Below are 69813 nucleotides of genomic sequence, written 5' to 3'. Positions count from 1 at the left end.
ATCTTAGCTTAATATTTTGATAATACAAGTGACTTTAAGTCTGTATCTTAAATCCCGTTCTCTCTTCTAAACTGCAGTCTTGTATCTCTTAACTGCCTGCTAGGCATTCTCTCTATACCTTCCTGTGTTACCTTAAACATGTGTCTAAAATCAAACCCCTAATCCAACAAGAAGATGATCTTTTTTGTTGTGTGTAAGTGATTTAAGTGTAGATATAGAGTAAATAACCAAAATTCAACTATCAAATACTTAGAAACACCTTAATAAATATCTGTCAAAAGTTGCAAATTATGTTATCAGAATTCTGAGCAGAGTAGTTGCTGTGTCATGCCATACTAACTTTTTTTAAACTTGCAAAACTATTTCATTTGACATGGAGGACCTTAACTAAAATGTGTCCAAAAAGAGAATTGGCTCTATTTATGCCCAACAGGAATTCAGAAACACAGTAAATGCCTTTTTTATATCTGTTCTGATCTCCCTGCTCTTAAGCTGTCACGTGGAATCCCATAGGACAACTATTGGTTTATCATACTTTTCAGGCCCAGAGCCCTTTTTAAAACATTGATTATCTGTTGACACTTGGGCACAAAATTGGCACTCAATGAGTAGCTCTTAAATAAATGAATGAAAAGAAGTGCAAGATACAAGGTACATGGTCCCTGCTATCAAAGAGTTTATAAATCAGGTAGGGGTGATAATACCTGAAAACAGTTTTAAAAAATCTGTAAACTTCATTATGTAGAGACATGGCAGGATAAGAGGAACACATAATACATTTTGTAGACATTCAGTAAGTGGAGAGAAAGGCTTTTGGAGATGAGGGCCTTGAGCTAGACCTTGTATGTGTGCTACTAGAAGCTTTATGGGCTGAATATGTGTAAAAACTGCCCCTTTGATACTGTAATAGTTCTGCCCCGCCTCAGAAGCAGACTGCCTCTTGCTTTTGCTTTAAAAGAGATGAGATCCTAGCAGTCCATTATGCAAGCCAGAGAAAGACCATTTTGTGTGAAAATGCACTTTTATTGCATCTTCCTCACTGTATCATATTACAGTAAGTTGTTTATATCTGTCTCTGCAGTTAGAGTGTAAGGTCCTTGAGGGGATGGACCTTATCTGCTTGGGCTCTTTATCTCCTACATACTTTGCATATAGGAGGCACCCCATAAATGTTTGTTGAATAAACAAGAGTATACGCTCCTAAGGGGTAAGGATGTGTCATATTATTATTTGTTTCCTCATGTGCCCTGAAATGAATTGTTTCTTGAGATTGGTCCTTGGAATATTTTTTCAGCCTTCACTGATTCTGTTGCTACAGTTTAGCTCACCACACAACAGGTGCTTGAGAATTCACCTTTCTCCAGTCCAGCAGAGTTGTATTTTGATGACCTCCATTTTGACCAGGTCTAATACTTGTAGGCCAGGTCTAATACAAAGAGTAATCTGTAGGCAACAGATGAGGAGTGATAATGATAATTTCTGTGAAGACAGGTACACACTCATGCCAAATTCCCTGAGTATGTCTAAGTGAATACTTATGCTCCCAAAAGTCATCAACTTGCCCCTTAGCACACCTCTTTCTAGAGCACAAATATGAACTCCCTGTAGAAGGTCTTTGGCCTTCTCACTCTCCAGGCCTTCCTAATGTCTTCTAAGAATTTACTTTCTCTCTCCATTAGCCATTAATTAAGAGAAAAAGTGGCTGGTGTAGTATCTGGGGATAAATTGCCACATCCCATTTCCTTCTCTGTGAGCAGGATTTCCAATTTCCAAGCCTGATGGGATCTCCCAGCTGGAACAAGATCTACAGGTCTTTGATCTGGAAACTAAGAATAGAGAAGTCTTAAGAGATGACTGCTCAGGTGAGTAAGGCAGAATCAATCAGATGAATTAGTAGGGAAATAAAGTCTAGTTGTTGAGCCAAGCTGTAGCTGCTTTGGCAGTCAATGAAGAGCTCTGTCTGTATCCCAGAATGGAGAGCTCTTTCCTTTTCCGTTCAGTTTTGATGAACTCTTATTTCGTCCCTTATCCGTAAGTTGTACTAGGTCCCTGTTCAAGTTGCTTATCTATAATTCTGTTGAGCTAGTTCCCTGTTACCTCCATTGAAACACCTTAATTGGTTATCTTCTTACTCTGCTGAACCTGCCCTCTATTTCTACCACACCTTGGACCACTTGGATCCTATCTCACTGCTCCTATTCATGCCCTTCCATCTGCTGTTGAGATTTTGTTCCTGTGTTTCAGAGTAAATAAACTTCTCTTACCCTGGTAGATTGTAGATTATTTAGTTTTCTCCTCTCTAAGTTTTGTTTTTCTAAGCACAGGGTACAGATTACATTTGCATTTTCTATTTATATATTGAATCAGATGGAGAGACCAGAGAAGAAAACAAGCTGTTGATTCCTAAGCAGAAAATTCCAGAAGAAGTACATTCATACAAAGTGAGAGTAGGAAGACTCAAAAAGGATATTGCCCAAGTTCCTGAGACTAGAGAAGTGTATAAGACTGAGGACAGATTAGAAAGGCTTCAGGAAATCTTAAGGAAATTTCTCTTCCTGGAGAGAGAGTTCAGGCAAATAACAATCAGTAAGAAAACCTTCACCAGTGAGAAGAACAGTGAACGTAATGAACCTGAAAAAAGCTTCAGTCTGGACTCAACTCTTGATGCAGATCAGAGAGTTCTTAGAATACAGAATGTTGATGACATTGATAAGTATGACATGAGCCTCAACCAGAATTCAGCTGGTAAACATGAACAAATAAATCTAACACAGGATTTTCAGAGTAATGAATATAAGGAAAGTTTAATGGAACTCTCCCACCTTAATAAATGTGAGAGCATTCCTGCCACTGAGAAATCCTATAAATGTGATGCATGTGAGAAAATCTTCCATCAGAGCTCAGCCCTTTCTAGACATCAGAGAATTCATACTAGAGAGAAACCCTACAAATGTAAAGAATGTGAAAAATCTTTCAGTCAGAGTTCAAGTCTTAGTCGACATAAAAGAATACACACTAGAGAGAAACCCTATAAATGTGAAGCATCTGATAAATCCTGTGAGGCGTCTGACAAATCCTGTAGTCAGAGCTCAGACGTAATTCAGCATAAGAAGATTCACACTAGAGCAAAATCTTATAAATGTAGCACTTGTGAAAGAGTCTTCAGTCGTAGTGTACACCTCAATCAACATCAGAGAGTTCACAGAGAGGTGCCTTGTAAGTGTACTGTGTGTGGCAGTGACTTCTGTCATACCTCACACTTAGCTGAACATCAGAAGGTGCATTGTGAAGAGAAGTCCTATGAATACAACGAATGTGGGTTGACCTTTATTAAGCATCAAGGAATTCGTCTCAGAGAAAAGCCCTATACATGTAATGAATGTGGAAAAGACTTCAGATTGAATTCCCACCTTATTCAGCATCAAAGAATTCACACAGGAGAGAAACCACATGAATGTAATGAATGTGGAAAAGCTTTCAGTCAAACCTCATGCCTTATTCAGCATCACAAAATTCATAGGAAAGAGAAATCCTATGAGTGTAATGATTATCAGGATAATTTCAACCATAGCTCAGATCTTGTCCTGCAACAGGAAGTCCTCACCAGAGAAAAAGGCTTTGATTGTGATGCATGGGAAAAGAACCTCAGTCAGAGAGCACACCTTGTCCACCATCAAGGAATTCATACCAAAGAGAAACCTTACGAATGTGATGAACGTGGGGAGACGTTTAGTCAAGTTCAGGCCTCATTCAGCATCTGAGAGTTCACACCAGGGAGAAATCGTGTGTGTCCTGAATGTGGTAAAGGATTCGGTCCCAGCTCAACCTTTATTCATCATTGGGGAATTCACACCAGAGAGAAACCTTCTGAATGTGACGAACATTGGAAAGCTGTTAGTCCGTGTTAAACTCTTTTGACACCTGCAAACCCATACCAATGAGAAAACCTACAAATACATTGAAGGTGGTAGATGCTTCATGCTATTTTCATACCTTAGTCACCATTGGAGAATTCATACTGGAATAAAATTCTATAAATGTGATGCATGTGAGAATATCTTCCATCAGAGCTCAGCCCTTTCTAGACATCAGAGAATTCATACTAGAGAGAAACTCTACAGATACAAAGAATGTGAAAAATCAGAGTTCAAGTCTTAGTCGACATAAAAGAATACACACTAGAGAGAAACCCTATAAACGTGAAAAAGCCTTCAGTCAAAGAAACTACTTTGTGAGCATCAAATTCATTTCATGCTGAATACCTATGAATGTAATAAATGTGTATGTGTGGGAGGATTCAGCCATATTCCAACCCTCATTCAGCAAAGAATCCATACCCAAGAGAAGTCATTTGGGTATATAGTAAATGACAAGTCTAGGAGTTCAAGTCTTTTTTCATCATCAGAATATCCACACCAGACCAGAATTTGATATAATGCAAGTGGAAACATTTAGCACCATATTTCAGGCTTTATTCAACATCAAAATATTGAAGGGAGAATTATTATTTGCATATGAAATCGTTAATATATAGTCCCAGTCTTTTTCATTGCAGGAGAATCTAGTCAGAGGGGTGACTTGATGAATGCAGTTCTGTTTTCTCGTGGCATTCTTTTATTTAATGGGTGTTATAAGTAGGTATGTATGCTTTATTTATGGAACTCATTTAAGCTATTTTTATTTTAATGTGGCCTATAAACATTTTTATTTTTCCTGAAATTGGTTCTTATTGTTCACAGCTTCCCTAAGATACATTGATACACCAATGTTAAAACATGTCAACTTCTGGAAAGTTTCTCATTTAGCTTTTTCTGCTGTTCTCAGCTGAAGTTCTCTCCAAAACAGACTCAGGCCTGCTGTTTTCTGAGGACCCTATTTCTTTCCAGCCGTAACATTTGGATTCCTATTGATTTCTCCATTCTCTTAAGCACCTTCAATGATGGTTTCCTAGTTTTAAGCTTTACACCAGCAGGTATGCCACCCCTACTTGCTTTTTTGGTGTCTTCTGTCCTAATGCAAAGTATCTTTCTTTAAAAGAAATGGATTTACACACCCTGTCCATCCATGAGTATGAAGGATTCTGTTTCCCCTGAGTTTGTGGCAGGCAGCATTTTCAAGTGACACCCAGGTTCTTAGCTGTGTTAGCATTCACAGCCTTCTAAAAGAGATGAAAAAGACCTTAGGAAGCCAACAAGACTGGTGGTAGCCTAGCTATATTCAGCACCTACTCTTCATGTCTAGGTTCAGAATTATTTTATATATGTCCATTGAAGGCCAGCAGAATGCTCAAGTCTGCTTTTGATAGGGCAAAACGTAAAGCACATATACTAAGAAATCAGAGATCTTCGTAAGGGAATGCTGCCTTCCATCAAAGGTATTGTTGTTCTTGTGTAATATCTTTAGAGAGAGTATTTCAAGAATGGCAGATATGCCTGTAAAATTTAACCATTACAGTTTTTCATTACCTGTTTGGAATTGTTTACACATCATATTTTTTGTATTTTACTAGAGTCTACAGGCCATATAAAATAACATTTTTTTTTTTTTTTGATTGATGAAACTGAGCACAGATGTTGGCTCCAGAGTTCAGGATCACTGTCATAACACCTAGCAAGAGTTCATGATTCTTTAGATGATATCAAAGCATTTTATTGTATTTTTCCATCTTAAGCATCAAAATATTTTGTGAATAAGACAAGTGTTATTTAAAATTCTAGTTGTCATTCCAGCGATTGAGGCTTTCATAATTCATATGTTAAAATATTCACTAGGGATCCTCAACAAATATATAAAAATTCATTGCTTACTCTGTAAGCCTCTTATGGCTAATAACCTCTAGGGTAGTTCTACCACAGTATTTTACCTCTTAGCCATCAGCAAGCATAGGATCTCATCAGGGCACGGTAGGGACCTAAATGAATTGATCTAAATGCAAAGCATATGAAAAATGCATGTTTTCGTTTTCCTGTCTATGAACATGTATACCCTATGGATAGAGACCACGGGTAGTCACCTCCGGTGATTATGAAACAGAAGATTAAGTAATCTCTAAATAGCAGAAAATGTAAAAATCACATGTATACATTTGGTTTAGGAATGTGCTTTTGTACTTCCACTTGAATAAAGGTGTGTTTGGTACTCTGAGAATCTGTTTTAAATAAAATCTGAAGTCCTCAGCCAGAAGCATTTGGGAATCTTAGAATCACCTTCCTGGCTGCAACTCAGTTCCTTCTAGAAACCTGCTTCACAGCAGGGATAAATCACTCTCCTTCGTACAGGTACAAAGCTTGCTCTTCCACAGACCTCTGGAATAAAGTCTGAATGTTTACAGTTTAAAGGGTTATTCGGTTGGGATGCTCTTGGCACATAAAGTAAGGGTAAATAGTTTGAGGTTTCAGTAGAGCTAGGCAGAATGTGTTTTTTAAATAAATAAAAACATTTTAAAAAATGAGAAACCAAAATAATCCTTGAGGGCAAGTAACTTGCCTCTTTAAGCTTGCTAATACTTAATTGGTCCAGTATAGTTTGTGTTCTTAGTCTTTTTAGCCTTGAAGATGGGGGAGGGAAGAGAAGAAATCTAATAGTTGGGACACCTAATTTTATCTATCTGTCCACCTACCTACGTACACATGTATGTATATATGCACATATTCAAACAGTCCTCACAACAACTCTGCAAGGGAACCAGCTCCGTTTTATAGAGGAACTGAGGTGTAGAGAGGTTGAAAAACCTGTAGGGTCACACAGTAAGCTCAAAGTCAGGGCTGTTTCACTCCAAAGCTTTCCATCATCGTGATGTTGGTATCGGACACATCCCAGAACCTAGAGAAGAGACGTTTTCTTTGATAGTTTTTGTTCCCTGTTACATGCCCAGTGATTCACCATTAGTTTGCAGCTGATCCTAAATGCTCCCAGAGCTCTCTGGGAAGCTGGGAGAAAATATCCCAGTGTCTTCTGGGAGCTAGTTAGAACCCCCCCGCCCCACCCTTTGAAACAGGCTTGACAATTTTGACAACGACAGGCTACAGGTCAAATCTCCCGAATTCCCATCTTCTGCCAAGACACCCCCACTGCCATCACTAGATTTATATTTCCATTTCTCAGTGACCCAAATGCATTCTTAATTTTTCTGACAACTAGGACTTACTAATGGATACATATCCTTACCAAGGTTTACTGTCACCTCTGTTTATATTATAGCGGTGGAGCACAGGGGGTAATGGGAAAATCAAGTTTGATTCCTAGGTTTTTGGCTTGAGCAAGAGTGGGTAGAGGTAGACTAGAGATGGAGAGTGCTGAGAGTGGAGCAGGGAGAGTATTTCGGGCAAAAGAGAGCATGTCAGAAGGCCTGCAGAGGAAAGAGTATGGCATTTTCAAGGCAGTAATAAATGAGCTCTTTGGAGAATGCCTCACCTTAGGAAATAGTACATGGGTAACTGAGGATTTGAGAACGAAGTTCAAAGGAAGCCCGTAGGGTGTTATCTCAGAAACAATGGAATTTCTCACGTCCAAATGGGTAACCTCGTATGTCCTTTCATTCATTCAGTAATACAGTTGGCAGGCAATATGATATTTAGTGGTAGCCGGTGGATACAGTTAACCTAATCAGATGCATTAAACAATCCACTGAGTAAAGAAGACAGATGAGTCAAAGCAATGACTTTGGAATGAGACATAACGTTTGAACTTTACTAGCTATATGACTTTGGACATTTTACTTAGCCTTTCTAGTTTTCTTGTGTGTACAGTATGGTTGTTAATAGCATGAAAATTAAATGAGATAATGTAAAAGCTACTGGTCATATACTAAATGCCCAGAAGTTTTTAATGTAAATACTAATATAAAAAACGCTACAATAGAGGAGAGATACTTAGCATAAAATCTAAAAAAGAGGAAATCAACGAGCAAGCGTTTACCAGTGCAGGACTAGCACTGTCCAGGGAGGGACACACTGAGCTTGGAGAACTTAAAATACGACTAGAGAAATCACTAGGCATTTGTGGTCTGTGTGGTAGGAACTGCCTCCTGACGGGCACTTCCTGCTGGAGTCGGCAAACTGACACGCCTCTAACATTCGTTATCATGCGGCATCAAGTCTTAACACTCCCTTCAAAATACGAGTGCATGAAGGAACCAATGTTAAATCCAAGACTTAAGAATGGTTTCAAATAGATGGTGCTCTGTACAAATCAACAAGAAAATATTGATTTTGGAATTATTTTGCTGCCTCATCCCACTCTCTTTAATAAAATGGTTACCCTTTTATATTTGTATTTCATCCATGTTAATAAATTTACAACTTGGACGTAATTACGAGCGTCTTTCCCGCAGTTGCTTACGTCCCGCAGACAGCATTTCCCCGTCTTCCTCCACTGTCTCTCCCGAGTGTGGTTAGCCTCCAGGCTCTGGTTTGAACGCGCCAGGGTTGAAATCCTGCCTCTAGTTTGCTCGCTAGCTGTGCAGCTTCTGGCATGTACGATAGTAAAAAAGTATCAACGTTGTGGGATTGTTGTGAGGGTTAATGAGATAATGTTCGGTTTCAGTGCCCCATAACTGGTAGCTGTTATGTTTGAGTTTAGCAGGAAAATCCTCTTTATCCTTATCCTTTTTTCCTGCTTCAGCATATCAGATACGCCTCTGCAAACCTGTACTCCAGGTGCAGTAGGTGTTTGGATCTTGATCCTATCTCTACGGCTTTTCTTCCCCTTTCAGCCCTTTGGTACCAGTACGTTCCTCCTCTTTGTTTATATGCTCCAGGCATAACTGGGAAGCTGAGTTGAAGCGACAAAGGGAGAGGAGGACAGGCTGGACAGAGGGCATAGATAACAGGTTTTGGCCCAGCAGGGTCAGCATGGCCTGTGATCTTGAAGAAGGATTGTGGAGATGGGTGGAGCAGAGCGGAGGAGGCAAATGGGGTGAACACGGGACACTGGGGATGAGAAAGAGACAACCAATTTAGATCGTAAGTCCACTTGGGCGATGAAGGGCAAATAGAGAATCTTTTCCGTCCTCCTTCAATCCCTCCTTGGGAAGGAGGACAAACGCCCAAGGAGGCCCCCCACCCGACTCCGCTCTGGACCCAGCTCCCCAGCGGCCCCTAGGGAACCCGCGATCGAGATTAGACCTCCGAGCTGCCTAGACGGGCCCCGGAAGTGCGCGCCGAGGAGCAGGCGATTCTAGTCCCCCAGGAGGCCGAGGTCGCCGACGCCGCCGGAACGCGCGGCCGGGTGAGCGAGTGAGTGTCGCGGTTCGGCGCCGGGGTGGCGGGAGAATGTCGGGCAGGGGGGATCCCGTGGGGTCGGGGTGGGGCGCGCTGCCGGACGGACGGGCGCTCCCAGCGGCGGGGCCCAGTCCGGCTGCAGGGAAGACGAGGCTCCCCCGACAGCCCCCAGGCCGGGAACCGCTCAGGAAGCGGCACCTACGGCACCTGCAGCTTTCCCTACATCTGTCCTCTTCTCGCTCTCTGTCCTGAAGTGACTGCCCGTCCCTTGGGTCGGGTTCTGAAGACCTTTTAGAGAAGATCCTGGCCTTGGTGCAGCACCGGGGACTGGACCCGGCCCATGGAGAAGCTGCCTGAACAGACGTCCCCGGAGTCCCCGTGTCCGTCCCTCGAGCAGGAGCCTCGAAAGAGCAAGGGTGAGGAGAGCTGACCTAGCTGCTTTCTTTGTCTAAACTTTGTTCTTCCCACCGCGGCCTCAGATCAGATGGACACGATTAACCGTGCGCTTAGAATTACCCTGGTGCAAGACACTGATTTTTTTTTTTTTAACCTAAAACTTTATTACATGTAAATAAAGCCTATCACTAATGTTTCTTCTCTTCATGTGTGGAGCAGACAGATCTGCAGACCTGCAGCAGCACTGTCCATAGCACTAAGTCTTGGGGATCTGTCATTCCAGCACGTGTTAACTTGCTTGTCCTTTGAGAGGCTCAGTAAACGTTGTGTGGATAAAAGAATGAATGAACCCAGCCAAGTGTGTCCTATACCCCAAGTACCAGGAAAAGAGTGGGCTTCTCCCCTGAACCTGTCTTTCATCATTAGGGTAGATACATTTTCCACCCAGGGTGTAAACTTCGAGAGGGTACCTTGCCTGTGGAGTACAGTAGACAGGCCAGCCACCTGCTGATGGAAAATGAGGTTAAACTGTAAACATCAACATTTAAATTTCAATCTACCATCCCACCATTATCTCGTATATGCTTGGCCGTTAAAAAAAGGTGGATTTGGATTATTTAATTGAGGGACAAAGGCTTAGATAATCCACATCATGGATTTTGCGATGGCTAACGTTTGGAGGATTTTTCTTTCACATATTTAGCCTTCTAATTCTGTTTTAGGCTGATTTTTAACTCAAATATTCTATTGAGTTGTTATTATAAGGTGCTGAGACTAAGTTGAAAGAAAGCTTACCCCATCGCCCCCCCGCCCCCCACCACACACCAGCTTAGAGTTGAGTTGGAATAGTTATCTGTGAGAGACTACAGGACAATAAACAATGTGGACGTTCACCTATCAACTGGGTATTGGCCCAGGAGGCCTTAGAAAGTCATATATTTGGCCTTGAAAGAATTTAGAGTAAGAAAAGAAGCAGAGTTTAGGTAAGAGGGGATAGGCCCTTATCACAGGCTCCTTGCTGCTAGTGTTTCTAAGGCCAAGTGCCTCAGTTGCCATCCTAAAATATTTACTTGGGTTCGTTCACAGTGCCCACTGCATTCAGTTCATTCTCTGTAACCTGGCATTCAGGGTCCTCTGCAGTGGGGTCTCAACCCAACTTTAAAGTCTTTATCTCAGTGTTCCCCCAGACAGACCCCGCAAGACTGGTGTGTCTGCACGAGGTAATGCCGAAAACACTTTGCACTATCCACCATTGTGCCTTTGTGTCTTTTTTTGCGTCGCTGTCCCCTACATTCTCTGCCTACCCAAACCCCACACATCCCAGTGTCCCATGCTTGAAACCTCAGTGCAGGGCAGCCTCCTCCATCAGGTTTCTGAAACAGTCTGGAGGCTGCCAGGAAGGAAACAAACACATGCTAGAGACGTTGGTACGGAAACCTGTAGGACTTGGTGGTTGACTAAGTAATGGAGGGAAGTTGGGTGTAATCACCTTTGTTCCCTTTGCTGTCACACCTCTTAAAAATCCTCACCAGTTGCTGTTAATTTTGTAACTGCCATTCACTGGGCGCAGGGCACTGCTTCTGCTCCATCGACACTGATTATATCCAGGTTGCCAGGGCTTAACTAATGAATCCACTGGACATATCTTTTCTTCATCCCTAATTTTTTTTTAATATATTTTTTTAATTAAAAAATTTTCTTTTTTAATTTTTTTTTTTTTGGTCTGCGTTGGGTCTTCATTGCTGCGTGTGGGCTTTTCTCTCTAGTTGCGGAGAGCGGGGGCTACTCTTTGCTGCAGTGTGCGGGCTTCTCATTGTGGTGGCTTCTCTTGTTGTGGAGCACGGGCTCAAGGCCCGCGGGCTCAGTAGTTGCGGCACATGGGCCTCAGAGCGCGGCCTTCAGTAGTTGCGGTGCATGGGCTCAGTAGTTGTGGCGTGCGGGCTTAGTTGCTCCGTGGCATGTGGGATCTTCCTGGACCAGGGTTCGAACCCGTGTCCCCTGCATTGGCAGGCGGATTCTTAACCACTGCGGCACCAGGGAAGTCCCATCCCTAATTTTTTTTGACCCTTTAGTATTTCTGTTGACGTGATCACTGTTCCTTGAAACTCTTGTTCTTTGGTTTTGGAAGCACTATTTTCTCCTGGTCCTGCCACTTGCCTTCTCAGGGTCTTTCCCATTCCTGTTTCTCTACTCCCTTCCTTCCTTCCTTCCTTCCCTCCTTCCTTCCTTCCTTCCTCCCTCCCTCCCTCCTTCCCTTCTTTCTTCGTTGCACCATGTGCTTTGCGGGATCTCAGTTCCCCGACCAGGGATTGAACCCGGGCCACTGCAGTGAAAGCACAGAGTCCTAACCACTGAACTGCCAGGGAATTCCCTCCACCCGTTTCTTAAACATTGATTTTCCCCGAAGCAGTTCTCAACCCTCTTCTCTTTCACCCTCGTGGGTGATCCTGTCCCCTTCTGAGACTTCAGGTTGCACTCTGTGCTGAACCAGACATCTGTAAGTGTACTTCTGGACTCATTCTTTTCTGCCATCCCCCACCTCCCTACCTTCCAGTGACTCCCTTGGCTAATTTTAGTAGGTGCTTTTCCCGAGCCAGAAAACTTGGATCATCCTCTACATTCTCCTTCCCTCTGTATTCATTTGGCCACCAAATTCTGTCAGTTTTTCTTCAGAAGGGCCTGACTCTGTTGCCTGTCACCACCACCTCCTCATTTTAGGCCCATTGTATTTCCTTGGAGTATTGACACATCCCTGTGCTGTTGGTAATTTCCCCCACTCTCGGCTGCCCATATTATTCTCTGCCTGTAGAATAAAGTCTAAAATCCAGAGTGTGGCGTATATGTCTCTTCATTATGTTTTTCAAAAAAAATTGTTCGGAGTGACTTTATTATTGTTTTCTTGTCTTTTCATTATCTGGCTCTACTCTATTTTTTCTGCTCTATGTCCTACTGCCTGCCCACACGGAGCATACATCTCATTGAATTTTTTTATCACTACTCCTTAAACTTAGTATTCCCTTTTATGTTTCTGAGCCTTAACATATGCTGTTGCTTTTGCCTGCAATTCTCTTTACCTTGTTGGTCCCGATCATAGTTCAAGATGCAGCGCAACGTCATTCTTTGAGGATGCCGTCCGCAGTTCACCTAGGGAGGGGTTGTCATTCCTAATTGTGCTTTGAAACAGCATTATAATCTCTTTACCAGAATCTTGTGCATAGTCAGCGGTACATATGTTTGTTGAGTGATTAAATCAAACAGGAAGTATATTAGTTTCCTACGACTGCTATGACAAATTACTGCAACTGCATGGCTTAAAACAACTGTATTTTCTCATAGGTCTGGAAGCTAGAAATCCAAGAGGGCCAGGCTTGCTCTGAAGGCTCTAGGGAAGAATCCTTCTTTGACTGCTCGTAGCTTCTGGTGGCTTCCAGCCATCCTCGGCATTCCTTGGCTTGTAGCTGTATCACTGCAATCTTGCCTCCATTGTCACATGGCCTTCTTTCCCATGTGTTTCTGTGTCTGAATCTTCCTCTCCTTTCTCTTATAAAGATACCAGTCATTGGATTTAGGGTGCACCCTAATCCGTTATGACCTCATCTTAACTAATTACCTCTGCAAGGATCCTATTTCCAAATAAGGTCACATTCTGAGGTATACATAAATTTGGGGGTGAGGGCTCTATTTGACCTAGTACAGGAAGCATTGCTCATTTCTTCTGCTGTTAGAAGTAAATGTACTTGGGATCACACAGCTTTGTAGTTAAGCTGCTTGAAGAACTGTGTAGATTTCCCCCTCCCTTTAAATTAGAAGCAAATCAGTCTAGAAATGTGTTTTTAAACCTTCGTCCGCAGGGACACATTTGATGAGCCTGTCATCCCAGAGGACGGCTGCTCTCTTCTCGGGCTTCTCTGGCTCTGTCTCAGGCTGGCCACTGTCCGCAGAGATATCCCAGAGGGCGGCTGCTCTCTTCTCGGGCTTCTCTGGCTCTGTCTCAGGCTGGCCACTGTCCGCAGAGGTATTCCAGAGGGTCCTGCGTCCATCAGAGTTTGGATCCAAGTTTTTGATGTTTCTTGTATAAGTGGCTCAAACCCATGAGGAGATATACCTCTCTGAATTCTATTTGAGTTTCAGTCCTGAAGACTTTATAAATGGTCAACGTGGGGCCCTCCGTGATTTATAGATTCTTCTCTTGATGGAGTAGAACTTCCTTATGATGGATTGCTAGGAAATAATCAGGAGCATTTTAAAGCCCCTAATGTGGGCAGAGTTCTTTACATAGTACTGGGGTTGGAGGAAAAGAAATGGAAGACACCTCTTATTCTAGAGGTACTTTCAAAGTAAATTGAAGGGAATACACACATACAAAAAACTAAACATATTTCTAAGGAGAGGCCCAAAGTCAATGTGGTTAAATGCCACGAGGAGGGGGCAGGAACTGTATGCTTTAGAGATTCAAAGGAACGATCAATTCCAGCCGGGGGCTGGAGCAGGGTTAAGTTTGGGGAGGGAGGCTGCCTTTGATCTGGGTCTTGCAGGGCGGATAGGATTTTTTTTTTTTTTTTTTTAAGAAATTCACGTTCTTTTATTTATTTATTTATTTATTTATGACTGTGTTGAGTCTTCGTTTCTGTGCGAGGGCTTTCTCTAGTTGCGGCAAGTGGGGACCACTCTTCATCGCGGTGCGCGGGCCTCTCACCATCGCGGCCTCTCTTGTTGCGGAGCACAGGCTCCAGACGCGCAGGCTCAGTAGTTGTGGCTCACGGGCCCAGTTGCTCCGTGGCATGTGGGATCCTCCCAGACCAGGGCTCGAACCCGTGTCCCCTGCATTGGCAGGCAGGCTCTCAACCACTGCGCCACCAGGGAAGCCCGTGGATAGGATTTTGATCAGTGAAGTTGGAAGGGAGGCTGATCCAGGTGGAGGAAGAAGGTCGAGCGGAGAAGGAATCGCGTGGGGAGCTAAATGTTCAGGAAACATTTCAGAGTAACCGGAGCATAGAGTAGATTGACAGAGGATGAGACTAAAGGCAGAGCGGAGCACAAGTGTGGAAAATGAATGCCACGCCAAAGAGTTTAGATTTGCTTCGCAGAAATTGAAGTATGTGAGCTTTGCTTAATAGGAGGCTAGCAGATGAGCATTGCAAATCAAGGAAGAGATTCTAGTTTGTTTAGTGTGAGAGGTGATTAGGATCTGACTTTAGGATATTAGCAGTGATAACAGGAAGGCAGGGGAAAAAAAGAAGTATTGCTACGTTGTAGGTAGAAGCAATAGTACTTTTGTTTACTGAGTGGATGTGGGGACAGAGAAGAGAGTCACTGGTCATTATTTACCGCCCCCCCCCCCTTTTATTTTGAAAAATGTTAAAGCTACAGGAGACTTGCAAGGCTATCGTACCAAGTACTCACACACCGGAAGTGTATGTGCAGGTTTGGGATAGGTTGATCTCAAGAAACTGGTATGAGAGCCGTCGTGTGGAAATGTCTTTTTCGATTATTGGAGATGCTGTAGCTGGTCTACGAATATCCCCCATCCCAGTAGATGGGAACACCATCCCTCCAGCTGCACAACCCAGAGAGAAACTTCTGTTTCTCTCATATCCATATCCGTCAGCCAGTAATCCTGTCCATGCGACCGTCAACGTTTCTTTCCAGAACCCAAGTGCTTCTTACTACCTCCTCTGCCACCGTCTTGGTTCAGGTCGCCATCATTTCTCCCCTGGATTATCGCAGCAGCCTGGTTGGTTGTCCTGCCTCTGCAGTTGCCTCCCTCCAGCCTCTACCCAACATGGCAGCCAGTGTGATCCTGGTAAAGTGTCAGCTCTTGTCTTCCTCTGGTCAGAACCCTCCAGTGGCTTCCCATCTCACTCTGAAATAAACCTCGTACAAACCTGTAGCCCACAGGGTCGTGTGTTCTCTGATCCCCCTTCTGTGTCTCTGACCTCAGCCCTTCTCCTCTCCCCCTGCTCATTCTGCTCCAGTCACACTTGCCTCTTTGAGCGCCCAAGGTCTCGCACTTGCTGTTTCTTCTATGTGTAATGCTCTTCCCCGCATAATCCTTATCTCCTTCAAGTCTTGGCTTAAATGTCATTTTCTTAGTCCTCCTTTAACTGTGATATTTAAAATTGCAACCCTTTTGCCCACTGCCCCCTGGCACTCTAATCCTTGTTCCTTGCTTTTTTCCTCTGTAACACTTTTATGACCTTTTAACAGTATGTAATTGACATCGTTTACTATCCATCTCCCTTAGTAAAATGAAAGGTCTTTGAGGATTTTTGTGTTTTGCTTACTGACGTATCTCAGAGTCTGGAACTATACCTGGCATGTTGTTAGTGATCAATAAAACGTGCTGACTGGTGGGTCTGTGTCTCTGTTCCCGTCCTGCCACTAGGTTCTTCATGTTTTTTAAAGGGCAAAAAGCACTGTATCGGCATAGCCTTTTCTGTATTTAAGAAAACTCAGTTAATTTCCTCCTTGGTGCTTTAGGCATTCAGCTTTCTTCAGGCTGATAATTTATATAAACCTTGACATGAGCTTCAGATCCAGCCCTTAACAGACATCTGAAGATGTGGCTTGGCCTTTGGTTTTCATATAGGAAGGTTGAAGGAGACCCTAAACATTTTAGACTTTTTCTGATAAACAAAGTTTTTATTTTCCCCTTTCACCTACTGGCCTATTAGTAGGTGAGGCTGGGCAGAGGGGCACTTTCAACCTGCTCGCCTTTCCTCCCCGGACTTTGCCCCTGTTTCCGAGCCTGCGTGGTTTCTGTAGGTGCCTTCTAAGGGATGGGATGATTCTTCCTCTCCCCCAGTTTACCTGAGCCCCTCTTGTGGCGTGGCTCCTTCCCATGTCTAAAGGTCCCTTGTCCTGTTCGCTTTAGGCATCCTGGTCTCAGGACCTCCTGGAATAAGAGGGAGAGAGTTACAGGTCGAACATGAGTCAGACTGTGGGGCCCCAGTCAAGGGTCTAGTTGAGCTCAGGGAATATGGTTCTTATCCCAGCTTCTTGGTGATTTCCTGCGGCACCTGTAATCACTTCTTCACTTGGTTAAGCCAGGGGCGGAGGCTTAGTGATAAGCTTGAGGTCTGTCCCTCACGTGAGGGAGTGTACACCCCAGCCTTCCCCCAGCGCTGGTGACCGTCTCCTCCACATGGGGGCCCCCGTGGTGAGGCAGAACAACTCGCATTTTCTGTGCATCTCAGAACACTTAGTAGCATGAGAGGTGGTCTCTGATATGGGGCCTCCTCAGACCCAGAGGCACGGCCAGATTGGGTGGTCCATAACCACCTTGTCTCGCTCGACCAGAGTTTCTAGGGAATGCTATGCGTTACACCCAAATTCGCCAGTTTTTGAAGGAAGGGGACGAGACCGTCCCTTCAAGACAAACAGGGGTTGATAGGTAGTACGGAGTAATCTCCCTTCAGCAACACTCTCTAGATCATAATTAGCTTAACTCGAGGGACCTCGGGTGAGGATCCCGGCTTCGCTGGAGCAGAAACTAAAACCCCGTGGCTTTTAGGTCGCATGTGTTTCTGGTTTTAACCCTGATTATAGCAAAAGCCCTGAGAGGAGCTGAGACTTGTTTTGGCCCCTCCCTTAAAAAACCCAGTCCTCCAGGGCCTGCCTGCCTGACCCCTGCCCAGCCGAGGGATTCCCATGGATGCCTAAGCTACCCACACGGTGGTTTGTGAGATGCTGTCCTGAGCACTGCATTCAAATTCCAATGTATACTTACTTAATAGTGTAAAAATTTATATTATTGTGGGTTTTTTCTTCTCTTCTTTTTTTTTTTTTGTATATTGTTGTATCTACTTTACCTTCCAGAAATAAAAGTTATATAGCAACCAAAAAAAAAAACAAAAACAAAAAACAAAAAAACGTACTGACTGTTACATGACTTAAAGATGAGTATTTCAAGAGCTGTAGGAAAAGAATCACCTTCAGCTTCATGGAGAAGGTGATATTGAACAGGGCCTGAGAGCAGTGAGATTGACATTCTCGACTACGTTGGGCAAGCTGTCAAATCTCGGGCAGTGGGCCAAATAAAAGGCACATCCTCTACAACATCTCAGCCTTCACATATTATGACTAGAGTGGTTCAACAGATAGTAAAGAGGCTTTGTGTAGGGAGAAGATCAGAATGAGGCTGGAAAGACAGATGGGGGCCAGGTCAGGGAGGTAGAGAAGAAACCCTAGTCCCTGCTCCTCAGGAGCTTGCAGACTGTCTGACAAGTAAGGTAAACACACGTGCAAGGGGACGTAAAAACATTAAACCAGCAATCCATTCACACCTGGTAGAATAACTAACATCGAAAAGATAAGAAATAAAAAGTGTTGATGAGGATGAGGAGAAAAGGGAACCCTCGCACACTGTTGGTGGGAATGTAAATTGGTGCAGCCATTATGGAAAATGGTATGGAGGTTCCTCAAAAAATTAAAAATGGAACTACCATGTGATCCAGCACTTCTGGGTATTTATTCAAAGGAAAAGAAATCATTCTCTCGAAAAGATATCTGCACCCCCAGGTTCACTGCAGCATTACTTACAATAGTCAAGACATGGAAACAACCTAAATGTCCATCGACGGATGAATGGATGAACATGTGCTATCTGTACACACAGTGGAATGTTATCCAGCCATAAAAAACACGGAATTCCTGCCATCGCAACAGCACGGATGGACTTTGAGGACATTATGCTAAGTGAAATAAGTCAGAGAAGGACAAACACTGTATGACCTGACTTGTATGTGAAATCTGAAAAATCCAAACTCATAGATACAGAGAACAGACTGGTGGTTGCCAGAGGCGGGGGGTGGGGAGTGGGAGAACTGGATGAAGGGGGTCCAAAAGTACAAAACTTACAGTTGTAAGGTGAATAAGTCCCAGGGATGTAAGGTACAGCTATAGTTAGTAACACCATGTAGTATATTTGAAAGTTGCTTAGAGAGTAGATCTTAAAAGTTCTCATCACAAAAAAATTTGTAAGAAATCCAGTATCCAAATTGAATGTACGGAAGATGAGGGCATATCTGGAGGTGGAGAACACGTGTAAATATGGTTCTGTGAGACCAGATACTTATTAAATTCCTTAAAGACAGTGACCATTCCCTACTAAAATCAGGGTTGCATATGTTTTAGACTTTCACTGCTGATGGAAATGATAACTACATTGGATATTCCTCAGCACCCCCTTCTTCCAGAAAGATCCCCCTAAGCAGAGGGCCTTCTTTCTGTAATATCACTGCACTTCAGTAAGCCATATTTAAAAAGTAAAACTTAAGAGGAGAAATGTATTATAGTAAACACGAGATGTTTTTCTAAGGTCTCCCTTAGATACAGCTAGGGTGCAGAATTTTTTTTTTTTAATTTTTGGCCGCACCGCCTGGCATGTGGGATCTTGGGTCTTAGTTCTCTGACCAGGGATTGAACCTGCGCCCCCTGCATTGGAAGGTAGACTCTTAACCACTGGACTGTCGGGGAAGTCCCCAGAATTGGTTTTTGTATGTTCTCTTAGAGTTGAGAAAGATTTGGAAGTATTTCTCACTACCCCGTGCTTCACATTTTAAACAACTTTTCCTCCTATTCTCCCCTCCCTTCCTCTCGCAAATCCTCCCAGTTTGTACAATTTCTAAAAGGTGCATCTAAGGTGCGAGTATGTCATGTTCATGAATGAACATGTGAGCATCTGTTTGTAGAGAGAGGCTCTCAACAGGAGTGAGGAAGGTGCTGGTGTGTGATTACAGGAAGGGAGCCTTTCCTGTTACCACAGTGACAACCCATGTGACCAGGGTACCATGTGGACAGAACCTCTGCTGAGGTTCTTTTATTTATCCGCTCAGTCCCTGCCCCTCCCCACACAGAGCCCCCAGCATCACCCTTCCTGTGTTCTGAGATAATCCCACTTCCCTCAAACTCTGCTTTCCTATTCTGCTAATTCCAGTGTATCTGTCTGGTCAGGGACTTCACATATAAATCCTCACTTTAGTTTCCCCACCACTTTCTCCAAATCTGCTCAGCTTTTATCCATCTTTTCCTCCTATTGTGAGGCCATTTTTCGTACTTTTTTGAACCAGATACCCTGGAATACTTTGATCATCCTGTTTCCCACAGGGAGTTTTTATTGTTACATATACTTTTTTTGTATTTTCCGTCAGATGGTGAGACCTGGACTGAGGATCAATTAATTATAAAGCAGAAAACTCTTGAAGTAGGGACACAGCCACACGAAGGAGATGAATGTGAACGAAACAAACATGCAGGACCCTATGGGTATGGACAGAACTTTGGTCATATCTCAGACTTTATCCGACAGACACACATTCTTATGGAAGAGAAAGCTCAAATGTGCAACGTTTGTGGCAAGCTATTCAGACGGAATACATACCGTATTCAGCATGAAAAAATCCACACGCAAGAGAGGCCTTATGAGTGTCATGAATGTGGAAAAGCCTTTGGCCATAGTTCAAATCTCATTCAGCATCAAAGAATTCACACCGAGGAGAAACCCTGTGAATGCGGTGAGTGTGGGAAGGCCTTCCGGCGCAGCTCACACCTCATCCAGCATCAGATCATCCACACGGGGGAGATGCCTTACATGTGTAATGAGTGCGGAAAAGCTTTCGGTCGGAGCTCAAGTCTCCTTCGACATCAGAGAATCCACACTAGGGAGAAGCCCTATGAATGTACCGAATGTGGGAAGGCTTTCAGTCAGAGCTCAAATCTAACAGAACATCAGCGAGTTCACACCAGAGAGAGACCATATGAATGCAGCGACTGTGGGAAAGCTTACAGTCGTAACTCACACCTCATCGAACATCAGCGAGTCCATACAGGGGAGACTCCTTATGACTGTAATGAGTGTGGGAAATCTTTCAGTAGGAGTTCACTGCTTATCAAACATCATAGAATTCACACTGGAGAAAGACCCTATGAGTGTAGTGAATGTGGGAAGGCCTTTAGTCGGAACTCCCACCTTATTCAGCACCAGAAGGCTCACAGTGGGGTAAAACCTTCTGAATGTAAAGAATGTGGGAAAACCTTCAAGTACAGTTCATACCTTATTGATCACCTGGGAATCCATTCACGAGAGAAACTGTGAATGAAGTGAAGGTGGTAAAGCCTTTGGTTGGAGTTCAGCTCTTAGCGAACATCAGAGAACTCACGCTGGGGAGAAAACCTTTGGCTGTAGTGAGTGCAGACGGCCTTCAGTCCTAGCTCAGCTCTTACTAAGGCCTGAAAATCCACATAGTGGACAGATCTCATGGATGTGTTCAGTGCATGAATACCTTTAGACAGAGTTCCCGTCTTACTCAGCATTAGCCAGTTTCCTTTGGGGGAATGATGGGTATGGGGAGAGCCTTGCTATGAGTCGGAGAGGGGCACGAAAGGGGCGTCATGTGACACTACAGAAGGAATGACTAAAGTGGAAGCTTAAGTCAGCACTACTTTTTATTTGATTTTGAGAATCTACATCAGAGGGAGATTCTATGTTTTTTTTTCACATCTCCATAATCTTCTGCCAAAAATGGAATGAGTTAGGTCCATTCCAGGGAAGAAAGAATCAGGGCATTCTGGATTCAGACTCATAGATCAGGAAAGCTGCAATGTGACCTTTGAATTCAATAGCTTTCCTTGTATCTCATCTGTCCTGTTGGGTGTAACTATACATGGAAGTGGCTCTTGGGTCTTCTTGGACCAGCATTTTCGCTCCTCAGTGTCCTGCAGACCACTGAATCTCTTTTTGTTTTATATTTCATAGATGCTTTTTAATAAATGGGCAAATTTTCTAAGCCCAATAATTTCTCAGTATAACACGTCATGGGCTTTGTTGTGTGTCAACTCTGGTAGGCTGAACTGCATTTGTCAGACTTCCCTTTCTTGTATTTTTCGGTTTGTGTGGTCTACAAGGGAGATTCTTGGGAGAGTTGGAGGGCAGAACAGAAGCAGCAGTAATTTTGTAGCTCACACATGTCACTGATCTGCTGACTCACCTCACTGGAGCTGGACATGAAACTAGTCTACCTTCCCCAGGATTCTTTTTTGCCTTTACTGGGCCGTGGTTTTCCTTCTCTGATTGAATCTAGTCATACACATGCTTACTATCCTATGAGAAGTACACATTTATCTCAAGTTTAGGTAGAGAGAAATGGTTAGCTTCTGGCTGTTTTTAAAAAAGAACCTCAATAATAAGCTTCAAGATTTCCTATCAGGAAAGCTACTGTTCAGACTCCTTTATAACAAAACTTCCATCATAACCTGAGGCAGAGCTTCACTACCGTGTAATTATCGAGGGAAAAGTTTGCAAAGTAGTTGAATAGTGTGATACATGATTGGTAAAATTTTAAAAAATCAAAAATTTGAGCACAAATTTATCATGAATATTTTAATCATTAAAGGAGATTCCCAAAGTACCTCTAGTAGGCAGTATATTTTAGATTTATTCTAGGCATCTGAGAGAAATATCTACTTTGTTCTAAACGCTTATGTTTTGATTACAAAAAATCAGATTATTTTTCCCCCTGTTAGTCTGGATTAGTGATTATCTAAAATATCGGTGAAAACTATACTTAATGTTGTAGACTCTTGAAATTGAATGTTGCCTCTGTCTTGTATACCTTTCCCTGCCTGGTCTGGTGCTATGCACACAGGTGTTCAGTGGCTGTGGAGTGAATCTGTTTACTGGAAGCCAAAGTCTTCCTGTTTGTCTCCACGCTTCTCTGCACTCCCCCACCTTCCTCCCCTGTTCCTGTAGGTGATTATCACACTACACAAGGATCACCTTGACATCTGGACACCGAGTAGACTCTGTGAGGCCAGGTCTGAGCCCTCAGTCAGTGGGCCCACTTACTCCATCTGGCATGTGACCCTCTTTGAGTCCCTCCCACCCCCTTATACCACAGAAAGGGCCCTTCCCTTCTGTGGGGTCTGAGAAGCTTCTGGAATAAGGCAGGGCTTGATGAGTGGGGTCTGAAGGCCAGGTCGGATTCTGACTGGCAGAGAAGGGCACCCCAGGACAAGGTAAGTGTGTGGGGTCACGTGCCAGGCCTCAAGAGCGGAGGTGTCCCTGGAGGCCAGGAGAGGGGAGAAAAGAGTTTGCCTAGCAGTATCAAAAGCACTCAAGCGGGGCTCTGGTTCTTTAGGCACAAATATTACTAGTGGACAGAGTAGTTCATCAAGCCGTTAGAGCTCAGGTGAACACGAGGGTGACCAGCTCATCCCAGTTTGCCAGGACTTTCCCAGCCGTAACATCGAACGTCCCACATCCAGTAAAACGCTCAGTCCTCCGCAAACCAGGAGGGTGGATCACCCGAACCTATCGTGACCTCATTCCCCCGCCCCTCATGGCTCCTAGCTGCAGCAGGACCCAGTAGAGCAGAGATTCTCAGCTCGGGTTGCCTACTGGAATCACCTGGGGAGCTTTCAAAGCACTGGAGCCTCAGTCTCTGAGGTGGTGTACATTTGGTATGGCGTATGGCCTGGACTTTGGGGTTTTGTAAGCTCCCAAGTAATTCTAATGTGCAACCAAGGTTGAGAATCTATACAGTAGAGGTTACCAATGCTTCACAGGTGCTAAGAGGACACAAAGAGACCACACAGGATCTGGTGGCTTAGTCACTGAGGGGCTGGCAAGAGGGCTGGGCTGGGAGTACGGAGAGACTCCGGGGCCTGTGTGAGAGGAGACAGACAGGGTGTCCCAGGCCAGGTGGAAGGAGCGATGGGCGGGGCTGTTGTGCTGGGGGTGGAGCCAGCTATTGGGTGGGCGCCCTCAGGGCCTGCTCATTGCCGGGTTCTGGTTCTGTCCTGTGCAGTAAAGCTATGGTTTGGGTAACTTTGGGTTTTCCCTTTGGAGCTCGGGACCAAGGAAGCACAGAGCCTGGGGGAGTCAGAACTCTAAAGACTCCAGCCCCAGCTCATGGGCTCTCTACCTACTTTTCCAGCAGACAGTTCCCTGTTCCCTTGCCTCTCCCCCTACCCTAGACCCGGGAAAACATGAAAATGCTTCCAGAGGAGACTATGACCTAAACTTATACACACTTTCTAAATCGTTCAGTCCTGGGAGGGGCTGGCCTGGCAGTCCCAAGCCATACGTTGAACACAGCCTTGGGCCCCCGGGGTGAGAGGCATTTCCTATGCTCTGGTTGAAGGGGTAGGAGGCTTTGGGCAATAAGGATCTTGACTTAAAAAAAAAAAAAAAGCACAACGTGAGAGCTGCGAGTTAAGTTTTATTTGGGGCAAAATAAGGACTGCAGCCCCGGGGGAACAGCGTTTCAGATAACTCTGAGAAACTGCTCCGAGGAGGTGAGGGGGAGCCAGGATATATAGGAGTTTGGCAACAAAGGACCGGTTGTTGGGACATCAAAAGATTATTGTTAAAGAAAACCAGATATCTCAAGGAATTTAGCTTTTCTATGTATGGGAGGATGCAAGAGTCTTGGCTCACTGAAATCATTCATTTGCTGTGCACCTCAGTTATCTGGGGCCAGTAGTCTGACATCCTGAGTTTCCTCAGGGTTCATCACAGGGAGAGGCTGCAGTCTGATGGCTGCTAGATGGCAGGTGTTCTTTTCAGCCCTGAGTTTCCTCAGCTCACGTTGGAGGGCTGCAATCGTTGACGACTGTGACATCCTTTGTTTATTGATCTGGCAGGAAATAGTCCATTTCTCAGGGAGACAGGAGGAGGAGGAAGATGAATTTTGGCAGTGGCACCCACATGGGACTGCTTTAATCCCACCAGAGGCCCGTCATGGACCTCAGGGTGAAATCAAGACCCTTCAAATCCCAGCTCTGCCCGCTGACTTCTCCAGCCCTCTGTGGCCTCCCCTTCTCCCAGTCATTCTGAAATTCACTGGGTCCTTGAACACAGTATTTTTCAAATGTAGGTCAAGAGCCACTAGGGGGTCTTAAAATTAATTTATTGTAATGAGTTAAGAGCAGCAAAGGGTAAAAGGAAAAAGTAGGCAGAACTAGAATGGAGTAGAAAACACCCATCACAAAGGTAAGTCAGACTTCTGTTTGTGCACAAGGGAGCATGTGTGCAGAGTATAATGTACAGTATTTCTTGCTGTAGAGCAGGTAAAAGTCTTCGCACATTGCAATCCTTTTTTGGGAGTAAGATTCTGTCTAGAAGGGCTTTCTTGGCAGGTCTTCCTTTGGACTGAATTGTTTGCCCTCTGCAATTGCCGTAGCATGCTATGCTTTTTGTGCACCAAGCACACTTTAAAAAAATGATTTATTCAGTTGCCTGTCTTCTGCGCTTGGCTGCAAGCTCGATGAGGGCAGGGACCATATTCACCTATCCTGGCCTCTGTCATTAGAGAAAGCACTTGTGTTTGAGTGGCTGAGTGATAAACCCGGGTTCAGCTTCCAGCTATCTGTGTTCTTAGACAAGGTCTCTTTTTTATTTTTTCTGACTTTTTGGTCTGATTTATATACAGAAAACTTGAAAGAATAGAATAATGAACACCCTATATCCTCCACTTAGATGGACAGTATTAACATTTTTCCATATTTGCTTTCTATCTATATGCTTTTTTTCTGAATCATTTGAAAGTAAGCTCAGATATAACCTTCACCCTAAATACTATGGCATGTGTCTCCTAAGAGTAAGGTCATTCTCCGACATAATCGCAACACTATTAACATACCTAAGAAAAAGAATTTAATTCCATAATACCATCTAAAATGGACTCTCTATTTAGAGTTTCCCTAGTTGCCCCAAGAATGTGTTTTATAGTTAGATTATTTCAAATCAGAAAAAAAAATCAAGGGTCACATTACATTTGGCTTTATATCTCTTTAGTTTCTTTTAATCTAGAATAGTTCCACTTTTTTTTTTTTTTTAAAGACGGTGACTTTTGGAGGAGTCAAGAAGAGTTATCCTTTATAATTTTCTACAAAATTGATTTCCTTGTTTTCCTCCGGTGGTATTTAGCTTACTTCTCGCCCCGCTGTATTTTCTCTTAACTGAAAAGAGGTTTAGAGGCCTGATGACACTATTTTTGGCAAGAATACCTCACAGGTGTTGTCTCCTTCATACTGTTATCACCTCAAGAGGCACATGATGTCAGATTATTCCACCCCAAGTAGCGCTGTCTGTTCACTTGTTTAAGGTAGTGACTGCTAGATTTCTCCTATGTAAAGATATGTTTTCCTTTTGCAATTAGTAATTTGTGAGGATGATAAACTCCAGCACCATGTGAAGAATCTGTTCCTCTACAGCCTGATGGTTTTCGTAGTCATCCATGACCCTTTAGCAACCATCCACGTGATAGTTTGGGCATGTTCTTAACCTGAGACTCAGTTTTTTCATCTGCAGCCTGGGCATAATAATGCCCATGATTTGGATTTGCTGTGTAAAAAAGTATGACATAGAGTGCATATGACGATGATGTCACGGTCTGCCATAACTTCTCCCTTCTTCTGAGAACACCATTTACAAAGGTGTTCACTTCCTTTTAGAAAGTTTCTACGCTGCTCCAGATAAGTGGTCCAAATCGCCGGCTTCTTAGATGATCCTACCTGCCCGGCCTCTGTGGGGCACAGCTGAGTCATCTTCTTTGGCCAGAGTGGAATGAGCTTTTGACCAGAGCTGAGCCAATCAGAATGCTTCCCTGGGAAATTTCCAACCAAGTAGGGGTGGGAATAGGGTGAAGAAAATATTCTTTTTCCCTCAGGTGGCTAAATGTGGGGATGTGAGTCTGGAAGTTGACTGTATCCCCTGCCGCCTGGAGGATGATAGCCTATGGGGTGGAGGGGATCAAAGCCATCTCTCTGAGATCAGGGCAGAGGGGGTCTCCCTGGCCTGGCTCCAGGCCTCCCCAGCTGTACTCTGCCCTGCCCCAGCTAAGCCAATAAAGACCCCTGTCTTGCCTGAGCGCTTACAAATCGGGGTCTGAACCTTAGGACAGATAGAATCCTGACTAGTAAAAGGGCCTTTCCTATGCCTCTCACATGATAGGTGATTCAATAAATTAGTGGTTCATCAGCTCTCATCCCTTCCTTTTGTCTTTGAATATGTGCTGGCCCTAGTGGAGAGGTGTGAGGAGGTGGCAGACATGGTCCTGGCTTTTTAAAATCTTAGGAGTTACAAATGCGTTTCCTTGGTGGGCGTAGACTCAAAGCAAGGGGGGCTGGTGACTTATCCGGCTCCAAGTGTGGCCGCTCTTGCCACTCGAACCAGCCCCCAACCCCACCCCCAGGGCCAGGAGCCAGAGTGCCTCTCTTGGAAGAGCCTAAGTTTAAAAGTTTAAAACCAGCCCACGTGGTGAGAGGTGCAGTCAGCCTTAAGACGCGAGGGCAGAGAAGAGCGGAGGAATGTGAGGGCCGGGGGCGGAGGCGGGGGGGGGGGGGGGCTGAAGGCGATCAGAACGCATGCGCAGGGCAAGGGCGAGGGAGGGCCTGGGAGTGGGGGAGGGGGGTGAGCGAGGGTCCTGGGGAAGGGGAGCGAACTGGCAGGGCCTTGGGTAGTCAGGAAACTCGGGCTTCTTCCAGGCTCGCGGTCCAGGCTGCTGTTTGTGTAGCGCTGCCTCTCTGCGGAGTCCACAGCGACGTGTCTTCCAGGCACTTCCAGCCATCCCACGGGAGGAGTTACTATTATCATTCCCGTTTCACAGATGAGAAAACTGACACCCAGGAAGGAGAAGTAACTCACCCAAGGCCATTCTGCTGGTGATGGCAGAGCTGGAATCCGAATTCAGATCCGCGGACTTCAGGTTGCTCCAGCCCCCACTCTGTTCCGCACACCGGTGAGCGAGGCCGGGACCGCGAACCACCCCGGAGGCCAGGTTCCCCCAGCGGAGGGCCAGGTCAGCGGCGGGCGGCGGCCGGGCCGAGAGGTGAGACCCCCGCCCTCCCCTGCATGGCCCCGAGGGCTCGGTGGGCTCTGCCGGGAGACGGAGCAGACCCTCGCCGGGCCTCGGGCGCCAACGGAAGGGCCGGACCGCGGGCCGCCTGGAGGGAAGCCCCGCCCGGGAGAGCGGGAGACCGGGAGACCCCAACGGTGCCTCGGCGGAGGGACGGGAAACAGTGGGGGGGGCGGTGGCGAGCGGAGGTGGAGCCACGGGTTGGGAGGGGGAGGGCGAGGAAGAGGAAGAGGCCCCCCAAACCCCAAACATTACCGGCCGGCTGTTGGGACCTACTGGGCTGGATCTGGGGGCTGATGGCCAGGTCAGGACCCATCTTTGGGTCTGGAAAATGTCACTGGGGCTTTGGGGCCACGGAAGGGTGGAGGGTGGTCAGCAGGAAGGAACCTCTGACGGAACCTAAGCCAGTCTGCAGCCCAAGTAGCCTCAAATTACTGGCGGGAAAAGTGGGGAGTGAGGCTCCTCGCGGCCCAGAAGGTTCCCTCCTGGTCTCTTCCCGGTCCAGCCTGAGATGCACTTTATGCTGCTCCTCGCGTTCTTCGCCCTGTGTAGTTCTCAGCTGTCCCTGGCATGCGCAGGGCCTGGGCCGGTGACAGGGCTGCCCTCGGGCTGCGGCGCGATGGCTCAGGGAGACTCTGCCGGCGGGAACCCAGGCCCCACGGAGCATGCAGCTCTTCTACTTTCCAGTGCCATAGGTCCTTTTCAAAATAATAATGAAAACAATTGGTGATAGTAGATGGCAGTAGTTTTGCTTTGTTTTGAATGCCCTTGGCAAAGTAAAAAGTTGGCAGTTTTCTGTTCCCCCCATTCTCTCTCCCTGACCCCCGCTTTTGGGAATCCCGAACTGAACCGCTGGCCAGTGGCGACTGGTGAAGAGGTGAGGAGGGAGGGGCAGCTGTGCAGGACTGTGGTCCCTGCCTCCACTCTGACTGAGCCTGGGATCCTGGACCAGTCCGTTCTTCTTTCCAGCTGTTTCCCCATCAGTACAAAGGGCTCTGCAAATCCCCCTTTATATGAACATGTCTATGGTCCTCTGAGTCTGGCTTATATCAGTGTGTCCCCCAGTTGTATATCCCTGGCGCACAGTCGTCCAGAACCAGCACTGAGGGCTGCTCCATGCGGGACGCTGGCCTATCCCCGGAGAAAGGCCCACAAGGTCCCGCTCACGGGAGAGCAGCCTGGGGTGGGCAAGGGGACAGACAGCTAGGAGGTGGTGCCTGGCCTCTCAGTCACCCCGGGGCGGGGGGGGGGAGGGAAAGCGCTGTACCTCGTGACAAGTTTCTGTGTCTCTTCTCCCCAGTAGTTACCAAGAGCCTGCGAGTTCCTGTCTTTTTTCATCCCTGATTCTCCCCATTGGCCTAAGCTGGGCATGGGGCGCCCGGTAAGTACACAGTTCACTTTTGTGGAATGAATCGTTAATGGCTGGTGGCTGGGAGGGTCCGTGGAGTGGACAGGACCAAGCTGAGCTTTGCAGAAGATGTGGGATTTAAAAGGTCTAGAGGTGAAGTGAGGGCACAGCACCCCCCTTCCCCCGGGAAAGGCTGGAGGTTCTTGGGGTGACTGTGGTGTTCCGGGAACGGAGGGAGACATGGCGGGTGTGGAGGCAGGAGGCTGGGTGTGTGGGAAACTTTATGAAAGAAAAACTGAGAAGGTGAGGAATGCTGACGAGGTGGAAGTGTGGGAGGAACGGAGAAGCCAGCATGAGCTCCAGGCTAGAGCGTGGGGGTGGAGAGGGTGACTAAAACAGGGAAGACACCGAGGTCAGCTTTAGACACGTTGAGGTTCAGTGGGGGGCGGGGGGGGGGGACAGGAAGGGGCTCAGACCATCAACGGAAAATGTCCAGGGTTCTCCATTCCATCCAGAGGATGGGGGTCAAGATGCCGCCATGACTCCTACCTGGAGAGCTTTAGAGCCAGGACTCAAGGCTCTCTGGTCTTTATCCTCTTAGAGTAAAGGACACTGAGGCCCTGAAGTTCAGGTGACTCATCAATACTGCCCAGAGGGTGGAGGAAAGATCGAAAGGGAAGCTTTGCAGAGATGGCAGGATAAATTTTTCAGGTGGGAAGACCTGAAAAAAAGAAAGTAATGAACAACAGAAAGAGGAGAGAGTGCCTTAGAGAGTTTCCAAGCACTCTGACAGCAGTCGAAGGTTAACAGTTGTTAACCCTCTTATAGACAGCAGATTTCCTCTGCCCTGTACCACCAGGCTTGTTCTGCTGTGGTGATCAGCAGATCTCAAAGCCTCAGAGACACTCCTTGCCCCCGGCTGCAGTGAGAGGGGCGTCTGCATGGGGAGCGTGGAGGGGCCCCGGTGCGTGGGCACACACAGGGGCAGAGAGGAGAGGGAAACCCCTCACTCCGAGGGCCTTGTCTTGCCCACAGCAGCGCGCAGCTGCGAAGCTTGGTGCTGCCAGGCAGTCTGCTTAGGCAGGAGCCTCCAGGCCTGGCTCTGGGCACGACTTGGAAAGAAGGGCTGTTGTCTTGGGGTGTCCTCCACCTCCCATGTCCTGTCTCTCTCTCACCCCCTGATGTCGCCATTCTGCGCCGCCGTGTGGCCAGGGTCATTGGGGGCCACCCGGACAGGGTCCGCCCTGCCTGCCGCACCCAGGCTTCCAACTGCCCCTCTCCTTCCCCTGCTAGCCTGGAGAGGAAAGCAGACTGGTTGAATACATTTGCCCTTAAGTTGTGAATGTGAATCTCCCTCAGGAATGTTTGCATTTTAGGAGAAGTTGGCAGCCCCTCACCCTCCAACTTTAACCCAACGCCTGGGCCCTAAGCACTGTGCTTGACACTTTGTTGGCAGCATTTCACTTGGCCCTCGCAAGGACCTTACTAGGCAGGTGTTATTTCCTCTTTTTTCCAAATGGGGACGCAAGGTCCTGAGAGTTTTAGCCAGTTCCCCGAGGTTACCCAGCCAGCAAGTGATAAAGCTGGGACATGGTCACGGGCTTCCAGAACCAAATCCAGCTATCGGCACTTTGCTTCCGCATCGCAGGTGCTCCTTCCAAGAAGACATCCTTAATGACAGCTGGTGGTGATGGAGGAGTTATGAGGGATCCTTAACTGAGGGTCTTGACCTCCAGGCCTAGAGGGTACCTAGGGCTTCAGGAGGGTCTGTGAAACTCTAAAACTATTTTTAAAACTTTCTGTGTGCATATTTTCTGCTCATTTTTCAGCAGAGGGTTCCTCCAGGCCAGGTGGACCCCTGTCCGTCTACACCCCAGGTCCTGAGGCAAGAAGGCCAGTCACTGAGTAAAGGCACTTCAGGCCCTGGTTTTAATCTCTGCCCTGGTCCTCATTCTGAAATCTCAAAAGGCACATAGTAGCTGACAGCTGACTGGAGAGGTTCTTCTGTGGCCAGTGGGTGGGTGTCCACAGAACTGAGAGGTTAGAACTTTAGAGCTGGGAGAGGTGGAAATTTTACAGAGGTGGAAACTGAGGCTCAAGGAAGGGACCTCACACGCTCAAGATTGCCCAGTGAATTAGTGGCAGAAAATGTTTTATGCATTGTTTAGGCCTACTGAAGAGGTCTGTAAGGCTGTAAGGTTAATCAAGGCACAGAAATCAACATTTCTCGAGCCTCACGTGTGCTAACATGTCCATGGGCATCATCTCCTTCACCCCGTGCCGCGTGAGACCCCCCCCTTCATTGTTTCCCTCCCCAGGTGATGCTGACATTAGAGGACAAAGACATGAAGGCGTTCACCTGGGCCATAGCCCCTGCCTTGACCTCCCTGGGCTACCTGCTTATACTGCTGGTCTCCATCTTCCCCTTCTGGGTTCGTCTGGTGAATGAGGAGTCCCAGGAAGTGTTTTTCAGTGGCCTGTTTGAGAACTGCTTCCATATCAAGTGCTGGAAGCCTCGACCCTTACCCGGTAGGGGGGATGGAGGCGGGGATGGGGGCGGGGATGGGGGCGAGGGAGACGGGGCCAGCGTGGGCGTTGGGGGGTGACAGAGGACTGGTGGGGGCAGCTAGGACAGAACTGAATTTGCCCCTGCCTTCTTCTCCCCACTAGAGTCCATTAGCGCCCCCCCCTTAGTTGTGACGCCCACCGTTATCTCCTGGGATTGCCGGACATCCCCTGTGGGGGCAGTACTGCCCTTACTAGAGAACCACTGGTTTAACCCCAGGGTAGGTTCTAGAGTATCTGGGTCTTCAACACCTTTGTCCCTCCCCCAGCCGCTCATCTCTGCACACTCAGGAGGTCATGCAGACTCACCTTAACAAGGTCTGAATCATGCCAACAGCAGGAGAATGAATTCCCCTGGATCCTCGGTCTGTTTCACTACTCCTAGTAATGTGGATAATTAAATAATGGTGTGAGGGACTCCCTTGCAGAGTTCAGAATATCCTGACCTCACAAAGTTCTGATTTTCCACCAGTGACTTATTTCAGTGTGACCAATGCAGATGCAATTCTTCACATTTCCACATGCAACAAATTTTATCACGACAGTTTCATTTTATGTTGTTTATTAAAGCCACCGTTTTTTCCCAAACAATACATGGTTTTCCCATATGCTTTGATACAACCAGATTCACATAACAGTATTTGTTAAGAATTGGTTAATAATTTCAGTGTCTGAAATTGCCCATCTAATTTTTTTTTCATGTCATGGGGAACAAGATGGTGGGCCCAGGGCATGCTTGGGGGCAAAGCTGCCGGGTCGGAGCCTTGGTCCCAGGCCACGCTTTGGGACCTGATGGCGACCAGGCTCCGGGGCCACCCCTGCCCAGCCTCTGCAGGGCTCTGCCCTCTGGGCCAGGGTGCCCGGCGCCAGCCCGCCCTCCCTCCCTCCCCTGCAGTTTACATCATCATTGGCCGTGTTTTCCTGCTGTCCGCCGTCATCTTGTCTTTCCTCACCACCGTCGTCATGGTGTCCTTTGCATCTCGGCTCTTTCCGAGGACCCGGAAGCACAATCTTGTGTCAGGCTTCATCAGCTTCCTCACAGGTGGGGAGCAGCAGGGGGGCCACAGCCGTGTGGGTGGGGGATCTGGGGAGACGGCCGGAGATGGAGGGGGGGGTGGTCTCTGGAGAGGGTATTTTTAGGGCCCCTCTCCTCTGCTGCCCTCTCAGTGAAGTAGCCCACCCCAGCCCGCCCCCTCAGGGTTTGTGATCCCCCTGCTTTGGAGCTCATCCTAGCTCTGCACTCCCAGCGGGCACAGTCCTCACAGCCTTGGCTTGGTGTCTTCTGTCTGGGGGTCTTTTTCCCATAATCTCTATCCCAGCAACTGTCATGGAATCTGGTACAGGGTTATAATATAATTGAAATATAGAATATAAATGAAATACAAATGTTTCTTGGATGAACGAATGGAAGAGATCACCTCTGCCCTCTGGAACCTTTTGACTTTAAAAGGCTGACCAAGGCCCTACCCTGGGAGGCTCCCATCAGATGGAGGAGGTGGAACGCTCACAGTGGGAAAATCAGGTTGAGTTTCGTCCAAAGCGTCACACCCAGGGGGCCCCATCTGGAGTCAGCCAAGAGCACAGGCACAGAGGGTACCTGGGAAAGGGATTTCTGATCATGGGGCCCCTGGGAGGTGAGGCACACGGGCTTTGAGATGAGTTGGGAAGGAGGGCGAGACAGGCATGTGGGGTGGAGGTTATTGGCTCTGAAGGGGCAAGGGGTGCGGGCAGGAGCCACACAGGTGCAGGAAGGCTGGAGTGGAGGTGGGAGCCACGGGAGGAGAGCAAGGCTGCCGCCCTGTGACCCACAGGGGCCTGTGCCTTCCTGGCCTTGTTGCTGCATGCCCTGGAGATCCGGAGCCTGCGGATGAAGCCCAGCCCCCCGCAGTCCTCCGTGCAGTGGCCTTACTACGTCCTGGGCTTTAGCATCCTTCTATTCCTAGTGGCGGGTGAGTGTCCCAGGGCTGGTGCCCTCTCCCTGCCCTCTGTCTGGATTCAGGAGCTGTGGACGCTCCAGAGCTGTGCTGTTCAAAACCGTAGTCACTTGTGGCTATTTAACTTTCATTAAAATGAAATCAAGTTAGAAATTGAGTTCCTCAGTCACGCCAGCCACACTTCACATGTTCAAAAACCACGTTATTATGTGCCTAGTGGCTTCCACATTGGATGGTGCGGATGCAGAAGGTTCTACTGACAGCACTGCTCTAGGGCCTCAGCCCTGTCCCCCACCCTCGTCCTCCCCATTCTTATGCTCCTTGACTTCAGAACCAAACTTGCACACTCTCCCTTACCACCATCCCTGTTCCTAAGGCTTTCTATTCCTGTCTCTTTATCTTGAAATCTGTGATCTTATTCCTCACTCAATCGCTTTTTCTTTACCAACCACCATCATCGAAATTCTTAATCCCATCTAATTTTGTCCCTACTCCTAATCCTCTTCCCACTATTTTAACCTGACCCATGATCAGAGCCTATTTTAACTTGATTTTATTATACATTGAATATATAACAAAGAATGTTTATAATATATCTGTAAGATACAAGTAATTATAAATAAACTATACACCCATATTTCCACCATATAGTTTAAGAACTAGCCACGTTTTGTCAAATCCATCATTTATAAGTTACATCCTTATTTTATGTACCACTGAGAAAGAAAAATTGATACCAAGTATAATTCTAAGGTGCTAGAGCTTGTAAGGTACATCCTCATTTCAGAGATTTTAAAATGTGAAAAAAATGGGTTTGTGAAAATTAATGAAACATGTTAGAACATTAAGTATTCAATATCTTTGAAGTCTTCCCCCCTCTACCATGTGGCTGTTCCTGGTCTCTTCCTCTTCTCTCCCCTCTGGATTCAATTCTTCAGAAATTTATGCCAATCAGGTTTACTACACATACATATCCTGAAACAATGTATTATTTAGTTTTGCATGCTTTAAAACTTCATATGAATATAATCAAACTGTATTTTTTCTTCTGGAGTTTGCTATGTTTGATCAGCATAATCTTGAGATTCCTCCATGTTAATATGAGGAACTAAGCTTCATTCATTTTTACCACCTTGAGTATTTAATTGTATAACTAAGCTTTCCTATAGAAGCATGGCATTTCTCTATGGGAGAATTTTAAGTTTATGACTGAGTTTCTTTCATGATTATAGGACTATTCAGATATTTTATTTCTTCTTGAGTCAGTTTTGGTAATTTATATATTTCTCTAAATTTTTACATTTTATCTAAGTTTTAAATTTTATTGACATAAAATTACTCAAAATGTTTTCTGTTTTAACTTTTAATTTGTGCTGCATCTGTAGTTATATACTTTTTTTTTAATTTTTTTTTTTTTTTGGCTGCGTTGGGTCTTCGTTGCTGCGCGCGGGCTTTCTCTAGTTGCGGTGAGAGGGGGCTACTCTTCGTTGTGGTGTGCGGGCTTCTCATTGTGGTGGCCTCTCTTGTTGTGGAGCACGGGGTCTAGGTGCGTGAGCTTCAGTAGTTGCAGCACGCGGGCTTCAGTAGTTGTGGCTCGCGGGCTGTAGTGCGCAGGCTCAGTAGTTGTGGCGCGTGGGCTTAGTTGCTCCGTGGCATGTGGGATCCTCCCGGACCAGGGATTGAAGCGTGTCCCCTGCATTGGCAGGTAGATTCTTAACCACTGCGCCACCAGGGAAGTCCCTGTAGTTATGTACTTTTTTCATACCTAATTTTCTCTTTTTTCATTGCTATGTTTGTCAGAGGTTTATCAGTTTTTTTTAGTGTTTTCAAAGAACCAGCTTTTTAGCTTTCTTGAAAACAAACCTTGTTTGTTTTGTATTTAATTACTTTTTGCTTCTTATTTTGAACTTCCCTCCCTACTACTTTTTTTTGTGTTTATTCTGCTGTTCCTTTTTCAGCTTCCTAAATCAGGATCTAAGCTCATTGATTATTTCTTCTTTTCTAAGTAGGCATTTAAAGCTTCAATTGCCCTCTGAGAATTGCATCTTTATTTGCAGCTCTCATTTTGATGTGTAATATCTTTTGTTGTTGTTCGATTTCAGATATTTTCTTGTTCCCCTTATGATTTTTTTCTTTGATTCATGAATTATTTAAAAGTATACTTTTAAATTTCTAAGCATAGAATTTTTATTGTATCTTGGTGATAATGATTTTAACTTAGTTTCAATTTGATGAGAGATCATGGTTTATATAGTCCTAATATTTTCAGATTTATTGACTTGCTTTATAGCCTAGTCTGAGGTCCATTTTCATGTCTCATGTTGAATGCAACCTTTTATCTATAAACTTTATATCAAGCTTTTTTATTATCTTGTTTAAACCTTGATTTAGAATTGCTATATTTTACTAGTGGATTGAACTTTTTATCATCATGCTGTGATACTTTTTATTTCTTATAATGCTTTTTGTTTTATCTGATATTACTATAACTACCTCTACATTCTTTAGGTTATTATTTGCCTGTTATGTCTTTTACTTTAAACCTGTCTCTGTCTTCACGTTTTGGATGTCTCTTATAGATAGCTTATGATTGGATTTTTTCATCTAGTCTTATTATAACCTTTGTCTTTTATCTGGAGCATTTAGTTGATTTACATTTATTGTGACTACTGATATATTTGTATCTTTTCTACCACCTTAGTTTGTGCTTTCAGTTTTTTCTGCTCCCCACCCATTACCTCACTTGCCTTGCTTTGGGTTGATTGAATTTTATGTATATAATTCTCATTACATTTCCTCCCTCGTTAGTTTGGAAATTATATGGTTTGTTTTCATTTGTGTCATAGTTACTCTTGACATTTTAACATGCTTAGTTAATCAGCATATTTATTCTCTTCATAAATAATTCAAGGACCCTCCCCCCCAACTTATATGCTATTTTGTCCAGTGTTTTGGTTTCTTCTGTTTTTTTTAAAATTCTATACATTATTATTATTATTATTTTATGCATTTAATACTTCTTTAAATTTACCCACATATTTACCCATTTAGCTGCTCATCAAACCTCAGACCTTCTATCTAAGATCATTATCCTGAAGTACATCCTTTATAATGATTTTTTTTTTAACTTTTTATTTTATATTGGAGTATAGTTGATTAACAATGTTGTGTTTCAGGTGTACAGCAAAGTGATTCATTTATACATGTATCTATTCTTTTTCAAATTCTTTTCCCATTTAGGTTGTTACATAATACTGAGCAGAGTTCCCTGTGCTGTACAGTAGGTCCTTGTTGGTTATCCATTTTAGATATAGCAGTGTGTACCTGTCAGTCCCAAACTCCCTAACTATCCCTCCCTCAACCCTTCCCTCCTGGTAACCATAAGTTTGTTTTCTATGTCTGTGAGTCTGTTTCTGTTTTGTAAGTAAGTTCATTTATATCATTTTTCTCTTTTAGCTTTTTTAATGAGGGTCAGTTAGAGATACACTATCTCATATTTTGTTTGTATGAAATTATCTTTCATTTTTGTTTATTAAAGTTAGTTTTGCTGAATATACATTTTAAAAAAATTTTTTATTTATTTATTTATTTATTTTTGGCTGTGTTGGGTCTTCGTTTCTGTACGAGGGCTTTCTCTAGTTGTGGCAAGCGGGGGCCACTCTTCATCGCGGTGTGCGGGCCTCTCACTATCGCGGCCTCTCTTGTTGCAGAGCACAGGCTCCAGTCGCGCAGGCTCAGTAGTTGTGGCTCACGGGCCTAGTTGCTCCGCAGCATGTGGGATCTTCCCAGACCAGGGCTCGAACCCGTGTCCCCTGCATTGGCAGGCAGATTCTCAACCACTGCGCCACCAGGGAAGCCCTGAATATACATTTTGAAGTTAACAGTTATTCTCTCAGCATTCAAGATATTATTCTATTACTTTCCCACTTCTGTTCTTATTGTTGAGAAGTTGGCTCTCTTTAAACATATCATTCTTTTTGAGGCAACTTTTTTTTTCTCTGAGAATTTTTTTGGTATTTTGCAGGGTATGGATGTTTGTGTTATGATTTGATGTGTGAACTGAAGCTGAGGAGTGATATCTTTCAGCATTTCTAAAACATTTTTATCTCCTCCCCATTTTCTTTCCCTTTCTCTTTGTCCTTTGTGGAACTCTAGGAAGATTTCTGTTAGACTTTGTTACTCTATCCTGCGTGTCTTAATTTCTCTTTCATATTTTCTGTCTTTGTCTTTCTGGGCTGCATTCTGAATAACTTATATAGATGTATCTTCAATTTTACCCATTCGCTTTTTTAAAAAAGATTTATTTATTATTATCATTATTTTTTAAAATGTATTTTTGGCTGCATTGGGTCTTAGTTGTGGCACGTGGGCTTCTCTCTAGTTGTGGCATGTGGGTTTTCTTTTCTCTAGTTGTGGCGCACAGGCTCCAGGGCGTGTGGGCTCTATAGTTGTAGTGCCGTGGTCTCTGTGGTTTGCGGCACGCGGGCTGTAGTTGAGGCACGCGAGCTCAGTAGTTGTGGCACGCGGGCTTGGTTGCCCCACGGCATGTGGGATCTTAGTTCCCTGAGCGGGGATCAAACCCGCGTCCCCTGCATTGCAAGGTGGATTCTTTACCACTGGACCACCAGGGAAGTCCCTACCCATTCACTTTTTAGCTGTGTCTGATCTATTTAACCTAGCCATTAAATTTTTATTTCAGTTAATCTATTTTATAACTAGAAGTTGTATTTTCCTGTAAATCTTGTTATTTTTATGCTTTTTTCCCTCATATTTAAAATCTGTTCTCTGAATATATTTTTACTATACATGTTAAACATACTTATTTTATATTCTGTGTCTTATAAGTTTAACAACTGAATTATTTGCTGCTGTTTCTACAGCTGTTTCTATAGGCTCTTGCTGTGGTACCTTGTTTCTTGGTATGGTCTGTGGATTTTGACTGTGAACTCATTTTCCTTGGAATATTTTTTTGTTGTCGTTGTTGGAAATTATTTGAGGCCTGTATTTAAAGTGTTTCCTCAAAAAAGGATTTGCATTTGCTTCTACCCGGTGCTTGGGTGCAGAACTACCCTAGGATCACAACCAAAATACTTAGGTATTGTTAGTTTAGCTGCAGACCCACATAACAGCTAGCCTGTGTTTGTGAAATCTCAGTCAATGCAGGTAACTTTGCAGTTCCAGTTTCATGTGGCCGACTCTTGTTAGATTTCCCCACTATGAGCTTGACACTCTCTCTCACCTGACCCAAACTTTTGCTGTCACCCAGGTGCCATCTGCCTCGTTCAAGAAACAGCCTGCCTTAGCTGTCATTTGTTGCCCATTTCCCAGAGTACTGAGGAGACCCAAGAGATCTCGCACCTGGAAAACGTGGAGAGTTTGGGAGGAGAACTGAGCTCCATACAGAGGGAGACACTGCTGAAGGAAGAAACAGTTATCTAGACCAAGATAGTCTGTGCCCTGCCCTTCATCAAGCTGTGTGAGTGCACACGTGTCGGTGTATGTGGCTCCCCCACCTCCACCAGTCTCTGCTACTTTTGATGAGGCTCTTGAGTGTCAAATCAACCCTCCACTTCCCCTACCCAAAGTGATTCTATCTTGCGTGTGTTTGAAATTTGTTAAAAGTTTTCTGAATTCTTCTGAGCTTTCTGAGTGATTTTTTTGGACAAGTGTTTTCAATAAAACGATGACTACTGTCTGTTAATCCATGCCTCAAAAAACAAATGGGACTTCCCTGGTGGTCCAGTGGTTAAGACTCTGAGCTTCTAGTGCAGGGGGCACACGTTTGATCCCTGGTTGGGGAACTAAGATCCCACGTGCCACACAGCATGGCCAAAAAGCAAACAAATGAACAAACAGAACACCAGCCTGCAGCCTAGGGGGCAGCAAGGGAGGGAGGAATATTAGGAAATGATCAAGTGTCGTGAGTTTTGTAAAATAAAAACTGAACAGAGTATAACCAGCCCACTGTTCCAGCCATGCTGATCTCCCAGTTGTGGCTTTCCATACTCATTCTGCTGGTTTAGGGTGGTCTGGCCCACCGTTACATATTTTAGAGTTTGTAGATTTTCTCTATGCCTAGTTCTATATTGTTCCTACAGGGTTTTGTGAGGTGGAAAAGTGAAAAGACTGGAACTAGGCTGTCATCATCTCCCTATAAGAAAGAAACTCCCAAGATACCTTTTGGAGAGAAATGTAATAAAAAACTAAAAACAATCTAACTAAAACACCTAGTGCCTGTTTCTCAGGTGTGTATGTCCAACATAGGTAAAATCGGAGTCCCTGAGGAAGAAAATGGAAATAAAGGAACAGAACAAGTATTTAAAACTAAAATTCAAGAAAACTTTACTGAAATAAAGTTCCTTTCTATTGAAAAGGAGTCTATTGGAAGGAGTAACATCTGCTTAGGAAAACTGATATGAGATGATCAACCTCTTCCATGATGGGGCAATGCTTTATTATTATTATTATTATTTACTGGAATAGACACTCTGGAACAAAGCATGGCCCCATCGTGGAAGGCCTAGAGCCTCTTCCTTTATGCACAAATACTGGCATACAATGCAAAATTACTAGACATGCAGAAATGTGACCAACAAGAGAATAAACAACCAATAGAAGCAGATGACAGAATGATCCAAATATTGGATTTAGCAGACACAAACTTTAAAATAACTATTATTAAACTATTATTAATGTGTTAAAGAAATTAGAAGAAGTGCAAAATTTTCAAAAACTGGAGAAAACTCTACTGAAATGCCATTTCTCCCCGTGAGATTTGCAAGAATCAAAAGTTTGATGCAACACGTTGTGTTAGCTAACCTGTGGGGAAATAGGCACCATCATACATGGCAGATGGAAGTGCAAAATGATACAGCCCTCCTGAGGGGAATCTGGCAATACCTACAAAACTGCAGAAGCAGTAATGCTTTAACCCAACCCAAAGTCTCAATTTAAGGATTTATCCAACAGATATACCTGCACACATCTTTAAAAATGACATAGGTGCAGGGTGATTAATTGCTGCAGCTTTTGCAGTAACAAATGATTAGGAGCAACTCAAATGCTCATCAGCAGGGGACACTTTAAATAAATTATGTTACATCCACACCAGCTTAAAAAAAAAAAAAAGAATGAGAAAGGTCTCTAAGTACTGATATGGAATATTTTCTAGGGCATATTACATGATAAAAAGCAAGGTATCTAGTATATTTCCTTTCGTGTAAGAAAAGGGGAGAAGGTAGGGAAATATGTGAATATTAGTATTTGCAAATAAATAAACACTTGAAGACCGTATAATAAATGAATGAATCTTTAGAGATGGGGGTAGATTAAGAAATGGGGTGGGGGCTTCCCTGGTGGTGCAGTGGTTGAGAATCCGCCTGCCAATGCAGGGGACATGGGTTCCAGCCCTGGTCCAGGAAGATCCACATGCCGCAGAGCAACTAAGCCCATGCGCCACAACTACTGAGCCTGCGCTCTAGAGCCTGTGAACCACAACTACTGAGCCCACGTGCTGCAACTACTGAAGCCCTTGCGCCTAGAGCCGGTGCTCCACAAGAGAAGCCACTGCAATGAGAAGCCAGCGCACCGCAAGAAAGAGTAGCCCCCGCTCGCCGCAATTAGAGAAAGCCCGTGTGCAGCAATGAAAACCCAACACAGCCAAAAATAAATAAATAAATTTATAAAAAAAAAAAAAAAGAAATGGGGTGGGTGGAGTGGGCAGAGGGAGGAGTAATAGTTCTGTGTGTAACTTCTTATATGAGTTTGGCTCTTGAATCATGTACATGTATTACCTATTCAAAAATTCATATTAAATCTTAAAGGGTAAGTTGGGTAATATAAGTCAAATATCCAACACTGTCCATACCAGCACTCTGAACTCCTATAACCTTCATTTCTATAGTTAGTGCTAAAACGTTCACATCTGCCATTTCACTCTGTCCTGCTAAAGACAGGCCAGCTATAATTCTACCCATTTTCTTATTAAAGAACCAGAGAGGTGAAGCCCTCTGATGTTCAGTACAGGTTTTCAAAATTTTAAAGTAAATTCTGCTGCCTCTTAACCTGTTTCCTCTTTATGGTCATGACAACTTCTCCCGGCTTTCTGTATTTCACCTCGTAACCTCATCTCTTCTGTCTCTTGTCAGATAATTTTCTTCCTCTCTCCCTCTGCATCTGTCCCTTTCTCCTTCCCTTCCTCCCTTTTTCCCTTCTTCTTTCTTGCCCCGCCCCCATGCTCTCAATTCATTCAGTACCATGTTCTTTGCCAAAAAAAAAAAGCCTTCATTTGCTCATCTTCCTGAAATCTGCCTTCTTTCTGACAATGCCATTTCCCTAGCAATCCTTAGTTCTAGTCTGGTCTCTCAGGGCCAGGAGCATGAGGTCAGAATTTATCTGGTTTCTTTTGCAGTTTTCAGGGTACCATTCTTAATTTTTCTCCAACAATCTCTTTAAACCATGGGAAAGTAGGGTCAGTGATATAGAAAATCTCTTCCAGATGCAAAAGCACAACATAAAACTGCAGTAATTAAAACAGTTTGGCAGGTCCTGACGCAGGATACAGATAGATTACAGAACAGAATAAGAGTCCTAATATAAAGCCTACTTTATAGAGGAATATAATATTTGATAAAATTAACCATTTAAATCAGGAAGGATTATTGATCCTTCAATAAATGGTTGAGGAAAACTTGCTAGCCATTTGGAAAAAAAAAAAAGACTGGCTGGATTTCCTTTTTTTTCCCCCTTTGATCAGAATGCATTTCAGACAGATCTCAGATTTAACCTAACAATAAATGTATTGGAAGTGCATACAGGGGATTTAAAAAATCATCTTGGAGGATGGAAGGCACAAAACAGAGAAGATTTAAAGAAAAAGGAAGGATTAATTTGAATATGTAAAACATATAATATTTTGCAGTGCACAAAGTTCCATTAAGAAAGACAAAAGGCAATCATAGTAGGGGACTTTAACACCCCACTTTCACCAACGGACAGATCATCCAAAATGAAAATAAATAAGGAAACACAAGCTTTAAATGATACATTAAACAAGATGGACTTAATTGATATTTATAGGACATTCCACCCAAAAACAACAGAATACACATTTTTCTCAAGTGCTCATGGAACATTCTCCAGGATAGATCATATCTTGGGTCACAAATCAAGCCTTGGTAAATATAAGAAAATTGAAATCGTATCAAGTATCTTTTCCGACCACAACGCTATGAGACTAGATATCAATTACAGGAAAAGATCTGTAAAAAATACAAACACATGGAGGCTACACAATACACTGCTTAATAACGAAGTGATCACTGAAGAAATCAAAGGGGAAATCAAAAAATACCTAGAAACAAATGACAATGGAGATACGACGACCCAAAACCTATGGGACGCAGCAAAAGCAGTGCTAAGAGGGAAGTTTATAGCAATACAAGCCTACCTCAAGAAACAGGAAACATCTTGAATAAACAACCTAACCTTGCACCTAAAGCAATTAGAGAAAGAAGAACAAAAAAACCCCAAAGCCAGCAGAAGGAAAGAAATTATAAAGATCGGGTCAGAAATAAATGAAAAAGAAATGAAGGAAACAATAGCAAAAATCAATGAAACAAAAAGCTGGTTCTTTGAGAAGATAAACAAAATTGATAAACCATTAGCCAGACTCATCAAGAGAAAAAGGGAGAAGACTCAAATCAATAGAATTAGAAATGAAAAAGGAGAAGTAACCACTGACACTGCAGAAATACAAAAGATCATGAGAGATTACTACAAGCAACTCTATGCCAATAAAATGGACAACCTGGAAGAAATGGACAGATTCTTAGAAATGCACAAACTGCCAAGACTGAACCAGGAAGAAATAGAAAATATGAACAGACCAATCACAAGCACTGAAATTGAAACTGTGATTAAAAACCTTCCAACAAACAAAAGCCCAGGACCAGATGGCTTCACAGGTGAATTCTATCAAACATTTAGAGAAGAGCTAACACCTATCCTTCTCAAACTCTTCCAAAATATTGCAGAGGGAGGAACACTCCCAAACTCATTCTACGAGGCCACCATCACCCTGATACCAAAACCAGACAAAGATGTCACAAAGAAAGAAAACTACAGGCCAATATCACTGATGAACATAGATGCAAAAATCCTCAACAAAATACTAGCAAACAGAATCCAACAGCACATTAAAAGGCTCATACACCATGATCAAGTGGGGTTTATCCCAGGAATGCAAGGATTCTTCAATATACGCAAATCAATCAATGTGATACACCATATTAACAAATTGAAGGAGAAAAACCATATGATCATCTCAAGAGATGCAGAGAAAGCTTTCGACAAAATTCAACACCCATTTATGATAAAAGCCCTGCAGAAAGTAGGCATAGATGGAACTTTCCTCAACATAATATAGGCCATATATGACAAACCCACAGCCAACATTGTCCTCAATGGTGAAAAACTGAAACCATTTCCACTAAGATCAGGAACAAGACAAGGTTGCCCACTCTCACCACTATTATTCAACATAGTTTTGGAAGTGTTAGCCACAGCAATCAGAGAAGACAAAGAAATAAAAGGAATCCAAATTGGAAAAGAAGAAGTAAAGCTGTCACTATTTGCAGATGACATGATACTATACATAGAGAATCCTAAAGATGCTACCAGAAAACTCCTAGAGCTAATCAATGAATTTGGTAAAGTAGCAGGATACAAAATTAATGCACAGAAATCTCTTGCATTTCTATACACTAATGACGAAAAATCTGAAAGCAAAATTAAGAAAACACTCCCGTTTACCATTGCAACAAAAAGAATAAAATATCTAGGAATAAACCTACCTAAGGAGACAAAAGACCTGTATGCAGAAAATTATAAGACACTGATGAAAGAAATTAAAGATGATACAAATAGATGGAGAGATATACCATGTTCCTGGATTGGAAGAATCAACATTGTGAAAATGACTCTACTACCCAAAGCAACCTACAGATTCAATGCAATCCCTATCAAACTACCACTGGCATTTTTCACAGAACTAGAACAAAAAATTTCACAATTTGTATGGAGACACAAAAGACCCCGAATAGCCAAAGCAATCTTGAGAACGAAAAATGGAGCTGGGGGAATCAGGCTCCCTGACTTCAGACTATATTACAAAGCTACAGTAATCAAGACAGTTTGGTACTGGCACAAAAACAGAAATATAGATCAATGGAACAGGATAGAAAGCCCAGAGATAAACCCACACACATATGGTCACCTTATCTTTGATAAAGGAGGCAAGAATATACAGTGGAGAAAAGACAGCCTCTTCAATAAGTGGTGCTGGGAAAATTGGACAGATACATGTAAAAGTATGAAATTAGAACACTCCCTGACACCATGCACAAAAATAAACTCAAAATGGATTAAAGACCTAAATGTAAGGCCAGACACTATCAAACTCTTAGAGGAAAACATAGGCAGAACACTCTATGACATACATCACAGCAAGATTCTTTTTGACCCAGCTCCCAGAGAAATGGAAATAAGAACACAAATAAACAAATGGGACCTAATGAAACTTAAAAGCTTTTGCACAGCAAAGGAAACCATAAACAAGACCAAAAGACAACCCTCAGAATGGGAGAAAATATTTGCAAATGAAGCAACTGACAAAGGATTAATCTCCAAGATTTACAAGCAGCTCATGCAGCTCAATAACAAAAAAACGAACAACCCAATCCAAAAATGGGCAGAAGACCTAAATAGACATTTCTCCAAAGAAGATATACAGATTGCCAACAGACACATGAAAGAATGCTCAACATCATTAATCATTAGAGAAATGCAAATCAAAACTACAATGAGATATCATCTCACACCGGTCAGAATGGCCATCATCAAAAAATCTAGAAACAATAAATGCTGGAGAGGGTGTGGAGGAAAGGGAACACTCTTGCACTGTTGGTGGGAATGTAAATTGATACAGCCACTATGGAGAACAGTATGGAGGTTCCTTAAAAAACTACAAATAGAACTACCATACGACCCAGCAATCCCACTACTGGGCATATACCCTGAGAAAACCATAGGTCAAAAAGAGTCATGTACCAAAATGTTCATTGCAGCTCTATTTACAATAGCCAGGACATGGAAGCAACCTAAATGTCCATCGACAGATGAATGGATAAAGAAGATGTGGCACATATATACAATGGAATATTACTCAGCCATAAAAAGAAATGAAATGGAGGTATTTGTAATGAGGTGGATGGAGTTAGAGTCTGTCATACAGAGTGAAGTAAGTCAGAAAGAGAAAAACAAATACAGTATGCTAACACATATATACGGAATCTAAGGAAAAAAGGAAAAAAAAAGGCCATGAAGAACCTAGTGGCAAGACGGGAATAAAGACACAGACCTACTAGAGAATGGACTTGAGGATATGGGGAGGGGGTGGGGTGAGATGTGACAGGGTAAGAGAGTGTCATGGACATATATACACTACCAAATGTAAAATAGATAGCTAGTGGGAAGCAGCCACATAGCACAGGGAGATCAGCTCGGTGCTTTGTGACCACCTAGAGGGGTGGGAATGGGAGGGTGGGAGGGAGGGAGATGCAAGAGGGAAGAGATATGGGAACATATTGTATGTGTATAACTGATTCACTTTGTTATAAAGCAGAAGCTAACACACCATTGTAAGGCAATTATACTTCAATAAAGATGTTTAAAAAAATAATAATAAATGATAAAAAAAAAAGAAAGACAAAAGGCAAATAGGAAAATATTTGCAAAAAGGGCTATTTTCCTTAATGTTCAAAAAACTCATATATCAGTAAGAAAGAGATAAACAACCCAACAGAAACAGAGGAAAGGGTAAAAATAGCCAGTTTGCAGAAAAGGAAATACAAGTAGCTAATGAAGGTAGGAAAAACGACTTCACTTATAATTAAGAAGTCCAAACAAAAACGTGGGCATCACTGATTTCACTTATCAGATTGGCAAAGATGAATAAGTTTGATGACATCCAGCGTTCATGAGATTGTGGGAAAATGAACGCTAACCCCCACTGTTTGTGAGAGTGGAAATTGGTGCAGACTCTTTGCAGGATAATTTGGCAATAGCTGACAAAATTTAAAATGCATGTGACTTTTAGATCCTGTAATTCCATGTATGGGAACTCATCCTTTAGATTTATTTGCAAAAACGTGCACAAGGAATTCTGTATGACAATGTTCATCCAGGTTTCTGGTAAATCCGAATGCTGGAAACCACCTAAATGTCCACTGATAAGCTTTATAAATCATGGGGAACACAGAACATACAGTGGAATACTGTACAGCTGGTAAAGAGTGGGGTAGATCAGTATGTGTAGATGTGGAAAGATATGTTGTTTATTGAATAAAAGCAAAGAGCAGAACATAGTATGATTCTGTTTATGGAAAACAAACAGGATAATGCGTTTTATGCTTAGTTTGCCTATAACATTTCCGAAAAAGTTCCTGAAACCTGCTTCATGGCCTCATCCTAACCTCTGATTCCTCAGGTCTCCATGTTTTTCTTGTTGGTTTCGGTCCCTCCCCCACTCAGCATGGACTCTATGGTCACTCAATACAACCTTCTCCCACTAGAGCCCTCATTCCCTCCCCCTTGGCATTCTTTCATAATCATCCTTATGACCAATCCTAATATTGGATTAATCCAGCTGTTTTCTTAGCCCCCAGACTGCATAGACAATTGTGTGGATTGATTCTGTCACTTATTTTGTTTTGTTTTCAATATCAGTCATTCAGTGTTGCTTGACAATCTTTTCATTCATTCTATGATTTTTTTCCTACATCATTCCTCACAACAGATATTCTAATCTTCACTCCATTATTTAGGCTCCAACCTCTCATTGTCCCCTGCACCCTCAGCAGGTAACATCACTGAGAAAAGAGGTTAAGAATGAGCTCTTTAAACACTTCTCTAGAATAATTTTAAAATAATCTATTTCAGGGGTAAGCAAACTACAGCCCTTGTGTCAAATCCAGCCCTGGCTGTGAGCTAAGAATGGTTTTTACAGTTTTAAAGGATTGTAAAAATGAAGAACAGGCGACAGACTATGTGTTCTGTCTAGGATAGTTACCATCTGGCCCTTCATAGGAAAAGTTTGCTGAGCCCTAACCTAGACCATAACCCATCTTTGATTCTTTTCTTCCCCGTTCAGAGGAGCCCCTTTCTCTTCTCCAAGGCTGACCTGGAAACCTGTGATCTGATCCAATCTCTCTTTGCCTCTTCCAGAATGCCTTCTTCCCTGTGTCTTCTCCATGGCAAGCTGAACGATGGTTTTTGATATCGCTAGGTATAGTTCAGTTTTCCAAGACAGACTAAGTCCATCAGGCTGTTTCTCTTGGTCCTGGATGACAAGGTTCAGCCTTGTCCCTCTTGGATGTGAGGGCATGTTAGTGAATGAGGAGGCTAGCCAACAATATTTCCAAGATGGGTTGATAACGAAATTTGTAATATAAAAGGATGGGAGACCCTGTGAGTAGGGCTGGACTTTGCCCTGGCATGTGGTATAAGGAATGGACCCAATGTTACCTTCTTCCAGATGACCGACCAGTTGTCTGCTTTCTAAAAGTCCATTCTTACTGATATGAGATGTGGCCTTTGTCATTTACCAAATGATTCCACCTTCTCTCTCATCCTCCAGATCCAATCAATCCCTAAACTTTGCCAATTCTACTTTCCCAATATGTTTGATATCCAAACTCTCCTTGCGATCTCTAGTCTCACGACTGCCCCAGTCCTGTCTCTCATCCTTTCTCTCGGGGACTGCATTATTTAGCTTCGTTTAACCCACAGTCAGTCTTCTCATCTCCCCACCTCCCTCGCCTCTTGCTCAGTCTCTCTTGCAGGTTTCTCTGTAGTATCTTTCTAAAATCGGTCCCTTCCCGCCTTTAAATCTTTCCGCGGCTTCCCATTGCCTCCAGGTTACCTAGCTCAGCCGCCTGCTCTAGCGGCTCTGAGGGTGCGGGAAAGCCACCAGTCCCCACCATTTGCTGGGCTCGTCGTGCTCCCTCCGCTGGGGGCACCTGACCTCACTCTTGGGTCCATCCATCAAATCTGAGCTCAGGTGCCAGCTCCTCCAGGAAGGCTTCCCTGACTAGCGCCTACGCCTACGCCCCCACACACTACCCAGGGTGGAGACCCCTTATGTGAACCCACAATACTCGGTGCTATCCTCCATCACCCTCCGCCCCTAAGCCTCGCACAAAGCGCCGGAGGCTGCAATAAACACGTGTCGACCGACAGGGCTCTAAAGTCTTTGAGGGAGGCGCGGTATCCAGCGGTGCGTCCGGAGGGTCCTTCCCACCAGGGGAACGCAGGTGCAAAGGCACGGAGGCGCAAAAGGGCTTGGTGACCGCGAGCCTCGAGGAGAGTAGGTAGGCGGGGCAGGAGCCCCTGGTGGTCCAGCGCACGCTCCCGAACGGTCCCCGGGGACGAGCGACCATCGAGACGCACCGGCCTCCGAGAGTCCTAGAGGGGAAACGGAAGGGGCCTTTCCTTGACGCACCTGTCTGACAGCGGCCGTCGCCCACTTCCGGTCCGCTGCGGGCCCGGGCGAGCCCGGCACAGGTGCGGGGCTGCGGGGCGGCAGTGGCCGGGGAGCTGGGGCCGGGCTGTGGGCCTGCTGCGGGCCTCGGCGGCTGCGAGGCTGTCGCTGCGGGCGGCGCGTCTCCCCGGAGCTGACTCCCGCGGCACCGAGGCTTTGCGGGTCGGGACCCGGGGGGCCGCACCGCGCTGGGCTCAGGTAGGAGCCAGGCTGATCCCGCCCGGCCAGGGTTGCCTTAACGGAGGGGTGTCCACGACCCTGATCTCTTGAACCAAAGCGGAACACTGTGAAGAGTGAAAGTGGTCGTTTTAGAACCAGACGCTCATTTAAAGAAACCATGGGAGGACGCCTGTTCGTCAAGTGCTAGGGGTAAAAGATGAGTGAGGACCTTTCCTGACTAAAGGGAATCTGGCAGACGGAGGGAGACACAGGGGTAAACATTCGTACTATAATGCGACAAATGCAACCATGAACAAACGCAATAGCTAGAAAGCCAGGAAAGAGAAATCTCAATTGATGCAGCAGAGAAAACGAATAGACTGAAAATGTAGATATAAGAAGGATAGGTAAACACAGAAACTTCCAATTGAATATTAAGCAGACACTTGGGACGTACATAACTGCCAATTGCTTATTCTCTGCTTCCTTTAGAGTGATCCCCATCCCCCGCCCCAAGTCTACTACAAGCCTCTTCTTTCTCATGAGTACTTGAACCTGCGTAAACCTTTCTGTCTTTTTGGCCTCCCATGTTTCTCATCTATACCGTATGTTTTGGGAGGCCGACGTTGGCCTGCAATCTAACCTCTTAACGTCTTCAGTTTCTGAAAAGCAGGGGAAGTAGTACTCACCCGATAGAATGGTTGTAAGTATTAAATGAGAGTATGTGCTCACATGCTTTCTGAATGGTAAAGCCTACACAAGTTAGAAATCTTTTGATCAATTATAGTAATGATACATATATTGTTCTGTTGTTTTCTTTAGGCTGAGTACACCGTCACATCCTAGCCACCAGCAAGTCTATTGGTTTTACCTCCCAGATGTCTTGACTTTGTCTGCTTCTTTGTCACCACACTGATCTAAGTCTCTTATCTCCTGCTTGGACCACGGTAAGTGCAGTTTCCCTTCTTGACCCTTCTTATCTATTCTCTATTGACACTTCCCAGGCAGAGTGACCTTTGAAGAACATGTATCTCCCCACTAAAATAAGGAATAAGAGTAAAGCCCATAATTCTTAGTGTGTGCCCAGGCCCTCGATAATGTGGTTTCCGCCTGCCTCTGAGCTCTTTCCCTCCCTCACCCTGCTGAAGCCACACTGCACTGGGGCTTGTTCTCAGACTGCAGAGTAATTTCTAGCCCCAAGGCTTTTGCCTGGAATGCTCTTTCAACGATTGGCTCATCTCATTCATTCGTTGGGTCTTAGCCTAAGCACTATTTATTCAGAAAAGCCTTCTCCAAGTCTCCAAGTTTTCTTTTATTTTTTGTTTTTTTAAATATTTATTTATTTGGCTGCGCAGGGTCTTAGCTGCAGCACGGGGGATCTTCGTTGCCATGTGGGGGATCTTTAGTTGTGGCAAGTGGGATCTAGTTCCCCGACCAGGGATCGAACCCAGGCCCCCTGCACTGGGAGCGAGGAGCCTCGGCCACTGGACCACCAGGGAAGTCCCCAAGTCTCCAAGTTGATTGTCCCCATTAACACCCTCCTTACTTCCTTTTTAGAACTTATCCCTATTTATAATTTAAATTTATTTGTTTAATTTTTTTTGGCCGAGCGCACGGGGCTTGCGGGGATCTTAGTTTCCCCCACTAGGTACTGAACTTGTTCCCTCGGCAGTGAAAGTGCGGAATCCTAACCACTGGACCACCAGGGAATTCCCTAATTTTTTTTTTTTTTTCCTGTCTGCTGTACCAGTATGTGAGTTTCAAAGGGCAAGCACCTTGTCTATCTTGTTCTCTGTTGTATTTCTAGTTTCTGTGGGTCAGGCATAGATACATGTCAAATGTATACTTAGTGTTGGAAGAGTGGGCCCTGGTGACTAACCTAGTTATAACCCGTCTTATATTTTTCTATGATTGTAGTGTTGTCTCTCTCTTGAGATTTTAAGCTATTTGTGGGTAGAAGCTAAGTCCTAATTTCACTGACGTAGAGACAGAACTGGGATGACCTGACCTTCCCTGTGTCTTATTTATGCTGTTCTCATTGTCTGTCTGGTCTTCCCAACAGACCCTCAGTCTTCTGGGAGGGGGTGTGAAGATGCTTAAAGAGTGTCCAGGGATGGCAGAAGATCGTCAGCAGCAAATGGGTGTCCCTGTGGTAAAACTGGAGAAAGAGTTGCCATGGGGCAGGGCAAGGGAAGGCCCCAGCCCGGAGACTTTTCGCCTGAGGTTTCGGCAGTTCCGCTACCAGGAGGCGGCTGGTCCCCAGGAGGCCCTCAGGGAGCTCCAGGAGCTCTGTCGCCAGTGGCTGCGGCCCGAGCTGCACACCAAGGAGCAGATCCTGGAGCTGCTGGTGCTGGAGCAGTTCCTGACCATACTGCCCCGGGAGTTCTACGCCTGGATTCGGGAGCACAGCCCGGAGAGCGGCAAGGCCCTTGTGGCCGTGGTGGAGGGCTTCACGGAGGGAGCCCTGGAGGCCAAGGCGGTGGGTGAGAAGGGGGATCTGGGTCTCGTTCTGTTGGTGCGGGAAGCGAGAGGTTTGAGGAAGCAGTGGGAGTGGATGAGGCGCAGAATCTCCCTCCTCTGCTCCCAGACCATCTGGGGTACTTTGTGGAGGGCAGAGGAGTTTTCAGCAAGGAAAGCCATTCCCAGGGAAGACGCAGGGCCGGTCGAAGGGCTGTCAGCTCCTTTTTTGGTCATCAGGGCAGAGGCTTGGCCATATTTCCCTTGTGAGCCTCGGGTCCAAAGAAGGCAGTGGTGATCTATTTCAAGGGCCCTGGTAGACTCATTCCTCTTTGGGCAGAGATGCATGTGGGGATGCAGGGAATTCCGGAATTCCACTTGGTGAGTATTCTTCCCGAGAAGCGTTGTCTGGAACAGTGCCGTTTCCACGTCTGGGACGTTGGCTCAGACGGCTCACGTAGTGAGTGACTTTGCATCTCAGATGCTCCCTTGGGACCCTGGCCATGTGTCTGTCCCTCTCTGGTACAGTTTCCCGATTGCCGTCTGGGAAAGACAGGGCAGGACTGAACGTTACTGTTTTGCTTGCAGGTAACAATCTGTCTTCATTTTGTTCTCCCTTTTCCCACCGCAGTCACCCCTGACTTCCTGTATAGTCCTAAGAGAGTTGTTTTGTTTTTTTACTCCCTACCAAGGAGCTTAAAAGTGGACCAGGAAAGGCCTGTTCTTGTGAGTTCTGGTTTTCCTTGCTATTTCTAGAGCAGTTTTTTCTCACTGATTTCACAGCACAGTCTAGGCTTTGTATTTTTTACTTTCAGCATCTGTAACTGGGGAATCTTTTTTCTAATAGTGAGTGTTTTGGGCTAAAGTTCTCATTGGAATAATAATAACATCTCTCTGTGATACTGTTCATGGTGGAATTTGATCAATATTGAGGTGGGCAGAAGGGACCCTTGTAAAATGGCATGGATGCATAGAAGTTGCTCAGCGCCTGATAAAGACAGATTAGCCTCCTTTTCACCTTCTCACTCATGTCCTGGGGGAGAGCTGAGCCGGCTTGTCTTTTTTCCCCCCTGCAGCTGCAATGGGTCTCTTTTTTAGGTTTTAATTCAACTCCTTTCATAACAGCCTTATGCAGGCCTCATTCTAATAGGTGTTGGGGCCTGTTCTTAGGTTCCGTGCCATGTGCAAGGAGAGCAGGAGGAGACAGCACTTTGCAGAGGTCCTTGGGAACCAAGTGTCCACCTGGGGCCAGTGGAGGTCAAGCCCGAGTGGGGGCTGCCCCATGGGGAAGGAATTCAAGGCCTCGACCAAGGCACTGAGGAGCATCTCGCCCAGGACCCTGGAGAGGGGACGCAGGCCTTCCAGGAGCAGGGTAAGATGCAAGCAGCAAGGAAGAAAGGGCACAGAAAAGGGTGCTTCGTGCCCGGCCCCCTCCCCTTTCCTTTACAAACCCTGCAGTTGATAAACTAAGTTACCTGTAGCGTGCAGTTCTGAGTTTTCCTGGCTACTTCCTGGACTTCAGTAGGAAACAGATGAAGTGAAATTGTTTTCTATAGCTCGATCTCCTGATTTCTGCAGGGGATATCTGGTATCATGCTCTCTTATCATTTCCTCTCCTTTCCTTCACATCCCTTCTAGAAACCGCCAGGAAATATGTAGCTGACACGTAGGGATATTTTTTTTAAGTGGGCAGATAAACTGAATCCCTGAAAGTAACATGTGACTTACTGGGCTGCTGAATCTCAAGAGGGGTTATTGCCGTATTGTGACTTGGGAGCGTGAACAGCCCTGAAGGGCAGCGCGTATTGGGTTGGGCCCTTCTTCCCAGCTGAGAACAGGGCAGGGTCCACCCACACCTACCTGTCTGGAGTCTCCTTGTGGTTCCTGGGGTTCTTCGTGTCAGGCACTAGACGCCTGTGAACGAGCTACTGCAGGGCAGCACTAATCCTGCTCCTGGTTTATTTCCCTGCTCAGCTCTGCCGGTTCTTCAGGCTGGTCCTGGCCTCCCTGCAGTGAGCACCAGAGACCAGGAGATGGCAGTGGGGTTCCTTCCGGCTGGATCCCAGGTGAGCTGCGACTGCTCTTCAGGGATGGTGGTGTCGCTTCGAATGAGGCTCACCTTCCCCACGGTTTCTCCTCGCAGCAGAGCACCATCCGCAGAGCTGGATTATTCTACCTTTCTTGTTCTGGTGGATGTGACAGCTTCGTTCTCTCCACTTTACATCCTCAGTTATTAATTTGAACTGAGCCTTATGCCAGCGGTCCCCAACCTTTTTGGCACCAGGGACCGGTTTCGTGGAGGACAAGTTTTCCACGGATGGCTGTGGGGGGATGGTTCAGGTGGTAATTCGAGCGATGGGGTGCGATGGGGCGCGGCAGATGAAGCTTCACTCGCTCGCCGCTCACCTCTTGCTGTGCGGCCCGGTTCCTAACAGGCCGCGGTCCGGCACCGGTCTGGGGGTTGGGGACCCCTGCCTTCGGGTCTAGGCATGAGGCTCAGTTCACTCATTTGGATTACTCTTTGTTTTTTTTTCATTTTTTTCCTCCATCGACTCAGTATTACTCTGGTAATTGTGAGGAGGAAGACGTTAGTGGTGGAAGTGCCAGAGGCGTGATGGAGGGTGTGGTGGATGGCCGGGAGACCAGTAGCCCGTTGTGGACACGCTTTACGGATACTTCTGCGGCTGCTCTTCCTCTGGACCCCATCCTCCCCCCGTGTCAGCAGGAGGGAAGCGACTCGCGTGGGCGCTCCCAGGAGCCCCGAGCCGAGTGGTCTCTCTGGTCCCTCCTGTGGCCGCTGCAGGAGTTTTGGCCTTGTTAGCACTTCTCAGCCTGCCACAGATGGGGGTCACCGGAGCGCAGGTGGGGCACTCCCGCCATGGTGAAAATCTCTCCCGTAGGATGCCCAGTGTTCCCCGGGAGGTGGGGGATTTCCACTGTGGCACTTTCCTGAAGGGCACATTGAGTCTTAAAGCAAAGAGCTCCTTATAGAAGAAAAGGTGTCATTTGGCGGGAAAAAAGAAGTGATTCCAGTTTTTTGGTTTTTTTTTTTGGCCGTGCCACGTGGCTTCTGGGATCTTAGTTCCCTGACCAGGGACTGAACCTGGGCCCTCAGCAGTGAAAGCACAGTCCTAACCACTGGGCCACCAGGGAATTCCCAGAAGTGACTCAAGTTTGAGCTCACTAAAGCAGTATTTGGGCAAGGGTTGATGCCTGTGCTGTTTGCTGTTTCTGTTTCCTAAGCATATTGTTTAGAGGAGATGAAGAAAGGACATCAAAGTTTTTGAATTTGGTCAGACCCTCTCCTTCTACCATGGTAGTTCTTCTTCACGGTGTCATGACGGCGACACATTGATTTCAACACAGCGTTGTTCTTACGGCAGGGCCAGCCCGAGTTTTTACTTATCTCTGAGGGAAAGTCAGTGCTGGTTGAGTGGCTAAACAGCAGCCCCCGGTCTCCATCAAACATGAGGATCGAGTGGAGGTGATCGAACAGTGGAAGTTAGAGGCCGCAGTTGTTGGGTACCAGCCCAGTGGCTGCAGCAGAGGCTCAAAAGTACAGTGGCTCAGACAAGTCCATCGTTCTCTGCCATTAAGCTGTCGAGAGGGAGGCACTTCTGGTCCCACTCGGAACCATCTAGGGACCCGCGTTCCTTCTGTCTTCCTGCTCTGTTCTCCCCTGGAGTGTTGTCCCCTGTGTCTCTCTGCTTTTCCACTGCTCCTACCTTGGGATTATTTCTTCATCCATAGCCATCTCCTGTGCTGTTTCAGGGGTTGGGCCCATTTAAGGACATGGCCCTGGCTTTCCCCGAGGAGGAGTGGAGGCACGTGACCCCAGCCCAGATAGACTGCCTTGGGGAGTACGTGGAACCCCAGGACTGCGGGGTCTCACCTCCAGGTAAGACTGTTTCCATCCCGGAGGTAAGAAACTGAGGAGCTTTGAAAGCTGTAGGTCAGGGTTCTTGTCCTTGCCCCAGATTTCAGAACCTGATGCTACCGATAAAGGAAGGGAATATCATGGCAGATGAGTAAATGGGTCTGCGGAAAGCGTGTGGACCAAGGCACATAAGGAGCTGGCGAGGTGCTTTCCTGGGTCAGGAGAGGAGCAGACAAGGAACAAGAAAACGCGAGGTAGTTATTCTGGCTGAAATGAGACAGGTCGGTCGTTAGGATGCCCTGAACGAGCTCCTACTGTGTCTGTGGTTGAAGGGGACTGAGGGATTGAGAGCCAGAGGAAAGCAGCAAAAGAGGGATCCTCTGATCTATTTCACCAGCCTGTGTTTATGGAGCGCTCCCTTGTGTGCAGGCCCCACGTTAGCAGTTCTGTGTTGGGGCAGGACTGACGTTCCTGAAACCTCGGAGCCCACAGTGTGTGGGTGCAGGAGGGCACGGGGCTGCAGTAGGATCTCAGCAGTGGGAGGGGCTGGTGTGGGCTGGTGTTGCAGAGCAAGCAGGGCCCCGGCCAAGCGTCTCAGGTGGCAGCCGGGTTTTACCTGGGGTCAGAGCTGGGAGGAAAGGTGCTTGTGGGGGAGGAGCAGCAGGAGAAGGTAGGAGGGAAGGGTGAGCCTGGGAAGTGCGCACTGAGGGCCCCCCGGGGACAGCCGGTGAACACTGTGGGGGGGCTAGGGACGAGGGGTGACAGCCCCGCGGCTTGGATGGGGTGGGCGGTGGGGAGAGGAGAACCGTGGCTGCGAAGGGCCCACTCCTTTGTTCCCTCTGATTCTCTCCTTCCTCCTCTCATCACTTCTTTGTAAGTCATGTGCTGACCACTCACCTGTACTGACGTCTCCTGGTCCTTTTTCATCTTAAAACATGTTAAAACATGTTTCATCTTAAAACATGCAGAAGTATCGTACAGTCGACCTATTAACAACAGAGGTTTGATCTGTGTGGGTCCACTTACACGTGGATTTTTTTCAACGAATACGTACTACAGTCCCGCATGATCTGCTGTTGGTTGAATCTGCGGATGAGGAAGCTTGGATACGGAGGGCCGACTGTAAAGTTAAATGTGGATTTTTGACTAGCGGTCATCAAAGAGTAGTGTCAGTGGCAGTATACTGGGGGTGGGTGGGGCTCGGGAGGCCTGGGTCCAGTACAAGGCTGTCACCCATGATGAAGAGATGTGCGATTTCTGTGATGGCAAAGGACGTGGAACCCCTCCGAGGTAAATGCAGAGCGCAGGAGCCGTGCGTGGGGCACCCATGGAGGTGCCAGCATCTTAGCGCCTTCATCCTGGCGCTGGGGACGGGCCTCTGCCAAGGACGCCACTGTGTTCCCAGCAAGTTTTTACACCCTCCTGGCCATTCTGACTGTTATAGAGACTCTGGCTTTATGCTTGTCCTCTTATCCGCTCGCTGTTTCAAAACAACCCACGTACTTCCCTAACGTTTACGCTGAGACTGGGTGAGCCGGAGGTCCGCTTCCCAAGCATAGCATCCTCTAGCCGTCTCAGCCTTGAGTCTTCCTGAGAGTTCTTCCCATGTGATTGCAGCTCTTGCGTTGACAACTGTCTAGGATTGGGCCTGAGAAAATAAACATAAATTCCATGATACATGATATCTAGCTCGTACTCACATTTCCCCACGTCCAGTTAGGTTCATGCATTGCTTTTAATTTTAATTTTGCTGTTCATAACACCTCAAACCTGGAAACTACCCAGGTGAATATCAGCCAGATTAATAAGTAGAGTGTAATATACTCTAACAGTATAACATCATCCACTGATGAGAAAGAATGTAGTGCAACCACAGCTACACTACGATATAGGTGAATCCCACAGGCGTGATATTGAGCAAAGCCGACACAATGTGTGAATCGAATATGTAAAGTTTGGGAACAGGCGAAAATACTTTATGGTGATAAAAGCCTGGATAACACGTTACCCTGGGGGCAGGATGGTGTCACCAGTCACCGGAGGGCACGGGAGGGGCTTCTGGGTGCTGGTGATGTTGTTTCTTGAAGTGGCTGCTATTTAATGGTCATCTTCATTATGAAAATTCTTTCAGCTCTTTATGTTTTGCACACTTACTTTTGTGAAAGGTGCAAAATAAAAGAATACATCAGAAGTGAGAGCTGTGTCCTTCACATTTTATCACATCACGAGGCATGAAATGTCCTTTTTCCCTTTATCTTTTATTTTTTTTTTTTATCTTTTATTTTTTAAAAATTTATTTATTTATTTATTTTTGCCTGCGTTGGGTCTTCATTGCTGGGCGCGGGCTTTCTCTAGTTGCGGTGAGCGGGGGCTACTCTTCGTTGCAGTGCGCGGGCTTCTCATTGCGGTGGCTTCTCGTTGCGGAGCACGGGCTCTAGGCGCATGGGCTTCAGTAGTTGTGGCTCGCGGGCTCCAGAGCGCAGGCTCAGCAGTTGTGGCGCATGGGCTTAGTTGCTCTGTGGCATGTGGGATCTTCCTGGACCAGGGGTTGAACCTATGTCCCCTGCATTGGCAGGCGGATTCTTAACCACTGTGCCACCAGGGAAGTCCCTCCCTTTATCTTTTAATGGGCTTGCCTGAAAGGATTCTTTCCCGTTTAAGCATCACCTGTCATTTCCCTCTTCTTTTCTTTTTGGCTTCTTTGCTCCCTAGTCCCTCTTTCGTCTCTTCTCCTTCCCTTCCTCTTGATCTTCTGTAAACAGCTGTTAATTTAGAGAGAGCATAAGAGGGATCAGAGGAAGGACTTGTAGAAGGGCGTTTCCGTCCTAATAAATATGCCGATGTAGAGGTGGTCTGCTACAGACTGGGTTCATTCACTCATCTGGCAGTCATGAAGCGTCTCCCCTGAGTCAGTCCCTGTGCCAGGCTCCCAGAGACCCAGATTAATAAAACAGGGTGAGGTGGAGGGCACAGCGCGAGCAGGGACACTGAGCTGAGGGAGGGCGTGAAGTGCCGGGAGCTCCCCGTTGCTGGAACAGGCCTGTGATCCTGGGGAAGCTGAACATCTCAGATGACTGTAGAATAGCACGTGCAACAAGGTCACTCGTAAGTAAGTGTGGAATACACGGTGCTAACTGAGTATATGTGCTCACAAGACCCAGCATGGGGCAGTAATCGGGGCAAGTTCCTAAGAGAAACACATTGAGTTAGATTTTGAAGGAAAGCAAAGTCTGACTTAGTAGGAAGTTAAGAGGGAGGGCATTAAAATTTAGCAGACTATTCTGCAAAAGGGCATGGAGATTGTCTGAGCTTGGGCTGCTGTAACAAAATACCAGAGAATGGGCAGCTTAGACAACAGACATTTATATCTCACAGTTCTGGAGGCTGGGAAGTCCAGGGTCCAGTTGCTGGCATATTTGTTGTCTGGTGAGGGCCTCTCTTCCTGGTTCATGGGTGGCCACCTTCTTGCCGTGTCATCACGTGGCGGAGGGAGAGAGACATCTTGTGTCTCTTCCTTTTTTTTATAAGGACCTTAATCCCATCATGAGGGTTCATGCTCACATGACCTCTGTGTGTGCAGAGAGCCAGCTCTGGCTTCTCTTCTTAGAGGACATAATCCTATCCTGGGGGCTCCACCCTCATGCCCTCACCTAATTAGTGCCCAAAGGCCTCACCTCCTAATAGCAGCACCTGGGGGCTTAGAGCTTCAACCTGTGAATTTGGGAGGGAACACAAACAGTCTGTAACAGATGGAAAGAAGTAAAGGAATGTCTGGTTTTAGAGTCAGAGAAAGTCAAATGTACTGAGGTTGTTGGTTAAAGGAAAAAAGAAGGAATTGTTAGTGGGACACCCTTAGAAGCCAGGTTCTAACATGGAAGTTTACCTTCAGATCTCTTTCAGTATCGACCTGTATCTCCTTTGTCCTGTAGGCCTGGGGAGCAAGGAAAAGGAGGCGAAGACCCAGCCGGCAGACCCCAAGGGGCCGCCTGCTCGGGGGCCGGCAGAGAGGTTTGGGGAAGCCTCTCTCCAGGTCCCGGAGCTCGGAAGAACCTGTGAGCAGGAGGCCGGGAGCTCGGTGGGAAACGCGCCCGGGCTGCCCCCTCCCCAGCGCGGCATTGCCCCCCTGCCTGATGACCTCAAGACCCACAGCTCCTTCTGGAAGCCTTTCCAGTGCCCCGAGTGCGGAAAAGGCTTCAGTCGGAGCTCAAATCTGGTCAGACACCAGCGGACCCACGAAGAAGACAAGTCCTACGGCTGCGGGGAGTGCGGGAAAGGCTTCGCGCTGCGTGAGTACCTCCTGAAGCACCAGCGGACCCACCTGGGCAGGCGGCCGTATGCGTGCGGCGAGTGCTGGAAGACCTTCAGCCAGCGGCACCACCTGGAGGTCCACCAGAGGAGCCACACGGGCGAGAAGCCCTTCCAGTGCGGGGACTGCTGGAAGAGCTTCAGCCGCCGGCAGCACCTGCAGGTGCACCGGCGGACGCACACCGGGGAGAAGCCCTACACCTGCGAGTGCGGCAAGCGCTTCAGCAGGAACGCCAACCTGGCCGTGCACCGGCGCGCCCACACCGGGGAGAAGCCCTACGGCTGCCAGGTGTGCGGGAAGCGGTTCAGCAAGGGGGAGCGGCTGGTCAGGCACCAGAGGATCCACACGGGGGAGAAGCCCTATTGCTGCGCCGCCTGCGGCCGGAGCTTCAACCAGCGGTCCATCCTCAACCGGCACCAGAAAACGCAGCATCGCCAGGAGACCCCAGGGCAGTGAGGGCGCCCGGCCGAAATGCCCCTCTTTTGCTCACAGAAGGTGCCGGAGAAGGCGGGGCCACCTGGAACCACCAGGCGGAGGGAGACCTCGTTGGAGGATGCGCCCCCCTTTACTCACTGAAGGGTTGGGGGCGTCGAGGGACGTTGAGGGCAGCGAGGCACTTTCACCCATTTTCTTTCCACTCGTTTCAAACATGGGGGAAGGGAGAGGCCTGGTTTATTTGAGAGGCCAGAGGGCACAGCATCTCACGTCTCCTACCCAAGTGGTGCTCGTACTTTCTCTTACCCTTTTTGAGGGAGCGGTATCCCGAGTTTCAGTTCAGGTCCCGGTTTTTCTCCTTCAGTGGATGTTCACGTCCACTTCCTGAGCGAGTCTGGTTGTCAAGGTGACATCTTGTCCCGTGTCGGCAGCTTGAACCTCGTTTTTCTGAGGGCTGTGTCCCTGCAAGAACATTAGCTCTGTCTCCCTTCCTTCCCCCAATTCTCTTTTCCATTTAACAGACATTTATTTGTTAAGTAAATAACACCTACTGTGCACCTGGTCCTGGGAGTGCAGTGAACGAGACAGATGAGACTTCATTCCCCTGGAGCTTGTGATTGGGCCCTGGAAGCAGACTCGTTAGTAACGCAGAGCGCCCTCAGTTCCCTTCACAGCGAGTGCCGAGCGAGAGGAAGTCCTCTCAGGCTCATTCTGCGCTCCTTCTGCCCTGCCCTTCCAGGTGCCCGATCTTTTCCTCCCAGCTGGGGTCGCTCAGGCAGCCTCCTTTATTTTACTTTATTTGTGGCCCCCTTTGTCTCTGTGACAGTCTAGTCTCGTTGGTAGTTTCCCCATTCCATTACTCCTTGAACAATAACAACTGTCCACACATCTGTTAGGAAATTAATATTTTGCTGTTGATCACTGTATAAACATGAGAGTATTTTAAAAAACATCCAGGTCTGTATAAAATTCTAATTAAATGAGGCCAAAAGATGAACTAGTATTAATACCCTATATTTGATGGCACTTTACAATATATAAAATGCGCTGCTTCCCTGTTTTCTCACTTGACTCGTTCCACAAATATTTATTGAGGCCCGACAGTGTGCCAGGAACTCTTCTAGGTGCTTGAGGTACGTCAGTGAATAAAATAGGCGGGGTGTGGAGGTGGGGTGGGAAATCCCTGTCCTCGTGGAGCTTACGTGTTGGTCAATGTATTTGATCTTCAGAACCACCCAAAGTGGAACCCGTGGCTGCTCCCCGGGACCCTCTGGACCTGGCATCTGAGCCTGTGCCTCGGTCCTGTCAGCTGGCCCTGAAATGCATTTGCCACCGCCTACCTCTTGTTCCTGAATCATCTCCATCCTCAGTGCATCTCGGTCCTTGTCATCTGAGAGGTACTTGGGGTCCTCAGGGCCACCTGGAGGTGATGAGACGGTAGCAGTCTGTTTTGCATGAGTGCCAATTTAGGAAAAACAAAGATGTTTGTAGGCATCAAAAAACCACATTTTTTAAAAAATGAGAAGATGCAGTGTTTGTAAACGTGTTTAAGCTTTCTTATATTATTTTGCCGTCGTTAAAGGTTTTCCTTTCTCTTGGACATTCTGGAAACTGCCTAACTAGCCTGGACCGCGCTGCAGTGTCATAATGCTGTGCCTTTGGACGCCGGCTGCTGAGTGATTAGTTTTCTGACGGGACTGTAAGTTAGTCTGTCTTTGGACTGTGTCCTGTAATTGCAAGATGTGATTTGTCTCATGGTGCCTCTTGATATTATATTCTTTCACTGGGATTTTTTTTCCCCCCATTTTCCATTGTAAATAAGGTAAATGGTAATGACTTTAATACAGAGAGTTGCATTACTCAGTCCACCTTGAAAAACATTATTTTATCACTCATTTCTTGGCAGATAACCGTGGTGTTTACTCTTGATTTAGCGAATGACCTCCTGGCCCTTCAGTTGTCCCCACGAGGCTGCGCTGACCAGGGCGCTGTGAGGTGTCCGCTCTGAGATGCTGGGCTGCTACTTCTCAGCAACGTCGAGGTCCAGATGCAGAGTCAGCTCTTTTCTTCCCCACGCCCCAGGCAAGCCAGGCAAGGCTTACAGCCACCTGGAGGCCAAACCCAATGAGAGGCTTTTCCTAAGCCTCTGGCCTGTAGTCTGTGTGATGTGGGGGCTGACCTGACCTGAGTTTGGCCTTTTCTGGAAGGTCTGTATTCCAAAGCTAAGCGGGGAGTTTGGAGCCAGCATGGCCTCCGAGTTGCTCATCAGTGGGCTTCTGTTTACCTGAATTAAGTGGTAGATTCTCTGATCATACACTGGGTTTCCAGTCAGTTGAGATCTCTTGAGGGAGCTTCTGTAAGAGTCAGGCCTTGCTGTCTTTCCCACGTGGGCTTCCCTGTCCGCTTTAGACCAAAGCTCATGGACAGTTCCTCAAAAGAGTCTCAGAAGAAAACTTTCCCCATGGAGTTGTAGTAGCCTTGTTTTTGGTATCTATTCAAATGTCAAATACTGTTTTCTGTATTTTTCTATTTAGGAATTTTTCATAATAGGAAATTTCAAACATATATAAATGAATCCTGAGGTATTCATCATTCAACTTTAACTATTATATACTCATAACCAACCTTGTTTTATCTCTACCCCATCCTGCTCCTCATCTTCCTCCCCAGCTGAAGTATTTTAAAGCAAATCCCGAATGTTGTTTATAGATATTTCAGTGTATACGTCTAAATGGTAAGGATTCTTAAAAAAAACAAACAAACCCACAATGCTATTATCATACCTAAAAAACTGAGCAGTTCCTTAATTCCAAATTAATGTTTTTTAAAAAAAACCACGTAATTTTAAAAAACCTTCTTTAAGGTCAAAGTAAGAGGACTTCCCTGGTGGCGCAGTAGTTTAAGAATCCGCCTGCCAATGCAGGGGACACGGGTTCGAGCCCTGGTCTGGGAAGATCCCACATGCCACGGAGTAACTAAGTCCATGCACCACAACTACTGAGCCTGCGCTCTAGAGCCCGCGAGCCACAACTACTGAGCCTGCGAGCCACAACTACTGAAGCCCACGCACCTAGAGGCCGTGCTCCACAACAAGAGAAGCCACTGCAATGAGAAGCCCGCGCACTGCAACAGAGTAGCTCCCACTCGCCACAACTAGAGAAAACCTGTGTGCAGCAACGAAGACCCAATGCAGCCAAAAAAAAAAAGTAAGATCTGTAAATTTTAATTTGTTGCTTTGTCTTGTAAGTCTAATAATCTATAGTTCCTATCCCTTTTTCCCCTTGGAAAAAAAATTTTTTTTTTTTATTTTAATTTTCTATTTGGCCGCGCTGTATGGCTTGTGGGATCTTAGTTCCCCGACCAGGGATCGAACCCACGCTCCCTGCAATAGACGTGCGGAGCCCTAACCAATGAACTGCCAGGGAAATTCCCCTCCCCTTGAAATTCATTTATTGAAACAACTGGATTATTTATCCTGTGGAGTTTCTCACACTCTGAATTTTATTGTTTGCATACTCACGGCATAATTTAATATAGTTGTCTGCCGTCTGATTAACTAAAAACTTATAGGTGTAGAGGTATATAGCCAGATTTGTATTTCACACTTCGGCAAGAACACATTGCAGATGGTCGCATGTCTGGTTGTTTCTCATTATATGATGTTGGGAGCCTAAATGCATTTATTTCATTAATTCTATAAAAGATTCTTCGTTTATTAGCTGGAAAGCTTCTGTAAGAAATTTCCCCTCACTATTAGATACAGTTCATAGAGGAAAGGAAATGCTTGATTCTTCCTTCCCTTTATTTACCTGTCTTGACAATAATAATGATCTGGTGGCTTTGCTTCTTACCAAAGTGATCAATTATTATTATTTTTTAATCAAAATGCATTAATGAATTTAAACCAATCCACCACAGTTGTTATTCTTATTGATGCTCAAATCATTTCGCTTTTGGCCAGTGGGAGCCTCTTCACATTGGCTCCTAAATTGACATAACCCTAATCATCTTTGATAGCTTCTTTGCTCTCTGGTGTGACAGGGTGTTACAAGATTATCTTGTACATTTCCTGCCCCTTTTGAGAGTGAAGGGAAGTGCTATTAATTATGTCAGGACAGTGGTGTAAATGGGACTCCAGGACAAACAGGGATATTTGGTCACTTTATATTTAGCCTTCACTGTGTATGATTGGGTGTCTGCAGTTCCCTCACGCAGGGCTAATGTCGTGCACTTCAGGGCCTGGCTGCGCGTCGTGGGCCATGCTGCTGTGACAGGAAAGGTGCCGCTCCCAAGGGGTGTGACCTTTGTAAGAGAAACCCCTTTTTATCCCCTGGGTGTTAACAGAACCAGGTAACTTTCTGCCCAAGGTGTGTCCTGGGGAGCTAACGCATTAGAAAATTGCTTCTCAAAATGTATGCCAGGGTGAATGTTGTCTGCAGGCTCATTAAGTGTGCTAAAAATACTTTCCGTACCTGTTTTATCCCGGCCTAGGGAAAAGTAGGAGAACCTTTGTTTCTTAAAAAATAAGCTGGTTTCAAGTCTACTTCTGAGACAGGGAAAGGAACTGGCAGAACACGTTTCTCTAGAGTCTACTTGTTCTTTTAAAGTCTGCCCAAGTTTCTCAACCTCCGCACTATTCTCGCTTTGTGTCAGGAAATTCTTTGTCTTGGAGGCTGCCCTGCCTTTTTTGTGCGTGGTATGCTGTTTAGCAGGATCCTTGGCCTAAATCTACTAGATGTTTCCAGGCCTAGCTAAATGTCTCCTGGGGGCAAAACTGACTCTGGCTGAGAACCCCTGCCCTTAGGGTTCAGGGTAGGAGCTGAAACGAATTAGATGGTTTAGCTATTGAAAGGACTGGGCTTCCAAGGGCTGGAGCTATTTCCTGCTAACCTTAAAGAGCCCTGGCCTAATTTCTAGAAAACAAAGGAGTTACTAGAGATCATGTGGGTTAAATGTAGTGTTGCCAAGCAGACCCCAAGAGCTTTTGAAGTGGAATCTCAGGATGGGGTGCTGGGGTCTATCACAGGCAGCCTGCGTGGTTGCTTTGGGTTCCTTTCAGGCAAGCACCTGCTGCACTCCTCCACACAGCCGTGAGCTTTTGCCTGGGGCTAGGTTCACTGTCCTCAGTGAACGCATGTGCGCGGTGAGAGCCAGTTAAGCACGGTGCAGCCAGTTCCAACTTTTTTGCCTCTATGATAAGGTCTCCGAAGGCCCACAGTAGTCATAAATACTTGAATGGATGAAAGACTTGGATTTCTACCTTTTTCGTAGCTAGAAGGCTCTCTTGAGGGTGCCTTAGGAGGGAAGAACCCTGCAGCAAGTTGCCCCCCAGCGGCCCCCGATCGGGCAGTCGTCTGTAGCTGCTATCCTGCCAATTGCAGTTACGTTGAATTCACTTAGAAATTCTACAAGTCAAAGAAATTCACTTGGGCTTCTTACAATTTCATATTCCTATCTTGCCTTATTTTCCTTTATTATCTTCAGTGAAGGGCATATTTCTAGAGATTGGTCTTGTCCAGCCCATTCCCAGGACTGACCTGTTTCAATAAAAAATTTCAGGAAACGTTTGTTATAAAGTGGGGAGGGTAGGCAATTGTGTTCCTTGTGTTTGTCGCTGGGAGTTTAAACTGCTGGGAGAGTGAGGATGGAAGGGGTGGGTGATGCAGGTGTTGGGCCCTGAGAAGCAGAGGGACTTAGGAGCTGCAGTTTGGAAGAGCAGAGAGGTTCCAGTAGAAGGGCTGCGATCGCTGCCACGTGCACCATCGTCTAAGTGGCCAGAGACCAGGAAATAGGGCAGACGTAAGAGCTTGCTTCATGTTTTCCCTTCCTAGTTAAAAAATGTGTTTCATTGAGAAGGCGGTATATTAGCTTTTAGAGAGACTGGGAAAAAGTGGTGGTAGAAGTCTGTATTTGCCTTTTTGAGTCCCACCTGCAGAAGCTGTTTGGGTCTTACACCATCTCCATGTCTGTGAAGAATTTGAGAAAATCCGGTCTCTATCATCTAGACATTTCTCTGACTCCTGTGCAAGGGCTCAGCACGTGCTGTGAACCGGAAGAGCAGAGTGAACGATAAGCCGTTTATCGTTGAGAACCAGTGTTCCCACTAGGTTTTCCCAGTCTTCAGTTCTAAGCGTTCTAAGGTGCTAATGGAAAGAATGGAAAATAAGAGGTGGAAAAACCAAGAGTTTAAACAGTGTGGTGGTAGCACAAATGGAGGGATGGAGTGGAATACAGGGTTCAGAAATAGACCCAGCTCTATATGGAAATTTAGCTTATGATAAAGATGGTATCTCAAATCACTGGTCAGAGACTGATTTTTAAAATAATGGTACTGTGATACCCACATAACCATTTGGAAAAAGATAAAAATAGATCCATTTCTCACACCATATTCAAGAATAAACTTCAAATGAATCAGGAATCTAAATGTGAAAAAATGAAACTATACAAGTACTAGAAGACAGTGTGAATGAATTCCCCTAAAACACAGGTTCAGGGAAAGGCTTTTAAAGTATGATTCAAAATTCAGATATAATAAAAGAAAAGATTGATGAATGCCTATGTAAAAAATTTTAAAAATGGCAAAAACAAAAAGCAGAGACAAATGACACATTGGGAGAAATAATTGCAACATAATGCAGAAGTCTAATATTCCTCATATCCCAAGGGGGGAAAAAAAAGACCTAAAATCCTATGGAAAAATTGACAAACTTAAATTTACAAAAAAGATAAAAATGGCTCTCAAACATATGAAGAGTTGTTCACCATCACTCATAATGAAATAAACACCAATTAAAACTACCCTGAGGGCTTCCCTGGTGGCGCAGGGGTTGAGAATCTGCCTGCTAATGCAGGGGACATGGGTTCAAGCCCTGGTCTGGGAAGATCCCACATGCCGCAGAGCAGCTGGGCCCGTGAGCCACAATTACTGAGCCTGCGCGTCTGGAGCCTGTGCTCCGCAACAAGAGAGGCCACGATAGTGAGAAGCTTGCGCACCGCGATGAAGAGTGGCCCCCACTCGCCGCAACTAGAGGAAGCCCTCGCACAGAAACGAAGACCCAACACAGCCAAAAATAAATAAGTAATTAAATAAAATTTAAAAAAAAAAAAAGGCAAATTCCATCATTAAAAAAAAAACTACCCTGAGATATTATTTTTTATCCCATCAGGTTGGTCAAAAGTCAGAAGCCTGACAATACATGCTCTTGATGAGTTTGTGGGGAAACTGGAATTCTTAAGTGCTGATGGAATGCAAAATGGTACAACCTCATGTGGAGGGGAATTTAGCAATATCTGACAGAATTTACTCTGTGACACACCTGTAAGTTCTGTGTGAATTTCCCCTGAAGGCACACCTCTAACAATATGAAAATACATCTGCACAAGATTATTCATTGCAGCATTCTTTGTAACTGCAAAAATACCAGAAACTGCCTAAACGTGCAAGACAAGTGGTTGGAAAAACTATGGCATGTCTACACGATGGAGTATTAGGCAGCTTAAAAAAACAACATTATTGGGTCATTTGAGAAAATTGAAATATGGATCTAGATTAAATTATTGTATTAAGGGTAAGGGCACTAACGTTAATAACTGTGCTGTGGTTACGCAAGCGAATATCCCTATAAGGAAATACAGAAGTATTTAGGGATAAAGGACCATTTGTGTGGGTTTTGTGTGTGTGTGTGTTTGTGTGTGTGTGTTGAGGTAGAGAGGTGGGGGTGGGGAGAGGGAGAAGGAGGGGGAGAGGGAGATGGGAAGGGAGAGGAGAAAGAGAAAGGAAGAAAGAAGACAGGAAATGGGGTAAAAAAGTTAATGATAAGTGAATCTGGGTAAAGGATCTATGGATATTTTGCACTATTCTTATTGCAACTTTTCTGTAAGCTTGAAATTATTTTCATATAAAAATTTTAAACGTAAAAAAAAAAAGAACAGGATTTACCAGTTACTGTGGGAGGAAAAGAGTTCCAAGCCCTTGTCAGATGATACTTGCGCCAGGTGGGAGCGGGAGGGTGGAGCTGAGTATAACTAATGAGATGTGCGTGAGATGTGCTGATTTAATTACACCTGGTCTTGCACCAGGGCCGCATATTCACGCCCATCCTGCTTTCACTGTGTGCCTGGTTGGCCGGGGCTCGTTCACATGGTGACTGCAGGAGGACCTCTGGTGCTGGCAGCTTTCTTTCTTCAGATAGTCCCATTTTCAGTGTCTTTATTCATCCTTGGTCTTGGTTTTGTGTTGGTGTCCTCACAAAATACTCTCAACTCACCAGCCCTTAGACTGATCATTTGCTTAAGGCTTCATGGTCTCTGTAGGTGCTCTCACCCATGTTACACCTCCTGCCCCAAATTAGAGACTATCTTTCCAAAAACTGCTGGTTTTAAGACATTGCTTCAGTGAGCATCTTTTGTAATTAATGTGTGTTCTGGTTAATGCATATATGCAGATGTCCCTGTGGACATTCAATCTCACAGTGTTTGGGAATTATTTCACAATTTATGACTTACTTGGTGCTCATGACAGACCTTTACAACAGGGCAAAACTGATGGTCAAATAAATGAAATCTGGAAGGGTAACTGGTTTGAGCAGCAATGAGTTAAAAGGGAAAAGTTAGTCTAATTTTAGGATTGTTGAGTCTGAAATAACGGAAAGGTGGTTAGATGTTGGGGACCAGACCAGCAGGCAGGTCAGGATTGAAGGTCCAGTTTTTTGTTTTCTTAAATTCAGCTGTTAGGCTGGGAATTCAGCATCCAGAAAGCATTGGCTCCACACTTCCAGTGTGTGACAGAGATTATGTACCACCTAGTGACTGTGAGGGTACATCTGGAAGCTTCCCCAACACCAGGCCCTAAGAAACCTCCGAGGAGCTCAGCCCCAGCCCACATCCAGTACCCTCTCGTGCTGTCAGGTCAGCAGGAGCTGCCACACCTAGAGGCCTGCAACATTGCAGGGTTCACACCGTTCCCTAGCTTCTCTGCCCTTCCCCACCCCAAATGTGCCCCACACACCTCCCTGGTAAATCCCACCTGGCACTGATCACATCTCTACATGGAAGTAGTTTATATTTCAGGAAACTCTGGGGAGCAGTGGGGCAGGTAACTAGTGGGGTTTAACTCTAGAAGATCATTTTCTCATGGAATAATGGCATCTGATTCAAAAAAGTCAGTGTAGGGGATCTAGAGATGACCAGATCCATTGTCTTGGAACATTCCCTTGCTTTCCAGGTTACCGCAGGGGATATTGCTGCCTCTGGGTGGTACTCAACACTCAATAAAATCAGCTCTGTCAGCTTGCTGATGTGTGATTTACAGCGTTGCTAATGGAGGGGTTGGCAAGTCCCTGTCATACTCAGTGCTCAAGAGGAAAACTGTCCTTAGGATATTCCGGATTGAGGGAGGGTTAGGGTTCATGCTGTTAAATTAATTAAACAAGGAGACCATTAGAGGTGATTCTAAAGCCTTGGCAGCCTATATAAGCAAACCAAAACCTCAGCCTGTAAATGCCTCAAGGTTAAAAAAAATCGAAACCTAAGGACAACCAATCACAAACAGCCAACTTGACTTTCCTGTATAAGGCAGCCTAAGCTATAGCCACTCAAATAATTTCCTCCCTTTGCCTTCTTGTCTTCTCTGTGAATGTCTTGCCCCTACCTCCTGT

General features: G+C 45.6%; 4 protein-coding genes across 18 annotated transcripts in view; all 4 read left to right on the top strand.

Annotated features, from left to right (window-relative positions):
• ZNF655 (zinc finger protein 655) overlaps window positions 1–6147 on the top strand; it is a 13408-nt gene extending 7261 nt beyond the window's left edge. For 8 of the 9 annotated variants that reach the window (XM_068565876.1, XM_068565873.1, XM_068565875.1 and 5 more), the window contains 2 exons: window positions 1758–1862; window positions 2368–6147. In XM_068565876.1, the coding sequence (XP_068421977.1) occupies window positions 1758–1862; window positions 2368–3761 (1499 nt within the window). In that variant the 3' untranslated portion in view covers window positions 3762–6147. The remainder of the gene's footprint in view (window positions 1–1757; window positions 1863–2367) is intronic. The other variant, XM_068565879.1, reaches the window with a different exon arrangement.
• A 3360-nt stretch (window positions 6148–9507) lies between these two features.
• Window positions 9508–39001, top strand: TMEM225B (transmembrane protein 225B). 4 transcript variants are annotated; one of them, XM_068565918.1, is made up of 7 exons: window positions 9508–9637; window positions 27227–27358; window positions 28776–28856; window positions 31142–31352; window positions 32284–32430; window positions 33200–33337; window positions 38589–39001. In XM_068565918.1, the coding sequence occupies exons 3-7, from the start codon at window positions 28845–28847 to the stop codon at window positions 38759–38761; spliced, it is 681 nt and encodes a 226-aa protein (XP_068422019.1). In that variant the 5' UTR covers window positions 9508–9637; window positions 27227–27358; window positions 28776–28844; the 3' UTR covers window positions 38762–39001. The 4 variants fall into 4 exon arrangements, with proteins under 4 accessions (XP_068422019.1, XP_068422022.1, XP_068422021.1 ...); XM_068565921.1 differs by lacking the exon at window positions 9508–9637 and having other exon boundaries at window positions 27265–27358; window positions 28779–28856; XM_068565920.1 differs by lacking the exon at window positions 9508–9637 and having other exon boundaries at window positions 27265–27448; window positions 28779–28856.
• Window positions 9562–21425, top strand: LOC137778680 (zinc finger protein 135-like). The gene is made up of 2 exons (XM_068565916.1): window positions 9562–9637; window positions 19769–21425. The coding sequence occupies exons 1-2, from the start codon at window positions 9562–9564 to the stop codon at window positions 20710–20712; spliced, it is 1020 nt and encodes a 339-aa protein (XP_068422017.1). The 3' UTR covers window positions 20713–21425.
• A 9921-nt stretch (window positions 39002–48922) lies between the features above and the next one.
• On the top strand, window positions 48923–61947 carry ZSCAN25 (zinc finger and SCAN domain containing 25). Of its 4 annotated transcripts, none has more exons than XR_011076966.1 (8): window positions 49022–49118; window positions 49902–50026; window positions 51142–51558; window positions 52707–52908; window positions 53511–53602; window positions 55308–55434; window positions 59343–61287; window positions 61384–61947. XR_011076966.1 is itself a non-coding variant. In XM_068565884.1 (7 exons), the coding sequence occupies exons 3-7, from the start codon at window positions 51172–51174 to the stop codon at window positions 60173–60175; spliced, it is 1641 nt and encodes a 546-aa protein (XP_068421985.1). In that variant the 5' UTR covers window positions 48923–48943; window positions 49902–50026; window positions 51142–51171; the 3' UTR covers window positions 60176–61947. The 4 variants fall into 4 exon arrangements, 2 of the variants coding, with proteins under 2 accessions (XP_068421985.1, XP_068421984.1); XR_011076967.1 differs by having other exon boundaries at window positions 59343–61551; window positions 61737–61947; XM_068565884.1 differs by lacking the exon at window positions 49022–49118 and adding an exon at window positions 48923–48943 and having other exon boundaries at window positions 59343–61947.
• Window positions 61948–69813: the final 7866 nt, after the last annotated feature.

This window comes from Eschrichtius robustus, chromosome 16 (assembly GCF_028021215.1).
Source record: "Eschrichtius robustus isolate mEscRob2 chromosome 16, mEscRob2.pri, whole genome shotgun sequence".
NCBI classification, from domain to species: domain Eukaryota; kingdom Metazoa; phylum Chordata; class Mammalia; order Artiodactyla; family Eschrichtiidae; genus Eschrichtius; species Eschrichtius robustus.
Note: the sequence above shows the minus strand (reverse complement) of the source record. Positions and strands in the feature narration are given on the sequence as shown.

Coding starts and splice junctions, on each gene's coding strand:
- LOC137778680 (XM_068565916.1), top strand. CDS start 9,562: ATGGAGAAGCTGCCTGAACAGACGTCCCCGGAGTCCCCGTGTCCGTCC. Junction 9,638..19,768: donor GGAGCCTCGAAAGAGCAAGG/GTGAGGAGAGCT, acceptor ATTTTCCGTCAG/ATGGTGAGACCTGGACTGAG.
- TMEM225B (XM_068565918.1), top strand. Junction 31,353..32,283: donor GAAGCCTCGACCCTTACCCG/GTAGGGGGGATG, acceptor CCTCCCCTGCAG/TTTACATCATCATTGGCCGT. Junction 33,338..38,588: donor CCTTCTATTCCTAGTGGCGG/GTGAGTGTCCCA, acceptor GCTGTCACCCAG/GTGCCATCTGCCTCGTTCAA.
- ZSCAN25 (XM_068565884.1), top strand. CDS start 51,172: ATGCTTAAAGAGTGTCCAGGGATGGCAGAAGATCGTCAGCAGCAAATG. Junction 52,909..53,510: donor GCAGGCCTTCCAGGAGCAGG/GTAAGATGCAAG, acceptor TTCCCTGCTCAG/CTCTGCCGGTTCTTCAGGCT. Junction 53,603..55,307: donor TCCTTCCGGCTGGATCCCAG/GTGAGCTGCGAC, acceptor GTGCTGTTTCAG/GGGTTGGGCCCATTTAAGGA.